The sequence below is a fragment of the Physcomitrium patens genome, chromosome 17 (assembly GCF_059467195.1).
Source record: "Physcomitrium patens ecotype Gransden chromosome 17, ASM5946719v1, whole genome shotgun sequence".
Lineage (NCBI taxonomy): Eukaryota > Viridiplantae > Streptophyta > Bryopsida > Funariales > Funariaceae > Physcomitrium > Physcomitrium patens.
This window is the reverse complement of record NC_143426.1, coordinates 5,882,047-5,952,993: the sequence shown is the minus strand read 5'-3', so window position 1 is coordinate 5,952,993 and position 70,947 is coordinate 5,882,047. Positions and strand designations below refer to the sequence as shown.

At 36.9% G+C, this 70,947-nt stretch overlaps 6 protein-coding genes across 26 annotated transcripts in view; 2 read left to right on the top strand and 4 right to left on the bottom strand.

The window, feature by feature from the left end:
• Positions 1-1,719, top strand: part of LOC112294867 (uncharacterized) — a 5,608-nt gene extending 3,889 nt beyond the window's left edge. Inside the window, exons 12-14 of the mRNA XM_024545808.3 lie at positions 12-104; positions 458-724; positions 909-1,719. Of these exons, the coding sequence (XP_024401576.1) occupies positions 12-104; positions 458-724; positions 909-1,193 (645 nt within the window). The 3' untranslated portion in view covers positions 1,194-1,719. The remainder of the gene's footprint in view (positions 1-11; positions 105-457; positions 725-908) is intronic.
• A 12,095-nt stretch (positions 1,720-13,814) lies between these two features.
• Positions 13,815-20,357, top strand: LOC112294159 (uncharacterized). 2 transcript variants are annotated; one of them, XM_090243613.1, is made up of 5 exons: positions 13,815-14,023; positions 14,163-16,311; positions 16,461-16,955; positions 18,087-18,216; positions 18,503-20,357. In XM_090243613.1, the coding sequence occupies exons 3-5, from the start codon at positions 16,823-16,825 to the stop codon at positions 19,914-19,916; spliced, it is 1,677 nt and encodes a 558-aa protein (XP_090099739.1). In that variant the 5' UTR covers positions 13,815-14,023; positions 14,163-16,311; positions 16,461-16,822; the 3' UTR covers positions 19,917-20,357. The 2 variants fall into 2 exon arrangements, with proteins under 2 accessions (XP_090099739.1, XP_024400128.1); XM_024544360.3 differs by having other exon boundaries at positions 13,815-16,311.
• Positions 20,358-33,220: 12,863 nt separating this feature from the next.
• Positions 33,221-37,894, bottom strand: LOC112294183 (peroxisomal nicotinamide adenine dinucleotide carrier). 10 transcript variants are annotated; one of them, XM_090243607.1, is made up of 12 exons: positions 37,576-37,893; positions 36,823-37,056; positions 36,240-36,374; positions 36,065-36,139; positions 35,795-35,925; positions 35,482-35,536; positions 35,112-35,264; positions 34,866-34,934; positions 34,492-34,599; positions 34,256-34,324; positions 34,080-34,134; positions 33,221-33,895 (listed from the first exon to the last, which is right to left on the bottom strand). In XM_090243607.1, the coding sequence occupies exons 2-12, from the start codon at positions 36,901-36,903 to the stop codon at positions 33,651-33,653; spliced, it is 1,176 nt and encodes a 391-aa protein (XP_090099733.1). In that variant the 5' UTR covers positions 36,904-37,056; positions 37,576-37,893; the 3' UTR covers positions 33,221-33,650. The 10 variants fall into 10 exon arrangements, with proteins under 10 accessions (XP_090099733.1, XP_024400176.1, XP_024400177.1 ...); XM_024544408.3 differs by having other exon boundaries at positions 36,823-36,991; XM_024544409.3 differs by having other exon boundaries at positions 36,823-36,984.
• Positions 37,895-43,593: 5,699 nt separating this feature from the next.
• On the bottom strand, positions 43,594-46,879 carry LOC112294790 (coronatine-insensitive protein homolog 1b). The gene is made up of 3 exons (XM_024545626.3): positions 45,716-46,879; positions 45,128-45,614; positions 43,594-44,984 (listed from the first exon to the last, which is right to left on the bottom strand). The coding sequence occupies exons 1-3, from the start codon at positions 46,210-46,212 to the stop codon at positions 44,190-44,192; spliced, it is 1,779 nt and encodes a 592-aa protein (XP_024401394.1). The 5' UTR covers positions 46,213-46,879; the 3' UTR covers positions 43,594-44,189.
• A 4,130-nt stretch (positions 46,880-51,009) lies between these two features.
• LOC112294069 (15-cis-zeta-carotene isomerase, chloroplastic) lies at positions 51,010-54,426 on the bottom strand. Of its 2 annotated transcripts, XM_024544197.3 has the most exons (6): positions 53,819-54,276; positions 53,360-53,713; positions 53,091-53,193; positions 52,533-52,597; positions 52,181-52,390; positions 51,010-51,878 (listed from the first exon to the last, which is right to left on the bottom strand). In XM_024544197.3, the coding sequence occupies exons 1-6, from the start codon at positions 53,948-53,950 to the stop codon at positions 51,543-51,545; spliced, it is 1,200 nt and encodes a 399-aa protein (XP_024399965.1). In that variant the 5' UTR covers positions 53,951-54,276; the 3' UTR covers positions 51,010-51,542. The 2 variants fall into 2 exon arrangements, with proteins under 2 accessions (XP_024399965.1, XP_024399966.1); XM_024544198.3 differs by lacking the exon at positions 52,533-52,597 and having other exon boundaries at positions 53,091-53,237; positions 53,819-54,426.
• Positions 54,427-55,179: 753 nt separating this feature from the next.
• Positions 55,180-59,406, bottom strand: LOC112294099 (uncharacterized). 10 transcript variants are annotated; one of them, XR_002973226.3, is made up of 8 exons: positions 59,197-59,387; positions 58,323-58,553; positions 57,689-57,748; positions 57,402-57,560; positions 57,181-57,246; positions 56,640-56,991; positions 56,291-56,352; positions 55,180-56,025 (listed from the first exon to the last, which is right to left on the bottom strand). XR_002973226.3 is itself a non-coding variant. In XM_024544258.3 (7 exons), the coding sequence occupies exons 2-7, from the start codon at positions 58,458-58,460 to the stop codon at positions 55,979-55,981; spliced, it is 822 nt and encodes a 273-aa protein (XP_024400026.1). In that variant the 5' UTR covers positions 58,461-58,553; positions 59,197-59,387; the 3' UTR covers positions 55,180-55,978. The 10 variants fall into 10 exon arrangements, 8 of the variants coding, with proteins under 8 accessions (XP_024400026.1, XP_024400024.1, XP_024400022.1 ...); XR_012219313.2 differs by lacking the exon at positions 56,291-56,352 and having other exon boundaries at positions 55,180-55,695; positions 55,878-56,025; XM_024544258.3 differs by lacking the exon at positions 56,291-56,352.
• Positions 59,407-70,947: the final 11,541 nt, after the last annotated feature.

Genomic DNA, 70,947 nt, shown 5'->3' with positions numbered 1-70,947 from the left:
TGTGATTGCAGTCTGGTATTCTGAGAACTGCATTGCAAGTGTTCTTGAAAACGGGAACAGAACCACAAATGGAGGCTTTGCGTGAGTTTCTTTTGCTTGCAATGGTAAATGGCTGTCATATCCTATACTAGTCACCCTCTCCGGTCTTTATTTATTTCAACTTGGATTTGCTCTCATCTTAGAGTCTCAAGTTTACATGTCGCAGAATTTGAAGTTGAGAATGTTTCCCACGTGCCTCAATATTGAAAATAGGAATGTATTTCTTGTTTGTACGAATATCATTTCTGTTGCTGATGCTCCTACTTTTAGGCGTACAGTTGCACGTAGCAGTTCTGGCGAACACTTTTGGAAAGATTTTTTCAAGCAGAAGATCCCATCTGCATCCGTGAATTCATTTGGTTTATATGTATTGTCGTGACACAAATTTATGTTCTCATTGTCTTTATCAATGTGCCAGGCTCGTTCAAGGGAGGTAGCACAGTATCTAGTTGAAGTGCCCACCTTTTGGGCTGCCATATCTGACACTAGATTTTTGAGTGAGGATTCGCTGACTAGGTCACATGGATTGGTATGGCCTCTACTGCTGAGGGCAGGAAATCGACAGAGCAAGACACCCGCTCTAGAGCGCTACAATCAAGCAGAAAATGTTCTTAACCATGAAGTCTGCCTAACTGCTGAATTAGGCGATGTCCAGGAATTGGTAAACAATACGCTGGTACTCACGGTAAGTAGGTTTCAATTCTATGTTTGTATGCTGCTATTTTTAGTAACCGTTGATGAGCATTCTGGGAATTTGACTAATCTAAGAAGGATTAGTTGGATGTCGAATATGTGTGCGTACGAAGTTTTTTTGGCCTTCTATTACAGAAACTCCTTTCGTAACTGAAGTCTCGTTTTCTTGCTTGCAGAGATTACTACGAGTACTTCAGCAGCTTGAAGCAGCTTGCTCAGCATCCTCAGATAAGTTATGGCAAAGAGGCGGTTGCTTAGATAAAGGTCTCACACGTTGCTATACGGCGTTGTGCTCTTTATCTGCCACACTACGTAACCTGGAAGGTCCAAATAAAGGAGGCGATTCTGGTGATGAAGAAAGGAGGACTGAGAAGATTGCGGAATTGTTGTCTAGGATGGTGCCCATGGCAAAGAAGTTGACGGCAATTACCAAGGGTGATGGAAGTTCAAAAGCGGATTGATTGATGTCACTCGATTTAAGCGTGGATAGCTTATAAAGACCACACAAGCAAGATGAAGTATGCCACGTTGGATTGTCTACATACCATCAGGTTACGCTAGGTGATAGATTCTCTTGATCATTCAGTTCTCATGCATTGACCTGCGAGAACGAGTTAGACGTTAGTTGTGAGTCTTGTGATTGAGCACTACGTGACAGTCGTAGTATGTGAGAAGAGCTTGAGGTTGACATCGATGTATTAGATGAATTTCAAACGTTGCGACTACGTATTGTGGTTTGCCATGAAATTAGGTTTAGTTTGGGTAGTGTACGTTCCCACAACTCTCTCCCTCTCTCTCGAGCAGCATACCGTATGCTCTGAATCACCCTTCGTTCTCCCTTTTTCTCCTCTCCGATTTGGTTGTCCGGTTACACAAGAAGTTTTTTGCAAAATTGGATTTAGAGTGAAGGTATGACGAAAAGCACATCTTATCCAACCTGTGTTCAAGTCGAAACCCATGGATATCAATTTCATCTTTTCCGGAAAATCAAGCCCGAGTATCGCATCGTGTGTCTTCAAATTTGGTTTCTACGACATTTTTCTTGATTGACGTCCTTTTTTTCATCGACTGCCCAGCCAGCACTCAATTTGGGTCTAGTGAGTTCACTTGCTGGAATCATAAGCCAGTTAATGGCAATTTTCTCGTTGTCCAAGTTTCATTGGATGTACCACTTATGTAGTTCATGACCACGTTGGCCTGGATTTTCCAAGGAGAGGAGACATTCCTGGCTGGAACGATTGCTGGATTGGTATCTCTTTAACCCAGGACCCACGATTGGGCCTTTGCTTTGGCAATCATGCAAGGGGGGTCCTAGCAGGGGCTGGGCTAAACTTATTATCAGTGGGACCCCTTTGAGATGACAATTGTGCTGTACACTGAGATGGAGGGATAGCAACTTCTTCTTCTTTTTTCTTTTTTTTTCTTTTTTTTTTTTTTTTTTTTGCTTTGATTAAACCATTCCCTTGAAGCTTCACAAGGCTGCATATAATGCCCCCCTCCCTCAGTGGCAGGGTTGCCCTTTGAAGGCCAAAAACAAATACAAAAAAATACAAAAATGATGCTCACAATGACGGTTATATGGAGTGGATGGTCCCTAAACTTATGCATAGTGCTTGTCATTATTTGAGGACAGCTTGTGATGTTGAGGCAGGGCATTAAATGCTGCTCCTCATTGCAGCAGCAGCAGCAGCAGGCCCCCCTTCCCTTCTGCATTCCCATGTCATTGTACATCATGAAGGTCCAACTCTTCCAGCCCTAATTCCAACACATCATGTAAGTAACTCTGTAAACAACACTCTCTGACTCTCTGAAACATTGCTCTCTCTCTTCTCCGTGTCCTGAAGGGTGGGTAAATTTTATAACAGGAAAATCATGCAACTATCATCATCTGTTACTTTTAAGAAAGGGGGGGGGGAAGTAGGTGTTGTGAAGGGCAGTTGCAACTCTGGTCTCAAATCACAACATCAATCATGCAATCATCGTCTAAGTTTTTAATGTTGACCTCCTCACTCTCACCCCCTTTGCATACAATCTGAGAAGATTGATCAGTTTCTCCATCATTGCTCATGTGCTCAGACACACACACACACACACAGAGTGACACAGAGAGACAAAGAGAGAGAGACATTTTTTTAACTTTATGAAGGACCTCAGTGTGGACTTTCTTATTAAACTCCACTGGTTCCAGACACTGCTGACAAATTTGGGGACAACTTTGTTTCTGGGTGTTCAGGTTGACTTCTTTAGTTTTGCGCCAATTGGGTAATATCATTTGCCATTCCAAATTGTGTGAAGCCAAGCCAAAGAAGTCTCCTTCCAATGGACAAATGTTTAGCCAAATAGTTAGATTTCTTTTTATTTTTTGGGTCAGTGACAATTTGAAGATCTTCAGCCAAAATCCTAAGCAGTCCTTTAGATTGGTCTTCATTGTCCAGGCTACCTTGACCATAACAGGCTAAAAACATCTTTGCCATTTCCAAGTTATGGTTTTAGGGTTTAGAAACCTTCTTTGTTGACTGTGATGAATTCATTGTCTCCACCATGTTCTCACACACACACACATATATATATATATATATATATATACACATGTGTTCATATGTATAGGTAACTTGGGGGGTGAATGAGTCTCTTTCTGGATGCAGATGCTGGTGGGATTTTCTTTGCCAGTATTGTCCAAGTACAGACACAAAAAATGGCAAGAATTTGTGTATGTATTTGGGGGGTTTTTGCATGTCTCTATCCCACATGCGGACACAAGAGTGGGATTTTGTTTTGCAAAAGGTCTGTTTCAATGTAAGCAGCCAAATTTGATTGATTGTGGACAAATCCAGACAACCTCTCTCTCTTTCACACATCCCCCCAAACAAAGAAGGAAAAAAAAAATTATAAAATAATAAAGAAAGAAAGGAAGAAAGAAAGAAAGAGGAGATAGTGGGGGTTTTACCATACAAACCAAGACACCATGTTTTAAGCCATCATTACATCAAAATCTATCCCCTCATATTAATTGCATGAATCATATAATGTACACCTTGAATGCATCAAAAACATGTGGTCAAAGGTGAATTGCCAACTCCCCTCCCCTCTTAATTCATTGTTGTTGTTGTCGTTATTATTTTAATTATCATTTTTTGAAAAAGTTTGTACAACTCACAGTCAATTTCCTTCCCAAAGTTGAAACAAAATACAAATAGTTTCAAGTATTCTTTTCAATCATTTATCAACCACTATTTAGCAATATTAGTGACAAGCAATTCACCTTTCCAAAAGATTCTTTATAAAACATTTAACCAAAAAAGTGGCAGGAATTCTTTCTATTGAATGGTTTATATTATTCGTCTTCTTTTTCCATGTTTTCTTTAAGTTCCTTCATTGGTGAGTGTGTGAGTGTATGGGAATGGGACCACCAAGTCCCTTAGAAGGACAAATCATGCAAAATATGTCCACTAGGGTGCCTCTCAACTCCCCTCCTTTCACAAGGGATGGATGAATGAATGAATGGACGAATGAATGGATGGACGAATGAATGGATGAATGAAAATCCCAATGACCTCCCCTTCCCTTCCTCCCCTTCACTTTATTAGTACATGCACATTAATGGCCGGAACTGACCTCGACTCCTGCTTTTGCCCCTTCCCCCATTTGGGTCATCATGCCCGTTCTGACAGTGGAATGCATCATCTTATTTAACAATGTGGCATCATTGCCATGGCTGTCCGAGGACCCCCCCCCCCTCCCCCACTCGGCCTTTTTTTTAATATCATTATTCACTTGGAAATTGATGTTTTTTTTTTGTGAATTGACTTTTTGTGCCTAAGAGAGTGTGGTTCACGAATTTTTTTTATTTTTTATTTATTATTTATTATTTACATTGCAAATGAGTCCATGTCCTGCAAAAAGTCATTGTTTGTAGCTCATAATAGTTAAGGACATTGTTTTTTGTTTTTTTTTAAAAGGATGCAAGAGTGAGACTAAAAATGTATGTATATATGTATGTATGTATGTGATTAATTGGATAAAAGAGTTATTATAGAACTGACACAGTTTATGAAATTTCTCTACTCTCATACTTTGTGAATTGTAGAATGAGATTTGAAAAAAGAAAAGAAAAGAAAAGAAAATAAATACACACTACTGATTTTACATTCTTATTATTGATATTAAGAAGTTATATATAGAAAAGATTAATGGATTCTAACATATAAAGGCTACTAAGCAAAGAACTTATCACAAAGTACAATCTTTGTGTACTAACAAATAGGTGATTGTCTTTACATACATACATAGTTTAAAAATGATTTTAAAAATGATTTTTAAAATGATAATTAAGTATTATAAAAGATTGTTGCAATTATACGTAATTCTTTAAAAATAAATTTAAAAATAGGTGTATATTGTTCTGTAATAGTGAATTTGTAATAAATTAACCTAAAGTCAAAATATAATTGGTAAAAATAGATCCACACTATAAACACTAATGTTTTTACAGAATTTTAAAGCTCTTACGGTAGCTAAAGGCAAATATTGTGGATTCTTTTTGTCTTCTATTTAGGTCATTCCAAAGAGAATTACTTGTTTTTATTTCTAATCATGTAATTGGTACAAAGTACGTTTTTTATGAGTGAAAGTGTTAAAAACTATTGGATACGTAAGTACAAATGGATGTGAAATATTAATTATTTACTACATGCCAAAGTGTGGTCATGGAGTGTCATTGTTATTTGTATCTTGTTTTTCTTTGTAAAACGTTATTAGCTGTAAATAATGTTTTTGAAACTTGAGAAAAATAATGGTGGCAATAAAGAAAACACGTTTAGAATAGGACAAAACTAAGAAAAAAGAAAACAAAGAATTTTCTTGAAAAAATAGAGCTCTAAAATTTCTATAACGTTATATACAAGGAAGTTCCTTAAAATCCTTAAAATAAAAATAAAATAAATGTCTTTATATATATATATATATATATATATTTCATTTTACTAGTATTATTTTTTGTTAAGATAAAATTCGAAATATGTTTTAAAATGTTTTTTAAAATATTACGTTCAGGGTCCTATTTAAGAGGGTATCAAAAGTTTTGTTCGGAACTTTTGTATTTGCGTGTCTTTTATTAGAAAGTATACAATTTTAAACTTATTCATATGTATTCAGTTAAAATTTATTCTAAATTTTTAAGTATATGTTACTTATAATTCTTTTTAGAAAAGGCTTGTAATAATAAAAAACCAAAAGTATTTTTGATAATATTCTTTTAAAATACAAAAGTTGACTGCTTGAAGAAAAAAAAGTTTCATTACATTGATTAAGAGGTTGCAAAGTTATTTCATAAAACACCTCATCATATATATATATATATATATATATATAATATTAGTAGGTGGATAAATTACATCAATGCTTTCTTGCATACAAAAAGTTGTTATTTTTTATTATTGTTGTTTAAATTTTTTATTATAGGTTATTGCACAGTGTTATAGGATGTTCTTTTGTGGCAAAAAAATGATTGGTGATTATAACAATGACACCTTGCTATTTAGATAGGAGTGAGTTTTCCGTCTCACTTTAATTAAATAAAGAGAAGTTGGATAATCCTAGAAAAAACCATAGAAGTATGAGATTCTAAAATTTCAAAAACAATATTTGGAGTTGCAAATTAGTGCATATGAATGATACATCTTATATTAGCAAAAAGCTTCATAATAAATTTTAGCAATCCGTATTATCTTTGTTTTATATAATAACTTCATCAAAAACTATTAATGTATATGTTGTTCTTTGATATCTATTTAGTAGATAGATAGACTAATTTAACTATTGATTACAATTGCAATAGTTTGATCAGTGTTGAAAAATAGTTTTGATTTTAGTTATAAAATACTTTGATATAGTTCCAGTAAAAGATATAATTATTTTAAATATATTAATGATTATTAAATATACATAAATTATATTTTTTTGTTTTTAGTTTACAATATATATATAAGAGAAAATTTAAAATAAACCACCAATTTACTAAATTGACCCAACATATCATGGGAAATAAGAAGGAATGAGGGGAGTCATGATGAAGGCCATGATTGTAATGACAGTTTTTGGAGATGATTCATTTATAAGAATTTTAGAATTTCATCAAAATTTTGTTGACATTATAGATAATTTATTATGTTTGATTTTTTAATTTGACTTCTGAAGGTTAGGTTTCTTTAAAAAAAAATTATAATGATAGAATTTTTATATTAATAAATTCAATATACATCACAAATAATTTATTTATAGATGTGTGTGTATATATATATATATATATATATATAATTTGTATATACATATAATTCAATAAATAATATCAATGTTTTAATATCTAGAAATTTTAATATTTTTTCTTTTTGTGTTGTATTTTAACTCATGCAAAATTTTATTTTTTTAATTTTCTTAAGTATATAATAATAGGACATAAATAGATGTAATTTTGATAGCAAATTAAATCTATCTGAACACAAATTATTATTGTATTTTTTATTTTTTCCAATAAGATATCATCCTAAGTTCTGATTTTGTCTTGAGTCTTCAAATGTTTTAAGAAAACATTTACAAAAAAATCATATTCAATAAAATCTTTAAATATATTAAAACTTAGAAAATAAAAAATATATATTTTAGATTGTCCTTAAATTTATACTATTAATTGATTATTTATGGTTTTATTTTTATTTTTTATTCTAATTAATTTAGAAGATAGTAATCTATGTTTTTGAAAAGAATATCAATGTATTATTTTGCAAACAAAATCTTATTAAAATAAGCTCTTAAAATGATTCATTTATTATCTTCAAGAAAAAACCAATAGTTCTTTTCTTTTTTAAAAAAAAAATATATTAATGTAAATTTAAATATTACTTTCATATTTGATAAATTTAACTTTTAAGATAATATTTAAAATGTTTTTAAGAAACTCTGGTAATACTGTAAATGTAAAATAATCTACTTATTTCCAAATAATAAAAAAAATCAAATCAGATATATAAAATTATATTTATGAAATATTTACATGGTTCTGTAAAATATAATTAGTGCTATAACATTCATAATGTATTTTACATAGCAGCAGTAAAACTACAGATTTTCAAAAATCATATGAATTATATACATACACACACACACACTTATCAACATGTATATATATATATATATATATATACTAAAATTAATGTCCTTTTTTGAGATCTAAAGCTTTCATAGCACTTGGCAACATTAAGCATTCTGTTTTCTACAAAAACCAAAAACCAGACACTAGAAATTGCTGTTTATATTTATTCGATTATAAAAGTATGTTTTGCTTTCTCTCCATCTATATATATATATATATATATATATATATATGTAAATATATATTATTTATTTCAATTTCATTTATTTTTTTAATTTTTTATGTCTCTATCCAAGCAAAAATGCCCAAATAAGAAAGAAGTGGTCCTTTGGCAGATTCCCTAAAATGAACCACACTCTCCTTTCACTTCAATGCACAAATGCCACTCTACCAAGACCCCCTTCTCCCTTACTCTATTTACACATAGATAGATGAATAGAATAGAATAGAAAAGGTGGGGGTAGTAGTAGGAATAGTAGTAGTAGTAGTAGTACGGAGGGTGGGAGAGTTAGAAAGGGAGAGTTCGTTACCATGTCATTGTTGTTACATTTTTGTGGTGTTGGGGGTGGGTTTTGCAATACGACATAAATCCAATCCATCCTTTACCCGTCTCACTCACACCGTCGTCGTTGGTTGGGAATTAGGCCCCTCAAACCCCATGACAGTGACTATACATCATTCAAATCCCCCCTCCCCCCACATTCCTTTTCCACAATATTGACCATCTTGGCTCCCTCACAAAATATATATCTATACATATAATATGTATACTTATCTTTATACATGTTTACTTTATCTTTAAAATAAACTAAAATGTGTTTACATGCATACACATCAGTTGACATGGTCATTAAAGAGGACCCCCATGCCACATGGTCACAAGGGGGAAGGGGGGGGGTTGTAAGGGAGAGAAGGGGAGGGAGGATGTGCAACAAACAAACCACATGGTGCCTTGTGGCTTGAGGGAAGGGGGATGAGCCATATTAATGAGAGGCCACAAAAACAGGGAGGGGGGGGGGGAGGGGGTTGGTGGAAGGTAGCTGGGCAGTGAATTGCAAGGCAGAGGGAAGGGAGATATGTACACACAATGGGAGGGAGGGAACAAGGGAAAAAGAGCACAGGATGAAAGGGGGTTATGTGGTATCCCTACTCACACTAATACTACCAGCAATACTAATAATAATACTCTTACTACTACTACTACTACTACTACCACCACCATCATCCCTTTCAGTTTGTTTGCAGTAGGCCTAAATGAGGGGTACCTATGGAGGGGTGGTAAGGGGAAGGGGAGGGGGTGAAAGGGAAGGCTAGTAAAAGTTGGGCAGTTTGAGGGACGAGGAGAGGCCACTGCATGGGACATCCCCCATAATTTGCCCATATCTGATATGACCCCCCCCCATCCATCCCCCATGGGTGCATCCCCCCTCCCTCTCCATTCATTCATTCACCATTCATCCATCCATTTGTTTCATGTCGAAAAACATACTGGTGTTCCCAACACAGTCAATAGTAAGAATGTATTGTGTTCTTTAGAAGAACAAAACAAACTAACAAGCAAATGGGTGGATTTGGTACTTTTTTGAACTTTTTCCTTTTGGAAAGTTGTGAAATTTTACACACGTTTCACATTTTTGTTATACAAATTTATTGTGCAGCTTCGAAGCAAGAGCAGTGGAACAGAACACAAAAATGTCCCTGAAAATTGTTGAAATAAATAGGATATTATTATTATTACTATTACATGTTTTTGCTTACAGAATTCTGATAACTTAATATTTCAAATATGCTTTTGAATAGTGACAATACTTGACTTAAATTTGTATGCTTAGAAAACAAAACAGAAGTTTTGATAGTTATGGAGAATGCTGAATAACAAATATTTTAATAATTCAAATATTTAAATTACTTACTTGTGATTCATGTCCAATTCAATTTTCTTCCATATATATATATATATATTCGGTTTACAAAACACATGACATTTGCATACCAATACTATTTATCAAAAAACGACATTTTACAAAACTTAGAATTTCATATTTTACTCATTCAAGCTTCAAACAGTGAAATCCTTGTACGAATTAAAATCAACATTAATTTCCGCAAGAGATTTTAAAAAAAACTAAAACTAAAACTAAGAATCACCCAGATATTCTTCTTCTTCTTCTTCTTCTTCTTCTTATTATTATTATTATTAAAGCTGCAAGCAGTGAATTAATTTTGGCAGAAGATAAACAGAGTGCTGCGAATATATTGTACGTGTGGTGAAGGAAATTTATTTTTATTATTATCATTGTTATTTTTTCTCATTTATTCATGTTAGGCATGATGCTGTGTCTCATAGGCTGTCCTGGTAGAGTTCTGATAAGCTCCATATCAGAACATATTCACGGTCATAAGATCCAGTTTCGTGGGATTGATATGGTGCTGTACCCGTCCCCCTAGTGCCACATCAACATTTATGCCAACCAACCAGTGCTATCCACGTCATCTTAAAGAGAATCCCTAGACCGTGCCATATGCCTCAATTGGAATGTTCCTGTAATAATAATATTAATAATAACCATAATAATCATAATCATTCAACAAGATCAAATTAGAGATACATGATTCTACACCAAGATAGAAAAGTATGTATTTTATACAATATAAGTGGAGTTTTTGGAATATATAATTAAAAATCAAAATTATTAAATATATTTGAAGAAGATATAAACTATTATATGTTAGATAATTTTAAAATCATATATTTTTTCAAGTATTTTTTTAGAATTTAAAAATATTATTAAATACTTATTCAAAATAATTCTTGAGTTATTATTCTACTTATAAAATTATTTTTTAAATAAAATTAGACTAGATTGTAGATGTATAACTATTATTTTAAGGATTTAAAAAAACTTTTATTGCAACTCTAATTATATACAAGCTTAATTTGTCTAATTTATTTTAAATTAAAATAAATTCATCAATATTTAAATTATTTTAAAAACAAATTTTCTCAAATAGAATCATATATATATATATATATATATATATATATATGGTATTTATATATTCCAAAAACTCAAGCATAATTATATTTACTTCAAGCATGACATAACTTTTAGGTAGTATCTTCTTTTAATCTTGAGATACTTGTTATATAGTAAAGACTTTATATTGTTTGTTGTATAAACTTCTCTAATCACTTCATTTTTATGATGGTAGATTGTCTCAAGAAAAAAATGGCAAAGTGTATATATATATATATATATATATATATATATACATAAATATAAAGTGAATTAATCATTTTTTTAGATATTTATTAATATTAGATATTTTTCAAAGTTTTAGAAAACACCTTTTAATATATTAATTTTTTTTTTTAAGTAATCTTTAATTTTTTATCTTTAACTTAATGGATAAATAGAACATAAGAATAAGTTATTAGAAGAGTATTTACATTGTGCCATCATCTATTACCAAGACAAACAAACAACTTTCTTGACATGGAAAAAATATATATAATAATAAAATATATTCTTTTATTCAAAAAGCTCTGTTTTTTTACTTAATATGCTTATCATTTACAAATTTGATGCTTTATTTTTTTTAATTTACAAAGCTAAAAACAAAATATTTGACAAAAATAAAAGAAAAGCTTCATATAACAATAAAAATTCAATTAAAGAAGCTTGAAGAAGAATAAAAAAACTAATACAAATGTTTATAGAGAAGAATAGCTTCCATTCAAAGTTAGTAATAAGGCATAACAATTTTTTTTTTGTAACCAATATTAATTTTAATTTTTCATAAGTTTGATTATTAAATATTTAAATTATTTTTATATATAAATAGATCATTCTAATTACAATATTTAATGAAGATTCATTATATATTTCATAAATCTCTTTTTGAGCTTTATACTATAATTAATAAATTAATAAGAAAATAATTATCATAGCTTCCTATTAAAATAAACAATAATTAAAAATTTAAAGTAAAAGAAGTTTTGGATTCAAGGTGGTGCCATTATAAATTTAAAAATCTTTTATATTAATGGAGGCTTATAAGAGCCTTGTAATTGAGTTCAAACTTGTTGTTTTTTAATAACAAGATCCATTAAAACTAATGACCGACTATTGATAATAACACAATTAAAAACCAAGTACAAAATCACTTTAAGATTCAATTTGTAGAACTTTTTGAAACATAAAAAACCAATAACTAACATTATTATCTTAAAATTTGTTGTTTGTAAAAATATTGAATAAATCTTTTAGATTTTTTAACCTTTGCAATATTAGAATCAAAATAAATAACTTCTAGAGAGATTTTTTATTTTTATTTTTTATCGATAGAGAGATACAATTTTCACAATGTTTTATTAAAAGGTAGCTATGAAGGTCTCAATAATCACAAAATAACTTGGAGGTCTTTTTTTCATTACATAGAGTAATATAGATAATTAAAGAGACTTATCAACTATATTCATATACAACATTTTGAAGGGTGTATGAATGCATGTCTGTGTGTACAGACGTACATATATATATATAACACAAAAGTTGTTCGAACATAATGCTTTGGATTTTATAATTTTGTTTCCAAGATTTTTTTGTAAATTTTTTTAATACCATGACCACTGATTTGCATTAACATAAGTTTGAATACAGTTATTATTATATATATATATATATATATATATATATATTCTTCCCAAATAAATTTCATTATTTTTTTCTTTCAATTGCATCTCCATTCTATCAACATGTAAGATTTATGAGACCATAAGGCATTCAAAATTTGATGTAAAATTAACAATAATACCATTTTTCAAAGGTTTATTATGAGTAAAATAATAATAACAAGAAACCTTGTATGTTTTAATGAAAACATATCCTCAGTTTTTTTTTTTTTTTTTTTTTTTTTTTCAAGAAAGTACTTATCATTAAAATTAAATATCAATGGCAATGGAATCATCCAGCTTTTGGTTTTGCAACCTTGTTACGAAACCATTGCCAAAAATTAGATTAAATACCCAATTAATTATATAAATTATCTCTTACAATAAAAAAGTACAAATATAGAATACTTAATCACATACCTAGTACACATATAAAAAAACCATATAATAATTGAATGTGGAATGAGGCTACCATAATTTTTCATGTGATATTCAATGCAGGCCTTGGTTACACTGTAGTGAATTGATTTTTAAGCCATTCCTAAGCCTTGTACCCAGTACTGAAGAAATATTTATAAAAAGGAAATAAAACAACATAAAGTAAAATGAAAATAAAAACATGACCTGCCATTGTACAATTTCAAACATAGTATCAAAACTCACAATAAGGCGAGTCAAAATTTAATGCACGCATAAAAATAATCTACCATTTATTTTTATTTTATCAAAAAAAAAAGAAAAAGGCAAACCAAAACAAAAGGAATGATAGCCAAATGGATGGAAATGGGCTCACATGATGGACTGTGCAAATCTTATGACAATGGAGCCTCGTTGGCAGAGGGTTTTAGAAAGACATAGAGAGTCTCTCTTTTCCCCAATAAATAACCTTGCCATGGGAGCCTTTACCTTTACAAAAACATGTACTTTTTCATAACCTCCTTTACTTTAAAGCTAATAACCCCCATAAAACAAAATAACACCTTCTCCGCACCCCTGGAGCTTAAGCAATCACATATCCTTTTATTCTTTCCTGATAAAGCACCCATTACTTTTCTCCCTCAAATAGACGGAGAAATCTATGAGATCCAAGATCTATCTATTCGAAGAGATCATCTACGGACATGGAAGAATAAGCAGAAAGGAGTGGACAGGGGAGGAAAGTTTTCATTTATTTATTTTGTTTTGGGGGGTTTACGAGGAATGTAGAGAGTCAAAGGAGTGGGGAGGGGCAGTGAAGAAGAAGAGTGAGTGTTGCAGATATTCCTGAGCCTCCTTTTGCAGAGAAAATGGGTTTTCCTTTCCTTTCCTTGGAGTTGCTTGCTTGCGGCTATGGCAGCAGCAGCCATGATCGAGCAGCACAACGCTGGACTGGTCTGGACTGGGAAGCACGGTCTCTTCTGACCGCATCATGAACGCTGCAAAGCATCAAAACTTCCACATTCGACATGAGAGTATATATATACCTATATGTGTGTGTGTGTGTTTTTGTTTGAGGGGTATAATATACTATGAAATGGCTATGAATGAATGAAAGAAAGAAAGAAGGAAGGAATGAATGCATGAATGATGGAGTGGTGCAGTGATGGTGTTGAAGGTGGGAGTGTGCAGAAGAGGCGCCGAGGAGCATGAACAAGACGACGCTGTCATGTCGCTAGACTGGCAGAGGGTGCAATGGAGCGCGATCCACACATAGCTGAGCTGGAGCTACTAAGGGGTGGCTAATTGGGTAGAAGCTAGATGTTGTTCCCTGTGAGTAGTTTCATGATGCGCCAGGAAGGATAATCGCAACGTGTGTTTATACATTAAACACTATGTTGCTGGTCTCACTCACACAGGGCAGATCCCGGGGTTGGGAATTGGTTGTCAGGATCAGGGAGAGGGGACTCAAAGCACTGGAGCAGAATAAGATGGGTGTAGATGTTAGGAGAAGGGGAGTACAAATGTGCTCTCAAATATATATGCTACAGTTATTGAAACCCGCTGGTGTAATGATGAAAACGGTGATCAAACCTTAAATTAACACAGCTGCTGCTGCTGGATGGGTAATACTGTCTGTACCTCGCTTGGCAGCGGATGTGGGCGTGGCCTGCAGCTGATCGGTCGGCTTAGAAGTTTGTATAAGGTTTTGCAAGGCCTTGGCGGGTATTTTGGCAATCATGCTGAGTGGGGTCCAGGGGGTTGCCGAGAGTGGGGGAGAGAGATGAGGAGAGTGGTGAAGACCTGGTGAGCATTGTCAACAAAAAGTGGAGGCTGGATGTGAATGAGTTTGCTTGGCTCATGAGCGCCTCGAGATGACTGTCCAATGCAGAAGCTAGGAAGGATGCTTCTGCGGCCCAAAGTCATGTAAAGAGCAGGGTGTTGCCCAACGCTTCTGATTCCGGCACTTGTGTGTAGAGGATTCGGCGTCGTAGAAGTGACCGGCATGATTAGCTCCCTGCAGAGAGTAGAATTGTCGGTCGGGGGGGTTGTCTGTGTGTGCTCTCCCACGTCCAAGAAAGGATGAATCTGTTTATCGAGGAGGTAGCTGCACCTTCGAGAGGGCGACGTAGAGTTGCTTTCACGAAGTCCGTCGGTTGATCGAAAATGTGCACGCGCAGAGGCAAGACCTGTCTGCTCATGTTTCGATCTTTGGTAGAGTGTCAGCTTCTTCCATCAGAGACCGTCACCTTGTCATCGAGCCGTGAAACCAACTGACAATCTTACGGTAAACAGATAGACCAACGGAGACTACTTGCGAAAAAAATAGTAAACACAATTTAGCGGGTTTTGATCCGCCGTGGGCATGTCCCTAGTCTGGGCTCACATCTGAGCACTCTGCAACTACATCGCTTGTTCCGTGAAGATTTATGCAGGATTTTCACATGGCATGTCGTTTTCGAAGCGCTATAAAGCTTGAGTAACTCCAAATAAGTGAGAGAAGGGGGCCGGGACGAAAGCTGTCACAGATAGAGATCGGCCACGATCACCACCCTGAGTGTGCTTGGATCACACATGCTACCCTTTGCCTTAGGGGCCCACGCTCGTTAAGTATCATCGAGTCCTCAAAATCTTATCCCACTTGGACAGCGAGCATCAGCCACAGAAAGCACTATTCCCTCGCTCGCATGCGCGTCTCGATTGTTCTTAGAATTTTCATGAAGTAGTCGGATCCTCTGGCGATTGAGCCGAGCATGATGCGTCTGACACGGGAGCCGAGAGTCACACGAATCCTTGTCTCGCATTGCTTGATTTCGTTTCCCTCGGAACCTTTTAGACGTGGGTCCAGCTGCTAGCCGGTCGGAAATTGGGACAAGTACTGGAAGGACTTGCCCCCTCGAGGTGATCATGAGTGGCGCCACCTTTTGTGTACTTCCAGCTTGCCGATGCGCATAGATAGGTTAAAAGAGGAGGAATTTGCTTGTGTTTTCGCTACTGCGATCTTCTCTTATCTCATCATCCCTCGGAAACGATAATGGTACCTGCAGAATCTTGGCCCATAAGCTCTCTGAGATCATCAAGAACCGGCCTGGTTGTTCTTTCAAGTTCTTGTAACTTCCAGTTTAGCTTAATTAGGCCTGTTTAGGTGGGGCTCGGAGAAGGTGGCGTGTGCATCTGGGTCGGGTGGTTCATGACATCGGTGCTACTGCTGAGTTCGGTGGAGAGCAGCTCTTGGTAGCCTTGGCGGTCTGATCGGTTCTGGGGGTACAGGGTAGAGAATCCGTCCCATTTTCTGCAGGCGATCTCAGATTGGGCACGCGCAGGCTAGCACGGATTTAAGGTGCGATGAAGTCAAGTCTTTCTGGTACATATTGTGTAGAGTGCACATTTGTGGAGATCGCCGCTCATCATTTCGAAGGTTGATTTACAGGTGTTCACTTCCTCGTTCAGAATCTCCTAACTGTCGACGCTGTGATCAATCGTGTACAGGTTCTGAGGTTGAAAGCTCTGGTGGCATTGAGGGATTCTGGCAGCGTCGCTTCATCCGAGTGCAGATCTTGAGTCCTGGAGGTCAAATTTACGCCATTCGTCAGCAGTATAATTAGAGGTGTTCACTTGTTAAAGGATCATGCGACTTGATCCTGCGGCTGGAAAACGTTCTAGAATAGTTGACTCACTGCTTAGCCACAATACTGATCCCGTCCCCGAACAGAAGGTTGAGAGACTGTAAAGGCGTTGCCTCCATTTGTGAAAGTTACGAGTATCTGAGAAGACGTGATGACACCCGAGGAATTAGAGATAGCGAAAGTTAGGCAAGCTGGAGCTCAACACAGGTTGGAGATATAAAGATCATGGGCCGCCACTCGTGTTGTCACAAACAAAAACTGAAGAAAGGGCTGTGGTCACCAGAAGAAGATGAGAAGCTGGTGCGTTTCATAACCAAGCACGGCCATGGCTGTTGGAGTGCCGTCCCCAAACAAGCTGGTGAGTGCTTTGCTAACCCAGGCTACCCATCCAATAGTTTCTCCTGCTACTGCGTCCGTGACAATTTTCACAGTTAGTTCTAGCTTGAATCTTGCTCGCCCGACCCACCACAAAGGGTGTTCATCCTCTGATGGGCTACTGAATGACACTTGTGGACGACTAGATTAGCATAGAAACGAAATGAGCTGCCTTGTCTCTAATTCAGCACGTACGTCTGCTCCCTAACTCAGTCTTAAGTCCGGAAGCATTCTAGATTATATCTGCAACCTGCAAACATCAAGGAATGGGGAGGAGGGGGGGGGGGGATTTTGCAGGGGCTGATGTTGAGGTCAATTTGGCCTGCAGTTAATTTTCCAAAGACTGTGTTATAGATTACGAAACTCACATTTATAGCATTGGTTTGCCCAGTGTCATACAGATACCTTCAATCTTGCCTTGTATTTGCAATACCAGGAATCATCCAGAGATACAGTCAATTGAAGCCACACTATTCTTGTGCTGAGAACTACGGCCCTCCACGTCGGTTACAGGGTCGTAGTTCTTGATAACTTGTGCATGTACGTAGCTCCTGGAGACCTGGCTGAAGGGTAGTTTACAGTCACATAGAATAATTTTTTGTGTTGTAGCGTGAACGAGAATTGTTGTTCTGGGTTTCCACTTCACTAGCGAGAATCCAGCAATTTACGCATTTAACGGGAAATAATTTTCTAATTCCACCATAAGTTGCCGGACGTGAGTTCTGCAATGATACGGGTTCGATTCTCCAGTTGAATTGAAGTGGAAAAGAAAACGTCAAAATGCACGTGTATAACCAGAAGGGAATTCTGCACCAGCACGATTTGCTTTCAGCTCCCTCAACGCGATTGCGAGCCATGACGCAGGCTGCTGGAGCTGCTGTAGTTGACTGGTTTTGTCTTACGTTACTGTTTTAAGACTTTTATGGTTAGTTCTGTCAACATTCGAAATAAATTTGAATAGGTCAAATGAGATGGTCCAAAGGAATAAATACCTGTAAACCAAGAGACTGTCATTAACATATTTAAAGTGAAAAAAGGTTCTTTTCATTGATGTAAGGAATCTAATCGTGTGGAGAAATTGATGAATGTTCCTGGACAATGAATGCTGCAACAGGTCTCCAAAGGTGCGGGAAGAGCTGCAGGTTGCGGTGGATCAACTACCTCCGGCCGGATTTGAAACGAGGCGTATTTTCGGCAGCAGAGGAGAACTTGATCATTGACTTGCATGCTGTTCTTGGTAACAGGTTCTCTCATTCTCAACACCTCATTTCACCTTAGACTCAGGTCTTTTGACAACTGTCTCTCCTCGAACTCACGATACCATACATGTCTTCTGGTCCATATAGAATCATTCTTAGCTGTCTGAAATATCTACGAAGAGTTTCAACGTGGACGCCTAGTCGATTGGGGGTGCGTGAATAACAGTAGCTTCATCGATGAGAGGCAGAAGGGCCGGATTGTAGTCTCTGCAGCTACATGTGCTCCTTGCAAATGTTGAGTTAAAGCAGAATTTGATCCTGTATAATGCAGGTGGTCACAGATTGCAACCCAGCTACCAGGCCGCACGGACAACGAAATAAAAAACTTCTGGAACTCTTGCATCAAGAAGAAGCTGCGTAACATCGGCATCGACCCCAACACTCACAAGCTCGTGGGCCCGGAGTCATCAAATCTACTCGGTGAAAGCTCTTCCAGTGAGATCAATCCCCCAAGCGAATCCAACAGATCACCCTCTTCCAACCAGCAACTCATCCCCAACAACTCCCTGGGATGCGTCAGATTTACAAACAACGAGTTCAAAGCGCAGTCGTTGTTCCATCCTCCAGCTTCCCACAACCCGTTTAACCCTATGGAAGATGTGCTATACAATCCAACCAGAGGTCTCAACCATATTCAGTCTCATGGAGACAGTCAATTTTTGGACTTTAACCGCGTGCAGAGTATGCAGGGCAATGGATTGTCAACCGACAACCTTCTGGAGCGACTGATGATGGGGGGGAAGCACAGCGGGGGGCTGCCTCCAAAGGTGCCATCCATGCAACATGCGACTGAAAGCCTCGACCATGATTCCAATGGACCGAACCCTGAGCACCAGCACTCCACCATGGTTCCACCAACTTTCAACCCTGTCTTCTGGCTGCTACACTCAAGCGGTTCTTCCTCCTCTGAACCGATTCAAAGCACAGGTAAACCATTCCCTGGCCATAATCAGCATTCAGCTCCAGAGATAGAGATGCGGTTAGGTCCCTTTGCGCCGAGCTCGTCGTCCGCTCCCCACGACTTCCACGGCGAGAGCTTCCAGAGGTTTGTACAGGACCGAGGGGACTTGAGCTCCATCACTGCGAATCTGCAGCTGCGATCGGGTTCAGGATCAGCTCATGACGACGCCATGAATGTGGACCATACTAATGTCCGAAGACCGTACCGGTGGCAGGGGCAAAATGGTAGCGAGCCGAGCAGTAGCAGCACCAGTAACGATACGGGGATCAGCCACCCCTGCAGCCATCTCGTGTTCCAGGAGCCTAGTGGCAACCATCTCTGGTCCAACGCTGATTCCACTTCGGGACCAACCATTCTCAAACCTGGTCACCTTCCAGGTCAAGACGCCATCAGCGATACAACATCCACTAGACCCCGGTTCTCATCAGACCAGGGACCGGACCACGACACCGTCATGAAATGGAACGACTTGCTGCCGACGCCCGAGAACAACCCTCGTCAGAATCACAACATCAACAATCTGAGCCGGTCCCAGGGGAGCCACCCCCACACGCAAAACAACGGACCATCATCTCATGCTCAGTTCAGCACCTCGCAGCAGCCACTGCACTGCATGACCTGGCAGATGCAAGCCAGTCACGGAGGCCATGATGCCATGTTCGATTCCATGGCACCCATGTCTCAGGAGCTCCAGCGCATGGCCGCTGTTCTCGACCAGATTTGAGCCCCATCATGTTACAAACCAACCAAGCATCAGTTGTAGCACGATCTAGACTAGGGATCTATTAGCTTGCTAGCATCAGATGCAGTACAGTGCAGATAAACTTGTGGGTGAATTCTTATACCCTTACTTCAGGCGGAAGCCGAGGCTTGGAAGCCCCTGAAACTCAAATAAGCTGCGGTGGGCAAGTAAGGGGTGGCAGAGAGAGAGAGAGAGAGAGAGTGAGAGAGCGAATTCAATTAAATTAAAAGTGGTCTGCTCCGTGCGGAGCAATGTGGCGTGGTAGACAGTAGGACCCTAGAGAGACCATCAACTCAGACTGACGTTGCATTCCATTGCACTGCATTATTGATTTCAGAGACAGAGAGAGCGAGAGAGAGAGTGCTGTGGTGGCCGTGTTTATAAATCCCATGGTATTGATCCATTCGTATCAATTGTATTGTATATTGTATTGTATTGGCATTGCATCGCACTAGTCCCCTCTTCTTCATCTCAGTGTTCCTTCCCACTTTGTGCCCACCCAGGCCGACTTGCCTCTTCGTCTCCCCCCCCGCCCCCTTTCCCTTGCACCGCTTCATCTTCTCACCGTGACTCTGAGTGAGCATCGGTTGTTGCTCCTTCAGTTTTTTTCTTTTTACTTTCTTCTTCAAGGCTTGCTTCTTCACACTCTCCCAGACCCCACTCTGGCCCCAGAATATGCTCCTTACACGCCCACCCACACACACACACACTGCCAGAGGGCATCTCACACTTTTACAATTAATGCTGTGCACAAAAAACTCCATGTTGCTCTTTGCTGGTGCACTGTGTAATAACTGATTTCGTTTCCTTTTTATTTTTTTATCTTTAGTGTAGTTGTATGTATGTGTGTGTTTAAATGTAAAAGGGAGAATGGATTTGCATTAGAGATAGCTGGTGAGGAAGAGTACAACTTTAAATATAAATTATTCTTTTGTTGGCCTTGAATTTTCTAATTGATCTTGCAAATGTTCGTGAAAACTCATGTTTTATCCAAGGAGATGTCTACAATAGAGGGGTTCAAATATGGCACTTTTGTAAAACCAAATAATTGGAATTTAGCACGTGATATCTCTAGGATTACTCAAAATATTAAATCCAAAATATCACCATTCAAACTTTATTATCATCTTCAAGTTTGTGAAGTATTGTATAGTCAGATAGTCAAATAATGAGTCGGAAAGGGAAGAGAGTTGAGGTAAGCAATGCAGTTTTTGATATTTCACCCACTTCTCTTTTGATATTTTGAAATATCATGGAATACTTTGAGATCTCATAGCGGGTGAAATATCACCCAAAAAGGCCATGTTTGAACCCTCAAATGCAGAAAAAGAATATTAGATGTAGTTCATATGCAATCCATAAGAAATGCCTCTAAAATGAAAAGTTTCTTAAATAAAAGAATATACTAAAATATTCAGCATTTTTATTTAGATACATAAACTATTTTATTTACTTTTATATATAACATTTATAGAATGTAGTACAATAAATTAGAGCACATGTTTAAATAATTAATAACTAAACAACTAATAATAATAACAACATCAATCTTTTGAATAAATATTTAAATTCCAATTGAATTAGAAAACATATATACATATATCTATATATACAACTAATAGATCAAACTACTCTATCCATTAGCATGTTAGGCCTTTATGATACTCTAATTGAAATATACTATATGTTCAAATAGACACAACTATATATTTAAACTTCAAACTCAATTATTTATATTTGCTTAAAAATTCAGCTTAAAGCTCATTTAAATATTTCAAAAATTCTTTTTTTTCTGAAAAGAAAAAAGAGAAAAGAAACTATTTTAGAGAATGAATATATATATATATATATATAATGCCATTAAAAATCTCTTAAGTATGTGATGATTTTTTTTTTTATTTATTTATACAAGGTATCTTGAAATAGTTTTGATAAAATTTGAATTTATTCTAAGAATTATTTAATGATATAAAATAAATATAAAAGTACAAAAATAATTCAAAATAAAGAAATTTTTCTTAATCAAAGACCTTCTTTCATTAATCTTATAGATGTCTTTAATCATTACTTATTCCAAAGCAACCTTAACGACATGTTTTTATAAACTTAAATTAGAAAGCTTTTAATACCAATTAATTAGTTATATATATTTTCAAATAATATAATTATTAAAATAATAAGGTTTATTTTTAAATTTTACCAACAAAATTACAAGAATATATATATATATATATATATATATATATAGCTAATTATATATACTATTATTATAGAATTCTATTAAAAATTATATTTGATTAAAATTATTGATTTCTATTAAGTTTTTAAATAATCCTTTAAAACCTCAAAAATAGAGATTAAGTATTCTTTAACCTTTTACTTTCAAATCAATTAAAGGATTTAGATTATAAATCAAATATTATAATAGCATTTATAATATACCATCAATTTTAAAGTTTTAATAAAAATCTTCTTATTTTAAAAGTTTTTGTATATATATTTTTTATTTCTTACTTTGTAAATATTATTATATATCAATTAAAGAAATTTAAAAGATAATATTATACTTTTGACTTATAAAAAAAGTTGGTAATATTATAGCAAAAGAACTAGTAAGTTTATTCTTAAAGCTTTATACAATAATCAAAATTTTATTGAAATAATTTTAATACAGTGAAAGATCAATAAAATATTTTTTAAAAGTAACAAAATTTGTTAAAATTAATAAAATTTTAGGGATTTATTTCTCAATATTGATAAAAATTGAATTTATAACATGTTAGAAATTTTAAAAATAATTAATTATTATTTAAAAATCACACAAAATTCAATATCAATTTAACACACTACATTAAATCACTGTCAAGGACAAGAACTCGATGAAAAAACAGTTCAGACAAGTAAGCCATCACTCAAAGAAAAGCAACAAAATATGAATAATAAGTATGTATATTGAAAAGAGAAACTAGAATGGCTATTGCCAAAAGATAAGAAAACTAGAGATCCTTGAAACTAGACTAGAAGCAAGAAAGGAGTTGACAAGAGTGAAGAAGCCTTCACTCTTGTCTCTATATATACTATCTAACTAGGGGCTACATGGCGACATTCTATAGGACCTTCAATATGTGTTGACTTTGTAGGACACATGCCTTGACTTATAAGGCAAGTTTTTCTACGTGTGGGCCACATAGTTAGCTTGATCTTCAAGCTAACAACATGTGTGGCACATGGCCAACTTGTTGACCATGTTTCTAATCCAAAAAGTCAATTAAAGACACCTATGAAGTCAAAGCAGTGTCTAGGAAGTTTTTAAGAAGCTTCTATATTAAATATTATAGAATTAACTTACTTTTATCTACTTTTACTTACTTCTACCTATTTCTATATGTAATTATTAGCTTACATGATTATGGCCGTGACATTACCCCTCCTTCTAGAGACGAGTTCCACGAGGAGCGATCATCATATGTTGAGGAAATCTATGATGCGACGAATTGTATTCGCCACATACTCTGATCTCTGTTCTCTTCGAAGATGATTGATAGGGCCTCTCAACCATCGGTAGTGTCCCATACCAGGGCGGAAAGACCACCCAGTTATTTGATCATTGTTGAGGCCTTCGTAACTTCCTTCGAATAGAATATTCGGAACACCATCAGGAGTTGTTTCTACCTCTAGCAAAATCACCAAACATCGAGAGTACCTTCCCTAATCGTGATACCAAACGCGTTGTATCTCACCATCTATTCGAGGAAGAACATGTCGTTCTTGAAGATCTTCATCTCGATTGCGTCGTCTTGAAGGTTGTGGCAATCGTAATGTCTCGTCCGGTAGGTCAGCAAACGAAGGTTCTTAAGTTGAATCCACTGGTTGTTGGCTCTCCATCTAATTAGCGTCACAAATGCGAAGAAGTTACAAATAAGGATAGGAAATTGAATGTTATCTTGCCTCAATCTTGTCTCTTTTATAAGAGAGATTTTTATCTTGGTTTTGATGGATGTCGTTGATGAAAAACTTTGACTTTAGTTGATGCATTTCCTAGATTCCTGGATGGCTCCCATGTGCGTTCACTAATATCATATCCGCGCCAATGAACAAGATATTCCAGCTTATTTCGGCGCCGCCTTGAGTCTAATATCTCTTCTACCTCAAATTCTTCATTATTATCTACTTCTATAGGAGGCGGTGGCATTTGTCTTCTTCCTTGTATATCCACTGTCTTATATGGTTCAAGAAGAGACACGTGGAATACAGGATGGAACTTCATTGACTCCGGTAGATGTAACCAATATGCAACTGGGTTGATCTGTTCAGAAACAGAAAAGGGGCTAAGCCTACGATAGTCCAACTTGTCACAAGGTCGAGTAGTCTTGATATTGCGACGAAGTAGCCATACCTTATCACCCATGTTGAATTGTGGTTGCTCCTTACGATATAGATCTGCGTATATCTTTTGTCGTTCTTGAGCTTCCTTCAATTGCGTCTTCATTATTGCATGTAACTCTGACAACCGATTTGCCATATCTTCTGCTACAAGATTATCAACTTTTGAAAAATCAAAAGTATCAAGTCGTGGATGATAGCCATAATTGGCAAAGAAAGGTGTTTGTTACGTGGAAGAATGTACCGTATTATTATAAGCAAACTCTGCCAATGGCAGAAGGGTTGTCCAATCATCTTGTTGGTAGTTGATAGTACACCTTAAATATTGCTCCAAGACTTGGTTTACGCGCTCTGTTTGTCCATCAGTTTGAGGATGGAAAGCCGAAGATAGCTTTATGTCCACTTTTAAAATCTTGAAAAGGGTCCTTCAAAATCTTGACACAAATTGAGTTTCCCTATCTGATATGATATCTTTAGGTAATCCATGATAGGGATAGATATTATCAATGAAAAGCTTAGCTGTTTCTTCACCTGTGATAGATTTTGTACATGGCACAAAATGTGCCATCTTGGTGAAACGATCTACTATCACAAATATAGAATCATAAGATCTTGAGCTTGGAAGATCTGTGATGAAATCCATAGAAACAGAAGACCATGGTTGTTCTGGTATAGGTAATGGCTGAAGAAGTCCGTAAGGTCGATGACGAGGAATTTTTGATCTTGAACAAATATCACATGATTGTACAAAGTCTTTGACTGACTTCCACATTTGTGGCCACCAAAAATCTCTTGATATGAGTTCCAAAGTCTTATTATATCCAAAGTGCCTTACTGCTGGAAAGTCATGACATGCTTGAAGAACACGTAAACGTGCTTCTCCTTCTAGAACATATAGGCGTCCTTCAAAATATAATAGATTATTCTTGAACTCGAACTTAGAAGGATCATGAGACTTGGAAGAATTATTCTCGATATCATAAACAAGAGGGTCTGAGGACATACTGGACTGGATTTGCTTGAGAAAAGTTGAATCAACAGTCAATGTTGATTTCATTGCTCGGAGATGAAATTGCTCCGGTTTCAAGAGGACCATTCTTTTTTGCTCAAAAGCTGCATCTCCTTCTTTTGGTGCAAAATAAGAACGTCTAGATAGGGCATCAGATAAACCTTGTTGTTTTCCTGGCCGATAAGTGATAATGAACTCGAATCTTGACAAAGACATACTCCAACGAGCTTGACGACGATTCAACACGCGTGCTGACATGAAATACTCGAGGTTCTTGTGATCTGTATACACAGTGACTGGACTAGAAGCGCCTTCTAGATAACGACGCCATTCTTGAAAGGAATCCATGATCGCAAGAAGTTCTTTATCAAGGATCTCATAATTGATCTCAATTACTGAGAATTTTCTTGAATAAAAAGCTATCTGATGAAGTTTGTCATCTGTTCCCATTTGTGATAAAATTGCACCCAAGGCAAAATCTGATGCATCTGCTTCCATAAAAAATGCCTTGGAAAAGTCAACACGATATAAGACTGGCGCAGAGACAAATGATGTCTTCAAGGCTTCAAATGTTGCTTCCGCTTCTTGATTCCATTGGAATTTATCTTTACTAGTCAAGCGTGTAAGTGGAGCTGTAACTCGTGAGAAATCTTTGATGAAGATCCGATAGTAATTGGCAAATCCCAAGAAACATTGGACATCTCTTACTGTCCTTGGAATCTTCCAATCCATGATTGTTTGGACTTTCTTAGGATCCATCATGAGACCATCATTTGAAATGATGTATCCTAAAAAGTCAACTTGAGTAGTGTGAAATACACACTTTTCCATCTTGGCGTACAATCCTGCATCTCTAAGTTTTTGTAATACTTGACGAACATGTATTTCATGTTCTTCGACGTTCTTAGAATAGATCAGGATATCGTCTAGATAGCAGACGACAAAATTGTCTAAGAATTCACGAAATACATCATTCATGAGATGTTGAAAAGCAACTGGTGCATTCGTGAGTCCAAAGGGCATGACATTATATTCGAAATGTCTATACCTGGTTCGAAACGCAGTCTTCCATTCATCTCCTTCTTTGATCCGTACTAGATTATATGCTCCTCTTAGATCTATTTTTGTATAGATCTTAGATTGATTCAACTGGTCAAGGAGTCCTGATATCAAAGGTAATGGATACCTATTCTTGATTGTGATCTTGTTGAGTCCTCAATAATCAACACACATTCGTAAAGATCCATCTTTTTTCTTTACGAATAGAATTGGAGCTCCTGCTGGAGATTTTGAATGGCATATGAAATTCTTCGCTAAATTCTCGTCAATATATGTCTTGAGTTCAGCCATCTCATCTTGCGATAAACTGTAAATTGGTCCAAATGGTGGCTGAGTTCCTTCCTTGAGGTCGATTGAACAATCATATGGGCGATGCTCAGGAAGAATATCTGCATTCTTTTTCTCAAAAACGTCTTGATACTCCTGATATTGACTTGGAATGCCACTTGAAGTCTTTACGTTTTCAGAAATAGGTGCAGCATAAATAGCAAAAGTTGATCCTTCTTTTGCTGCATGTATAAATGCTTTTGCACCTATCAGTACGGGTTTTACTATACTAGACTTATAATTTTTTACTTGGTTGGTAGAGCTATTAATAATGCTCTGGGAAAATTCAAGTTTACGCGAATTCCAATCTATTCGAGGGTTATATTTTTCTAGCCAGGATAAACCTAAAATAACTGGATTGGACGGGGATTTAATTATGTTAAAAGCTATGTAGCTATCATGATCGTCTATTGTTACTTTTATAGGATGAGTTTCATGAGTGACATCTCCAGAAGACAAGGGACGACCATCTATGACTTCTACATGTACTGGTTTAGGTTTCTGTACAAAGGGTATTTTACGACTTTTAACAAATTGTTCATCTAAAAAACATGCTGAGGCTCCCGAATCTAATAAAGCAGAGGCTTTGTAATTCTTAGGTCCTAAATATAAGTCTATTATAAAACAAGGAGAGGGTTCTAAGGAGAGGATAGGACCTTCATTAGGAATTGTACAAGGTTCCAGCTGCACGGTCCCTATTGTAGCTGGACGAATCCGTTTTTCGACATGTTGTCTTCTTTGACCGTCGTACCTCTCATTTTATAGTTGCGTTGTTTCTTTGGACAATGTTGAGCAGTGTGCTTAGGTTCTCCGCAATATAAACATAATCCTTCTTGATGACGACGAATCTTTTCTTGCTCAGTTAGGGGTTTAAAACGTATCGCGTCAATTTGCATGTCTTCTACTTCTGAATGTACGTTTGGCAAAGATGTTGATGTTGCCATTGAGTAATAACGTTGAGGTTCCCGTGAATGATTCTCAGATCGAAATTCGAAAATTCGATTATCATATTTTACCGCAAAATCGATTGCTTGACTCAAAGTTTGAGGATCAGGTAAGTTGAGCATCAATTTCTTTACTTCGTATTGCAATCCGTAAAGAAATTGACTGTTGAGTGCAGCATCATTCTACTTGATGTCAATTGCAAGTTGTCGAAATTGTGAAGCATACACTGTTACTGAGCGATTTTCTTGTCACAGAATTCGGATCTTATTTGTTGCAACACGAATTGCATCGTGTTCACCATACATAGATCGAAACTCCGCCAAAAAAGCTTCCAAATTGTCCAATTTTGGATTTCGTTGTTCAAGAAAAGAGAAAAACCACGATAATGCAGAACCAGAAAGTAGAGTGCCAATAAACCTGACTTGTGATCCTGGAATTGGATAGCTTTGCGGTTGAAGTTCAATTGCCAATTGTACTTGATTGATGAATCCTCGAAACTTTGATCTTGTACCATCAAATTTCTAAGGTAAGGCAATTCTTGGTTCTCTAGTGCTTATAGGGTGTTGTACAATTGGAGAAAGAACGTGATTTGTTGTAGATGTTGAAGCAGCTCCGATCATCTCTATATCCCCTCTTTCTGCTATTCTTGTTCTTTCCTGTGTTGGTGAATTGAGTTGATGCATCGCAAGCATTAACTCCCTCATTTGCTCTTGCATTTGTGCCATTGCACTCTTCATTTCAACAAGCTCTGCCATAATGACACTAAGAAGAAAAATTTGTTTGATATTGCTCAAGACAAAAAAAAAGAAAGACTTGATAACAAAGAAGATACTAAGAACAATATCAGTTTAGAAGTGGGTAATCCGCAAACTTCTAATACGCTTATGTCTTGTCAAGACAAAGGGGTAATCCACTCTTACTCAAGAAAAAACAAAGCTCTGATATTGTAAGTGTACTCTTGTCAATCTGTCAAAGACAAAGACTCGATGAGGGAAAATATACACAAAAAGGCTATCTCGATATAATAAGTCAAAATATAAACAAGTATGTATATTAAAAGGAAACTGGAATGGCTATTGCCACAAGACAAGAAACTAAAGACTCTTGAACCTGGATTAGAAGCAAGAAAGGAGTTGACAAGAGTAAAGAAGCCTTCACTCTTGTCTCTATATATACTATCTAACTAGGGGCTACGTGGCGACGTTCTATAGGACCTCCAATATGTGTTGACTTTGTAGGACACATGCCTTGACTTACAAGGCAAGTTTTTCTATGTGTAGGCCACATAGTTAGCTTGATCTTCAAGCTAACAACATGTGTGGCACATGGCCAACTTGTTGACCATGTTTCTAATCCAAAAAGTCAATTAAAGACACCTATGAAGTCAAAGCAGCGTCTAGGAAGTTTCTACGAAGCTTCTATATTAAATATTATAGAATTAACTTACTTTTATCTACTTTTACTTACTTCTACCTATTTCTATATGTAATTATTAGCTTACATGATTATGGCCGTGACAATCACACACACACAAACTATAGATGCTAAGTTAATTTGTTAAAACACTAGCACTTGAATTGATAGAATTGTGATTGAGGCTCCACAAGCTTGTTATTAGCTCGGTCACCGTCACTCTCCGTCAGGATGTAGTCAATGATGATCGTGATTTGTGTGGTAAATACATCTCCAGGATTTCTGAAAAAATGTTATGCCTTCTATCACAACATTACTCTTTATTGAAGATTCCAAGTGCTCTCAAATCTAGTACTCAATTGATGGATGCCTTAGAAGTGATCCCAGTCTAAGTGCATGTTATTGCGACTTCTTGAGCTTCATTGTACTTCGCAGCCATTGCAACGCTCTGACGCTTGGAAACACAATGTGCTGATTGAGGACTCAAAATCAATCGACCGCTGTAATATTCCAGCCATTACCGAGAATATCAAACCCTATCATGGACGAAAGATCTAATCAGCTTGCAACCGTGTTCATGGCAAACCTACTCTAATGACAATACTCTTGCGGACTCTTTCAAAGCGGCAATATAACCGTACTCGTTTACTCAAATATCCCGTAAGCCTCCAGCTCCCCGAGTTAGCAATCTAGTTCATGCAAAGACCTCGCACTCAGCTAACCAGATCCACCGTACAACTCCCACATTATCCAGGAACCTACCGAGTGCGCCATCCTAATGGATACTTACGCAATGCAAAAATGAAGTTCTCACTAATACTCTCTATGACTTTCCCTACTTCACTTGCTCTTCTTTATTCTTCCCGCTTTATACGCGTTGTCTGTGATGGCGTGCGAAGGAGGGAGGGGTGGGGCCACACAAGACTGCCGACCGTCAGTGAAGAGATGAATGAAGGGACGCGGTCTGTCTGTCTGTTTCAGTTATTCCCTCTCCTACAATTAACCGTTTCTCTGTCCCGTTGCGTGGACTATCCAAGCTGTGCCTCGCCATTGTGCATGGAGAGAGACACCGAGACACAAAGAGAAAGTTATATCGAAATTTATATCGAGAGGGAGAGAGAGAGACAGACAGACAGACAGACAGCGAGCGGCACAAACAAACAGACACTACAGAGCGTGCGAGAGGGGGCTCCGACTGAAAGACCGAAGGATACTGAGACTACTGCAAAGGAGCTCTCACTCGCTTTTCCTGTCGCGACCTGCGCACAAAGCATCACCCTTACAGCGCCATCGACGCGAGTGACCCCCCCTTTGTCCTCGCCTCCCTTCTGGCACATTGACTCCTCCAGACCAGCGCGATGCACACAACTAAATGGATGATAATCATCCACATGGCTAATATACGGTTTGGGATTGGATGGTCGCCATCATGGACAAGCGTGACGTGGACGCATGAATGGATGAATGATGGATGAAACATGCGCCGTGAGGTTGGACTTTACACTTTTCCTTGATATGTCTTTCTTTCTTCTTCTTCTTCTTCTTCTTATTTTTAAACCTTTTATCTGTTTTGGTTTGGGAGGCATTCTGAAGATCACATGAATGTCAAGGGGGCCATCGTCATGAAAGTTGGGTTTTGATGAATTTAGAAGAACGAGGGTGTGTGTGTGTGGCATGCACAATCAAATCAGATCCCCTTTGATACACTCATCAAAGGGATGCACATAGATAGCTCTCCATTGTTCATGCTAACAATGGCACCACTGCCACCCTCATGGGTTCATACCCAACTCAAGCAAGCCCCCAAGCCTACTTAGCATTTTGAGTATAGGGAGGGTTCTAGATGAGGAAAAAAAGATAAAATAAATGAATAAATAAATAAATAGAACTTGTTATAATTTTTGTGTGATGTGGTTCTAACCTTTTTGAGAGGATGGTTTTTGTTCCAACAAATGTTTGGGTATTCTTTTCCACAAAGGAGAAGCTTACCATGTTCTTAATTATGGACATTAAACAAGAATAATGACATCTAGAAATTCTCATAAGTTGATTAATGTGGGTATATAAGAAAACAATGATTGAATGAGCAATTGATGTCTATGGTAGATGCCAAAGTATGGAAAAAAATAAAGGCGGTCTTGTGAGGCTTTATGTACCTTCTTCTAACATGATTTATAAACTATGTTTTGCTTTTTGTTTTTCCTTCCTAGTAAGTTGTATTCTCTAGTAGATTTCATATTGGTACTATGTCATTGGTCTCCTATTTCTCAGAGAATTTTCCACCCATCTATTCTTCTTATTTGACTCTCTTTGTTGTTGAAAGCTCATGCCAAAGTACATACACTACTTAGAAGCTACCCTTTTACCAAAAAATAGTTTTAAAATCTCATATTTACACAAAAACAATATCAACTTTCTAGAGTTTTTGTTGGAAAAGTGGATATGGTTCTTTAAGCTTGACTAACAATTATCTTTTGTTGTTTAAGTCAATGCATGGACATGCAATCCAATAACTTTAATTGTATTTTAAAGACTTTTAAAAAAATCACTTTTATAAAGAAGTAAGAGAAAAAATTACAAATAAATAAATTTAATATATATATATATATATATATTTATCTTAAAATATTTTTTATTTGATAGATATTCTATTCTAAAAATTTGATTAGAAGTAAATATTTTTGGTCAAATAAAACATATTTTTTGCAATAATAACAATAATAATAAAGTATGAATAATTTAAATATTATATTTCTTTTTTAAATATGTTATAGTAAAAAATAAGTTTTTTAATATATTTATTTAACACCAAAAAATTATTAAAATGTTTTTAAACTTATGATTTTTCTTCAATATAGTAATTATTTAAAAAATAAATCTGAAATTTTTTAGTGGAAGCAACATTAAAAAAATAAAAACGAAAATGATAATTTTAAGCTTTAATAAAATTTATATTAAAGATACAAATGAGACCTAATTGTGTAATAATTATTTTTCAAATTTCTTGATTAAGTATAACTTCTTGTTCTTAAAAATTGACAACTCACAAATATTCAAAATTACCAAGATACAAAAAAAAAAAAAAAAAAAAAAAAAAAAAACAAAAAGAAGTAAGAAACTAAAAAATTCCACTCATACGGTCATTTCTACAAAAATAAAATAAAATAAAATAAAATAAAAATGTTGTGAATATAAATAAGTTATTCATGTGCTCCTATCTATTGCAACAATTGAATCACGACTGAGTGTCAAAATAAAAATAAAAGAATGGGATTAAAAAATAGACTATGGAATATCTTACAATAAACAAGCATTCTTTATGTCACAATTCTCTAAAAAATACATCATTCATGAGGAAAATACATATATATATATATATATATATATATATAGTAATGTTTTCCTTTCTAAAGCAAAAAGTGCAAGAATTGAGTAATGGAATATCCATGCTCCATGGCACAAACATCGACCACTGTAAAGATTTCCATTGCAGAAAAACGTTGCAGTGTCCAAATAAATATCAATGGACACTTAATCTTCTCAGAAAAAAAGACTATGCTTAAATATATTTTCCAACAAAGGTTTTTCCTAAGCTCATTCTCCTACTCTGATGCCAACACTGTAGAAACCAATAAAGAATAATCACAGTGAGTTGTTGCATACACCAAGCAAAGCAAAGCAAGGGAAGGAGGGAGGGAGGGAGTACCCACAAGCCAAATGGTACATGAAAGTGCCAGTTAGTCAGTCACAAACCTCCCACAATCAACATGAGGAAGGACTGAGTCAAGACCTTTTCCACCCGGTGTCCCCTCCTTGTTGTTGTTGTTGTTGTTCCTGTCAGAGCAATTGTGGTAGCCACCATTGAATGTGCCTCATCAATGTGCTCCCTGATCCCGCCAACACCTTTGCTCCCTACTCTTGTCGTCTCAGCTGGCTCCACTACTCCAGGTGGGTCCGCCATTGCAATGCATTGCGTGAGCGTCCTCCTGCACATGGGAACACCTCAAAACCACCCTGTGTTGTTGCTTTTGGCTACATTGGTGGCCTTTGACCCCAGACTGGGTCCTCAGTACTCGAGGGGAGTGCGAGAGAGACACACACAAGTTCCAGATGCTGAGATTTCAGAGGTTGTGCCAAAAGGAATCGAAAATCGATGCAACAGGACGAAAGTTTTTGCCATTGAAAGCTAGGACACGGTAACGCACGTCCACGTTGCAATGACATGATATGTAGAGAGAGAAATCTTGGGATATAACCCAATGAATGAGGTGTTTGTGGGGACATTGCTGTCACTATGCCAGAATGTATTAAGTTAGTGATATCATGAGTAATGTGCTCACTTGCACTGCTGATCTGCATGGATACTTGATCAGATTCTGTACAGCTGACTCTTCAAATGGGTTTTGATGACCTTGCAAGAAGAGATGTGATTGTGTCCCAATTTGGCCTAATCTGAACTATCGATCAAGTTCACCCTACAGTAAATGGTGTCTGAGGAAGTTTGGGTTGGTTGTTTGATCCGCATGTGATCAAACGTGCTAATCACGAAAAGCACGAAGATTGGTAGAACTGGGATGTAGTTATGAGGCATCTTTCAACCTAGCAACTTTTGGTATTTTCACCTCCTTCGTCACCAATGCACGAGACGCTCCGACAAGCTCCTCCTTAATCATGAAGAGAATCGCTGCTGCGGCCACACTTTGCACAATTTTGGTGCTCATTCCCTTGTAGAAGCCTGAGATTCCCTCGTGCCGTATCATCTTCAGAATAGCATCCCATGTGCCTGAGTCCATGGCACACATCGGAAAGCAACCCTCAGGAAATCCTGACAAACATTTCGTTTGAATAAAGCCAAAGAAGACTGAGCTAATGTGCATGCTTGGACCCTTTTACTGTGGAATGAAAGTATAATTTTCACCAATAAGAAATAAGATTTGACATGATTTAAACAAACAGGCTCAGCACAAACTGTAATTTGTAAAGGAGTAAAATTCATGATAATCTTGTACCAGTATACTGCAAAGATTTGTCTCCTGCTATCTCCTGCCTTGCTTGAAGCCGAGACTGCCAACCACGTTCAGCATTCATCATCAGGTTTCACCTTTGCAACCTCGGTAAATGCCTAAATCAAATCGGAGATTCATTAACATTGCCTCCATTTCCATGTAAAGAAAACGGCACTCACCTTCACAACCAGCAAAGGATACGTCACCACTGTAGCCCCAAGTTTTGCTACTGCTCCAAGCAAAAAGTACTGCAACATAGAAAGCAGAAACGAATTCGTTCAATCGTGTTATTTACCATCTAGATGATTCAAGCATAGCAGAATTAACGATAGGAGAGAATAATCAGCCAACCTAAGACTAAAACTTTACAGAAGAAATTGTGACATTAAAGAACATGGGACATGGACAGCAGTACCTCGGTGGCTGACACGTGCTTTGTACCCCTAGAAGTTACCCTCCTGTTTCTGGTCAGTCTGCTTAGCATACTTTCGTAAAGCATAAGTTGAATCGCTGGATTGCAAACCTGTTACATCACGTATTTGAGATACCCACTGATAAAGTAAGTATAATATACCAGCTAACGACAACTCCATCTTCATGCCATCCTTGTACAGCTGTTCTACTCATGCGACACCAAATTTCCAAAAAAATACATCTTGAAATATTTTTGTAACACACAGTCTTCAATGCAGAACTTTCAAATCTAAGAAGCTTGGAATCGAAAACGAATCAAACGGATGCACATTCCTCGTCCTAAAACATCCGAATGGTGTACATGTACACACTGACCATAATTAGGGAAGGCAAAACGCCTTTCCAGAATCCACGCACTCCGGCTTCCTTATATAAATCCTTGACCTACGATCGTGACGAGCAATACAATTAAACCCCATATTCTTAAAATAAAAAATTAATACTTAAAGGGAACAAGGTTGTAGCGGATTGCAAGACAAACCTCAATATATTGACACATTCTGATGACCAGAACGAGAATACTAAAACCTGAACAAAACGAGGATAGCAGAGAGGCATTACTGTATCAACAGTTCCTTGCCCTTTGGTGGATGGAGATGAAGTGGCAGTCGAAGTGGTCTCCGAATCAATGCTGGGCACCACAATATAATTCGAAGACGTGGTATTCACGTGATTTGCAACAATCTCAGACCCCTTATGAGCCTGTGCTTGAGTCTGGTAAATACTTGTCAGAGAATAACAAAGATGCAGAAAGTGATATGTTAACTCAAGACCACTGAAAAGAATTGCATTTCATATCAGATGAGATCCATGCTCTCTCAGAAACACAATTTAAATGCTGCGTATTCAAGCAGGAAAGCAATAGTAGCAATCACCATGAGATCCCAATGGGGATATAGATGGAGAATGGAATAGGAATGAGAGATTTTACCTGCATACGCGTGACTATCACCCAAATAGGATTCGTCAACAAGACATTTGCACATCTGCATACATGAGATTATAAAAACTGATAACCTAAATTTTAAGTCCTTAGCTACCTCAGCAGAAGCAAATCTACATAAACCGATGCACTCCCATAATAAAATGAACATTAGAAAAACATTGAAGCTTACGCACTGTAGTAATGCAGCTTACATTTTGAAATACAACCAGCAATGGAACTCGTAATGATGTAGCCTCTAGCAGGGGGAAAATCATTTCAATGAAAATCTTGCAGGGAAGGCAGTGGCATGACTTCGTACCCAGCAATCGCTGCTATAATCAGGGAGGATAACATCCCTACTGAGGTATCTGCATTACCCATCTTCCATGATCTCCGAGATCGGGCCTCCGCTTCATTTTTCAGAAGTTGATAAAAATAGTAGTAGACGCCCTGCAGTGTCGAAAACATACTGCGATTGGAAACCTCCCCCGGCAGGTGCCCAAACAATAACGAGTACATCGGAAGCTCTTAATCAGAGCTCTAATACAAAGAACTTCCTCCAAGGTAACTAGGATAAATTAAATCAAACCTGTGACAAAGCAGTGCCTACTAGTGATGGCATGAGGCCCCTATATAGACCTCCCCACCCCTCCGCTTGAATGACCTGTCACACAATACTCAACGCATTTAGAAGAAATTGAACACGACGATGAAGAACCACATGAATAGTGTCAAATAAACCCCAGTGAGCATCAGAGACACACCTGGAACATTTCTCGAATGGTTCCCCTTTGCTCCTTTTGAGCTGGATATCCATTAGAAGTTGGAAGAGCAGCTTCCACATCTTGCAATGAAACGTTGATCTTTACCTTCCGCTCTGCCTGCTGTCTGGTATTAACCTGAAGACAGATTCTCCATAGGTAAAGGTTCTAATTTCAAACATAGATTTTTAAAAAGCCCATACAACATCCTTAACAAATCAGAATTATGAAATGAGCCAAGAACTGAGGTTGTAGAATCAGAGAATGAACATTGATCTATATATATATATATATACATTCTGAATCTTTTGTTGTTCTCTCTCTCTCTCTCTCTCTCTCTCTCTCTCTCTCTCTCTCAATACATATGCAAATCTTATGAGGCTTTTATAGCTTCACACGCTTTTCCTTCTCCTTTTATCTTGCATACTGTTTCTTTTGTTTCTTTTTCTTCTTTTTTAGTTTTTGTGTGTGTGAGTGTGTGTTGGGGAGACAAACGACTGAACGTGATTGCATTACAACATACGACTTCAAAATTCATGTACGGTTCTTCCCTTGGCAATGATAAAACGAATTCGTGCCAACTCACCGCTTGAAGGGGGTAAGTTAACACTTGCGCAACAAAGCCACCCCCAGCTCCTGCCAAACCGTTTACCACGGCGTCCGACATTCTTTATATCACACCCTCCCAGCTCTTCCAAGAGCCTAAAATATCAGGGATTGATTACCCTCGACGAAGGTGATAAAAGCACTTGTACCTTTCCAAAAATCAATTAGATCTTCGCCACACCAGCCATTTCAACTACCCAAAAATTGCTACCAGCTAATCACATAAACAATCGGCTCAATGAAAAACATCAAGGTCAACCATGACATGCTCACACTCAAGAGGTGGACTTGACTACCTTGGTTCAGCGTTAACGTTATGGCTAAACATGACCGTAAACGTCACGAAAATCTAAACCTTACAATAAGAGTATACGACGATTTCAGCTTGACGGAGATTTCTGAGAAACCTATTATCATTCAACTCTACCAAAACAAACGGCAGCCTTTCAATATGCCGCACCTAACTCATACATCAACTTCAAAATATAGAAACAGTGGAAGAATCTGCCATACCCTAGTACGCACAAGACACCCACACAATGCAACGATCCACTCCAAACATCAGTCACTCAAATTTAAGACCCCCTCATGAGCTGAATCAATCCCCTGACTAATCACTCTCATGAATCCCAACGACGAGGGAATTCAACCTTCAGAAAAAACGACCGACTCCATGACCAAAACCATGAACAACTTCAAAAGACATCCAAGTGAAATTTGGACGTGAACCCACCTGATGAATTGAGATCGGTAACCGATGCGCAGCCAACTCAAGCAGGATTAATCACGGAAATATGCTTCCGGATCGTCAGCAAAGAAGGTGGGGGAGGGGGGAGGATCGATTGACAGTGAAGTGGGGCTGTTGTGTAGTGCAAGGGACCCAGATGGCCAAAATGCACCGATTGTTTGTGCGATTGTGGCGTGCAGTGCCAGGGCTGCGTCGCGTGCATGCGATGGGCTCGTGGTCGGATTAGGGGCATCGCCATGCCGACGTCGGTGACGGTGGATCCGTCCAAAATAGAGCGCCGGGGCTGCAAACGCGGTGCCAGCGGGTATAGGATCGAGCGGTTGCAGGGTTAATAGAGTGTGTAGAATTCCGCGGGTAAAGGATCCAGCAGTTTTTGGGCGAGGAGGGGTATAGGTCCCAACGGCTGTAGGGTGAGGAGCGGGTAAAGGGCTCAGCGGGTATAAGGTCGTGGCGATAGGAGCACAACACGGTCGGTTCTAGCGGCCAAAGGGTGACTCTGCCACAAGTCAAGGGAATGGAGTGCTCGAAATGTTATATATATTTAATATTTCTAAATTAGTAAATAATTTTGGCAACATTGCACGAGCAAGATTTCTACTCATTAAGCAAGATATCTACAGCAAAATTTACTACAAGTTTATTGATTGTAAAATACAATTACATGGAAATCTATGCATTGTCAAGCAAACTTATCATGTGAGAGATTGATTTTTAATATTATCATTTTACTATAACGTTGCAACATTTTGCATGTTATTTTGTAGAGTATTGTGATACCTTCAGAAGGCAAGGTGCTCCATACAAATTTAATCAACATCACACAAAAGCAATCTGTAGCATTTATGATATCTTTTAATGATCATCCTACTAGAATTGGAGTACTATTAAGATCCACATCATTATTTTACTTTCAAAATCAACGCATGAACTAACTCTATTATATATAAATATATATATATATATATATATATGTATATGTACGTACATATATAAAAAAAATTAAATTCACTAGTAATATGAAAAACATATTACTATTAAAACTATAAGAAAAATACTTACTTATTTAATATTAAAACATGTTTTGATTCTTCATTAACCTTTGGAAAGAAAAATTTATCACAATTTTAATTCAATAAAAAAATTATACTACATCAATATAAATATATATATATATATATATAGTTAGTTAGTTAGTTAGTTAGTTAGTGTATGTGTGTGATTTAATTCAAAAAACAAAGATTTAAATTTTGAACTATTTCAAAATTCATTTTGCTACTTAAAAAATAAAAAAATAAAAAATCTTTTTATGAATAATAAATATTATATTTTCAAAGATAATTTTTTTACTATGATTTTTTGTGATAATTTCTAATTATTAATGTTAAAAATAAAATTACATAAAATAAATTTTATTTTTTTTGTATCAAATTATAATATCCTATAAATTTTTTGATAAATATTTTTACAAATATATATATATATATAATAATTAAATATAATAATAAAATATTTTAAAAAATCATATAAGATAATCCATCATTTTTTTGTTTATATATTAAAACTATAATGTTAAATATTACAATTCAAATTAAGATTAGAAAAAAATTGGTAATTGATAACTTGTAATTTTTTATATAACTTCATCTTATTAAAATATTCAAAGAAAAAAATATTGTAATTTATTTCTTTGAATTTTAATGTTATTAAAATGTTCTTAAAACAAATTAATATTAAAAATAAATTCTAAGTTTATGATATTTTTATAATTTTTCTGAATAATAAATCTTTTATTAATTAAGATATGTCTCTTGCAAAGTCAACACATTTTGGAGGTCCTATAAGACATCGCCATGTAGCTCCTAGTTAAGAGTATATATGGAGGCAAGAATGAAGCCTTCTTCATTCTTGTCAATATCTTTTTAGTCTTTAGTCTTGTTTCAAGACTTTTTAATTGTCTTATCTTTGGCAATAGCCATTCTAGTTTAATACCATATCATCTTTGAATGACTTTCTAGTTCTTTTGAGTGACATAAGAGTGTATTAAAGATTTCTTTCTTCAAGATTCATGTCCTTGATATTTGTTCTACTATAATGAGTTCTTTTCTAAATGAACTTCATCATCCTTACATACATTATAATAATCTCATAAAGTTAAATAAGTACATTGTTCTTTAGATTTTAATATTCTTCAAAGTATATTTATCAATCTATTTTATCATTTGTAACATTCTTGAGAATATATAACTTCTTTTTATATGTGTGATATTTTAGTGTTGTCAAAGACATGAATCTCAAGAAAAGAAATCTCCAATACACTCTTGTATTACTTAAAAAGATTAGAAAATCACCCAAAGATAGTTATACATTGAACTAGAATGGCTACTGCCAAAGACAAAAAGACTAGAAAGTCTTGAAATATGACTAAGGACTAAAAAGACGTTGATAAGAGTGAAGAAAGCTTTACTCTTGCCTCCATGTAAATTATCTAACTAGGAGCTATATGGCAATGTTCTACAAGACCTCTGACAAGTGTTGAATTTGCTAGACACATGACTTAACTTATAAAGTAAGTTTTCTATATGTGCGCCACATAGTTAACTTGTTCCACAAGCTACAAATACATGTATCATGTGGCTAACTTATTGACCAAGTTTCTAGCCTATTAATTAACTACAAACACATATAAAATCAAAACTATGTCTATGAAGCTTTTAGAAAGATTTTCTAGAAGATATTATGAAATTAATCTATATTTATTTATTTTTACTTAATCATATAGGTAATTATTAGAATAAATACATATATCCATGATAAGTGTCTATTCTTCTATTGCCTCTTTTACAATTCACATTTATAATCTTTGAACTTGCATTGTATTATACTATGCAACAAGATATGTCAATGATTTAGAAGTCTTTGACTACCAAAACATCAACTATTGATAAACTAGATGTTTTTGTTCACTAAAGCCTAACTAAGAGCCTCCTTCCATGCTTGATCAATAGACAAAATGGAAGTTAAAATATAAAACCTTCTCTCAATTTTTTGACACATTATTAGTTTTAGTAGTAGAGCCAATAGCTTGTCCTTAATTGAAAAGGTGGATGGAGCACTCTATTGATATATTGATAGACATTTGACTTGCAATAAGAAGTTATTAGTGTTGAGAATGTTTTAGAGAAAGAGAGACAATAGTAGCTAGAAGTAATATGCACACATATGTAAACACACACACATAGAAGTGAGTTTATTGATAGGATTATATCCCTTGTACAAAGAGAAGGGGAGAAGATAATAGTGTCTCCCCACTACATTCTGAACACTAAAGTAAATACTACAGTGTTCACTATAGTATTTACTATAGTAAATACTGTAGACTACAGTAAATAGCATGGAGAGCATCGGCTACATTTAATGCTGTCAACAATTAGAAAGTTAATAGAAAGTTATTTGATCTCCTATGAAAAGTCACTTGCCTTTATACTAAAAAGGTCTATTTTTGATCTCATAAGGTGCTTTATGTCCTTACATACATATGATAGAAATTTTTTAAAAAATGGATGGACTTTGCCTTCTTGGGATCACTGAGCGAGTGCAGGCAGAGTCCAAGAATAACATTGCCCATTCGTGGCAGGAGGCCCTAGAGACTGCCGGTAAGACCACAAGATTTGACACTCACCGAAACACAAGATTTGACTCTGAGTGAGACTGCAAGATTGGACTGTCGGTGAGTGGCAGTTTCATAAGGCCTCTAGTTGATGAAGGCAACAGAGGTCAGCATGTGATCAGAGTGCCACCCTATTTCTAACGCGAACTTGGAATAAGCTTTGGAAACTACTGTGTAGAGTTTCAGTAGTGTAAGTTTCCTGGATTGGAGTCCAACTACTTGGTTGATTGCTGCGCGGCGCTGCATTTCTTGTGTAGGATCATCAAACCGATCAGTACATTCCAGTGTTTGTGATTTGGTGCATCAAGAGAGATCTTGCCGGTACTTCCAGCAGCTGGCCACTGTCGTCGCATGAGTGACCTCTCACTGATAGACCTGGGGGCATAAAATCATTCCAGGGTGAAGCTTTCATCACTGAGTTGTTAGACGACACAGCCAGTTCCAAATACTGCAGAACTCTTTCTGTTTGCAGTATGAAGAGATTGTGAGGAGGGTTTGGTTTGGTAGCAGTAACACGAGGAAAATTTTGCCCGTTGCATGCAACTCGTGGCACACCGAACTACGTTGCACCAGAGACATGTTCTGATGGCAACCTCTTCGTGATAGCATGTAATGTAGGCAAGTTGTTCACTAGCATCGAATGTTTGTTGTTTAGTTTTATTTTATTTTTTGAAGAGTGTATTCTTAGTTTTTTTGTTGTGATTCTTTCCTAATTATTGGCAGTTTCAACAATCTTTTTACTTCTGCCCAGCTACGATCTCAATTGGAACCCCATCATCGATATTGACAAATTTTGGACCCTAATCCTCGAACATTCTTTTCACCCGCTTTTAACCTCTGGTTCGGAACATTTATAAACTTGAAGATGAGCAGAATTTTTAACTTTTGTGACTTTTTTTAGTTAGCTACGTTGCTATTGAGCACATGTTTTTTAATGCAGGAAAAGCTTGTTCTAGACTAAAAGCGATAGATTCTGAACCCCATGATGACTGCATTTGAACTCAACGCCATCACAGTAGTGCCATCTCACTGTTGGTGGAAATGCAACAGGCGTGACTGTCACAAAGTTTATGATTCCCCACTGTGAATCTGCATCTGTTCTTCGATGGTTTTTATTGGATAGATTATCGAAACGTGTGCTCCTCGAATGCTGCTCCTTCCAGAACGTAGCTTAGAATATTCTGGACAGCGACACACTTGGACTTACCGAGGAGAGCAAGTGCATTGAATGGCTTGTATGGGAGGATGGTGGTGGCGACGCAAGAAGTATGCATCAGCAGATAGGCACAGCCTGTGAGGTTAACAGCTGCACCCTGACCGAGCTCATTCCACCGATTCATTTGACTTTATATCGTTCTTGAAACAATGCTGACTAGGTCCTCGGCTTAATCCACCGGACGAACTTCACAACGAGATAGATCGCAAGTCGATCTCAGATGCAGCACTTTAAACCCTAAACCTCGTCGATGGTTCCCTCCTTCCCTTCGAGAATGAGCTCCACATTGCCAGCGCTCTAGGTTGTGCACTCTATTTAATTTGTGTTGAAAATTTTATTAAGAAAAAGAAAGAAAGAAAAAATTAATATTAGTGTGCGAAAAGTTACAATCCACGTCTTCATTTGATCCTATTTTTTTTATATATCTTTCATGCAGCTTAAATAAAAAAATTAATATTAGTGTGCGAAAAGTTACAATCCACGTCTTCATTTGATCCTATTTTTTTTATATATCTTTCATGCAGCTTAAATAATAATCCTCTCTTAAAGTCTCGAGTTGCTCCAACAACCATGCTTACCCAAAATGTACCTCTACCACTTTCTGCTCATTGAGGGCCTAGTGGGAGAACCAAACCTTCTCTGCTTCACATACTTTCTGAGCCTTAAATAGAGAACAAGCTCTGAGCTTTTCACAATTCCAGCGTTCCACCACAAGTGGCATGTCCAATGAGGAGCCTCGTTCCTTGATGGAGTGCCATACTGGGAATGGACCCTTGGGACGGGAGAGGATGAATGAGAGGAGGGTGAGTAATAGATGAGACAGAGGACCGAAAAGAGTGAAGAGGGACGAAGAAAAACACGGGGACAATCCTTGCTTTTTGACTTTTTGAAAAGGCACTTTTCTTTTGTGCGTTACCATCACAGAGAACCTCAGTCAATGCATATTTTTTACTGATTCGAGTTCCTTGTTCATACAAAGAAAAAAACACTGCTGAGGTGAGTCCCACCGTTCTGTGGCTCCTTGCTGCTCAAATCAGATTAGAAAGGGTCACACTGGCGATGGATGGCACAGGATCACAGCGCAGGCAAGATGGGAGGAACGTGAAATTGCACTGTGAACTGATGCAAAGTAGTCGCCGAGCTTGACACTATTAGGTCCTTGTTGATTAAGAAAAACACCAATTTACAACTCAAGCTGTTATCATGTTTGTTTGCTTTCCTAAAATCGCAGGAAATGAAATCTCTATTACTGAAACCGAAGACTACTTGAAGAATCCGCGTCACCTTCACGTATGCTGGACAAAGAGTCCTCCCTAAACCCTCGTGTGAAGCCAAAGCAGAGTGCAACACGAGGTCTCCATCTTGTGTAAAGATTTCTCAGCCATTTCTCAATCAAAAACTTCCCAGGTGTAGAAGCCGTGAACTCAACTTCCACACAGACACCGTCCAAACAATTTGCACTAAGAGATGACCTGTAATCAAGCCCGAGTTCATAAGAAACTGACTGTTGTCCACGAGGTAAAGGAACTCTCATTGGCGTGGGTGCATGCTTGAGCGGAGTATGCACCGGCATGCGCCACCCGCGGATCAAGACTGTCGCAGCGGTTGCAATGCTGGCAACCACAAGTGTGGCATCCCTAGGGAGTTGTACTTTATCTCAAGTGCAAACAACTGCAACTGGATCTTAGTCCACATAAATGCAACTGAGTTCCAGGTTCAAGGATCAACAGTCCTCCGGTTCGTACAAGGCGGCAGCATGCCCTCTAACTCCTCCGTCTCCTCCACCAGCACCTTCACATCAGGAGGATAATCATTCCTCGCCGCCACGATCGCATAGTGCGCGATCAACTGCCCCGGCATAGTCCCAGACGGTAAACTAATCTCAATATTTAACCAAGGCCGCGCCAATCCTAGTAACTGATACCCCGCTTCAGGAGCTCTGTACCCTTGCACCCACAAGAATTTCAACGAGCTCATTGCCACGACTGCAGCAACAAGCCCCGCCTCACCAAACGGACAATCCCTGATCTCCAAACGCTCTAACTTCTGAGCTTTGTAGGCAAAATTCGCTAACCCGATGTCAGATTCACCGGTGCAACCAAGCAGGACCCATTTGAGGTTTTTGCCGAAGTCACCCATGTAGCTCATGCCTTTATCTGTCAAGCCACCATGACGAAGATAAACAGCGAGCTTGGAGATGTTTGGACAACCTTTGAGGAGTAGCTTGAAGCCGTCGTCGAGGGGAAGATCGACGACGTGCTGGGTTCCAGTGAGTACAAGCCTGAAGTCTGTCAGGTGAGGGCATCCTTGTCCCACCATGGCGAGGGCTGCGTTGGAGATGTCTGAGACGTAGAGGACGAGCTGCTGCAAGTTGTTACAGCCTTGAGCTACTGCAACAACCCCCCGTTGTGTAATAGCGCCTGCTTCGTCGTGCTCGATGCGGAGCCGGCGGAGGGACTTGCAGGACTTGCCGAGGACTTCCAAGCCTTCGTCGCCCACTCCATTCCGTATCTGATCCAGAATAAATTTCAATCTAGCTTAAATCATTCAGAGTATTGACGAGTTGCATCTTTATAAAACAGTTCACGGCACCCACAATAGTCAACTCAATTACAAAGAATCAGTGGAGGAAAAAATAAGAGGAGATCGTATACCTGAAGCTCTTCGAGCGAATGGCACTGACTGAAAAGCTGGCAGTATGCTTTGCGGCTCAAGAACGTGAACTTCAGGTCGAGCTTCTTCAAGTTTGGCGCGATGGGGAGAATCATGCACAATCCGAAGTCGCCCATTGACCACAGGCCCGACAGGGACGTCAATTGCAAAGGTAACGAAATAGAAGCATATACCCTGCTGTCCTCGTCGTTGAGATAATTGCAAGAGCCGGCACCGAGTTCTAGGAGAGAAGAAGATTTTCCAAGAGCACCAACCATGTCGACAAGCTCAATCTCCCCGACTTTGAGCGACACCAGAGATTTGCACTTCTCCAGAAGCAGGGCTAAGTCTGCTACATCGACGTCTTCCAGACCGAGTACTGCAAAGTTGAGGACCTCCAGGACTGTGTTGTGGCGGGCGAGTACATGCAGCCACTCCCCACCTTCATCGTTTACGTTGCTATCCTCGATGCTCAGCGTCCTTAAAGATCTGAATAAAATAATTTAAATCCATGAAGCAATTAGATATGACATGCAACCCTAATGTTCTAAGTGTTAAAAGCTTCCTAGGGAAGTCCAAATTGAACCCACCTGCAGGCTTTCGCAACGGGAAGAAGTCCGGAAGTCGAGAACCCCGCGCATTTGTGCAGATGCAATACTTGCAGGACAGAATGGAAGGGCGAGGAAGCAATCAATTCCAAATCTGAGTCAGAAACCTGACATCTCCGCAGCAGGAGGGTCTGCAAACCTCTGTAAACTCTTCCCAGCTCTCGAATCCATGGTTCCGCATAGCCACCCCAGTTGGGTACGAGGAGACCATACTCTTCCGCCCTTGGCTTCCCCTTGATCTTCACTCCTTCCAAGCGCTTGAACCGCCGAGTAAGTAGCTCAGGATTAGTGGAGTACATGTAGGAAATCGTGACAAACTTGCGAGTAGCGCCATCCACTCGCCGCCATTGCTGGCATACGAGGGAGACCGCGGCCCTGTCCTGCCAATTCTCGACATACTTCAACACGCATGCTAAGGTTTCGTCTGACAAAGGAATACCAGATCCAGCTCCTGGAGCGCGTCGCCTCTCAAACTCCATCCCTGCAAGCCTCTAAATCCACCGCTGCAACTTCAAACCTCCCTCATTCTCCTCAAATTCTGCTCGACCCTCTCTCAAAGCTACCCAAAAGCAGCAGCTACAATCGTACCCATGGTCTAGAACCTCTCCCCACCCTTCACCTCTGCGTCCCACATCTCGACAGGCTTCACTTCATGCGCTCCGGCCTCACACCACAACCCCAAAAAACCTCCACATTCTCAAATTCCGAAACAGAATTCATCATCCGGGCAGGAGTATGTGAGAGCTACCGCAGCAAGTACACCAACGCGCCGCCCTCCCCGTCACCAACCTCTCCCGCCCCCTCGAAACCACCACAGCTGCGGAATCCCGTCGCATACTACTACGACCTCACTTCAGGCCATATCAAAAACAGCCATCGCGCCGAAAGGAAGCGGACATCGCTGAACCTCGTGCTCGTGCTGTACAGCGAGAGATGGTATTCACCTCTTCTCCGTGGCCATGCTTCCCGGGATCGTCCAGCAGGTCTCTCCACAAACGGAACATTGGCCCTGCCCGTGATCTGGGAGAGGATTTTGAGGGCACGAGAGGAAGGAGAAGAAGACGACAAAGAAGAGCAGGAAAGGAGCGCTGACCCGAGCGAATGGGTTGGATTCCTCGACCTCCGACAAAACGGGCGGATTGGGTGGGACGCCAGGGCCAGCCCCGTCTTGGAAAGTGGGGAGAGAGAGTGTGAGAGGTGAGGAGAGGGGTTTCTGTACAATCCAACAGGCCTTTGGATAGTCTTGGAACTCACACCCCTGTTGTTTTTCATATTTGACTGCGTTGGATGTGGGGGGTGTGGGGTGGATTGACAGAGGGGACGAAGAAGGGCGCAGGTAGTTTTGCAGGTGGGTACTTTATTTTTTTATTGTTATGAACTTTTTTATTTCTACTGGAGCTGGGCATGGGATGGGGCTCAGAGGGAACCTTCACTGGCCCTTTGTTCTCATCCCCCCCCCCCCCAAAAAAAAAAAGTGGGATAACATTCCTGATTGTCATGTGGTTTGCATTAGTGAGCAGAGCGGCTGGGTTTTGGTTTGAGGACGGAATGTTTGATTCTTTTGATAAGACTTCCTGAGTTTTTTTAAACTAATCAATGTTGTGATTAAATCTTAGTGATGGTTGTCATGGGCATGAATTGGAGGATTTTTGTTGATTGCCAGTCTATTTGCAGAGTGTGTGACTTTTTTGACTACATGTAATGAAGTATTGTAATATATGACACTTAGAAGCAAAACTTAGAAACTTCTCAACTTCAGCCAATCAAAGAATTTAAAAAGCTGCACCCTTTCACTGTGTCCCCTAAGTGCCAAAAGGTAGCTGAAAAACCAATCCTAGTCCATCGATGAAATATAAAAATAGATAGAAATCAATATTTGTATTTGTTCTTCAGCATCCAGTCTCTCACTCACACACACACACATGCATGTGTATGCATATGATCCTCAGATTCATCCAGTCACATTGCACTTCAATGCAATCTCTGTTTTGTTTGAACCTACCAAAATAATTTGGCATTTTTGTATTGAGGAAATCTTGTGCAGTACTAACTGAACCAGGCATCTTTTCTGAAGGTTTTTGTCTCCACATGAATCACCATCTTCTGATGGCTTAGGTGAACAGAAGACTGCAAAGCTGGGACATTTGACATGACTTTCTTTGCCACTGAGCCTATTCTCTATGACAAAAAAACATACACTCTTAGATACATAATTTTTGTTTTTGTTTTTGTTTTAGAAAAGGTTGAGGGAAGTCAATATAATATATAATAATTATAATAATGAAGGATCATGTGAAGGGCTTTATCACTATGGCAAAGTGTAGCCAACAACATCCATGAATGTGACAAAATGGGTGGAGAGGTACTTCCTTTGGGTGTTGAGGATGTGAAAGCCAAAATTACCTTTTAGATACTTTTTTGTGTTGGTGGATTTGGGACAAAGGAGGTGTGCCCCATGGAATTCTACCAATGAATAGTCTTAATTTTATCTTTACCATTTTTCTACTTTTTGCAAGTTTGATTAGTAAGGTATGTGTGTATGTATGTATGTATGAATATATATATACATATATATATACATACATATGTGTATATTTGTATTTTCAATACATTCAATTTTTCAAGTATCAAGTTTCAAATTAGAATTGGAAATGAATTGTGTTGGTTTCACAGAATTCTAACCCATTTGTAAAATAATAACAATTTCATGTTTAGGTCTCATAATCTTATTTGTATTTATTTTTTCTTACATGTGCGCTTTTTGAAAGACAAAGCATGTAAAACTAAGACTGCTGAACAGACAAAAATTGTAACTATTGTCTAGTACAATATATGATAAAATTTACTTGTACTCTTGTTGATGTTGTTTACTTTTTATACTATAAAATTACTTGTTTTTAATGAATTGCAAAAAAAAAAAAAAAAAAAAAAAAAATCCTTAAAAATATTAAAAACAAAAACAAAAAAACAAAAACAAAAAAAAACAAAAACAAACTATTCAACAAGTATCATACCCAATACCTTGGCAAACATACACAAAATGAGTAAGAAATAAGTTAGTTAAAGTTTTGATATGAAAGTACAGTTGATTTCTTTTCATGACACTAGGGTCAAAAGAATGACACTTAAGTAATTTGAATTACTTGAGTGTTGTGAATCCTTACAAAGGACATTGAACAAAGAAGAGCATTCTCTCCTTTCATTCAAAGCAAATTACTTTTCAAAACTGCTTTACATTCAAGGTTGCCACTCACAAAACTTCAATATTAAATTTCACCACAAGCCATGACAGAAATAGAAAACAAATCACTTCATTCAAAATTGCATGTGGAAGAAGGAGAAGGTGATCATCAAACCACACTTTGGTTTAAGACAAAGGAGAGTCAGAGAAACAACAACAACAAAAACAACAAAATAAATAAATAAATAAATAAATAAATATGTATATATATATATATATATATATTAAAAGAGAATAAAATTAGGGTTTGGGATCATGAAACACATTCCATCAAGGGACATATTTATGGGAATGATTGAAATAAGTTTGATGGGATCTCTAAGGAATATATGTACAAGCAAACTTGTTGGGGGCACATCATACAACATATTTTGTAAGTGTGTTTTGATGGAAGCCTTGGTTAAGGGTTGATGGGATGTGTATGGGTAAAAAAGCATAACAGAGACTTTATGGGGAATATGATTTATGGGCAACTTCAGTGGAGATTTGATGGGGTCTTGATGGGATGTACCCACAGCAAAGCTGAGTGGGAATAAATGGGAAGCTAGGCTTGCACCCACTGCTCACAATCATTCTTTGAAACCCTAATATCCTGACACCCTCAAACCCTAAAACTAACTGTTTAAGATCTTGGACACCCAAAATGTGGATAAACTGAAGCTAGTGGAGCATTCTGGAGGCTTTTTTCCTCGTCCTGCTGCTGCTTGCCCAAGGTGGTTGAAGCCCGAGAGGCGGCGTCTATGGGACTTTAGTAGAGCGCAAATGAAGCAGAGATGTGGGCAGTTGTGATTTTTCTGTTATCCCGGATTTCTTCAAAGATGCCAAGCGATGTATGCATGCAGAATGAAAGCGAGAGAAATCGGATGTTCAACGGTGAGAGAGATTCCGATCCTACAGTCTGAGCTTGAGTCAATAATGGGCGGCGCGAAATGCTGATAAGTACAAAGTACCCACAAACCGCAAAGTGGTTAACTTCTTGTGGGGTGTTATGGCACCGGCAAAGAAACATAGCCAAAGAGTGACGGTTGCGAGTGGCTAAAAGCACACACCGATCTCACACCATCGACACATCCAATGTTGGATGGTGCGAGATCCCCGCGACAGGACCCAAAAAAGCTGCACAGGATTAGCGTCTTGAAATGGGTCACGCCAAGCGGAGGGACATGAGGTGAAAGAAGTGATGCTTCACAGGCGCGCCGGGCTCTGGGCTCTGGGTTCGTGTCTGGAGTTGGGCCACGATACGCTTCCCCCCTTTCTTTCATTCACCTCTCTTGAACCTCCCTCATGCTCTGTGCGATGCGTTGACCTCGGAAAATGTGCACCATTTCTATTAGTCGAGGGGATTACGAACTGGGGTTGACTAACTCCATTTATAATGTTTTTAAAAATCCTTGTTTGAACGTTACATAACGTAATTCTTAGTAATATCATGAACATGAGAAGACTCTTGAATTTGTAAGAAATTCCACTGATATTCAACGAAAAAAATTTGAAGTTATAAGATTGAATGAAAATCACTTAAAAGCAAAGCTAGAAAGGACGTTCTTATTAACGCAAAACACCAAAACCTCAATTAGTGTTCCATGAAATCAGAGTTTGAATTAGTTCATGTTGTATTAAAACCACTTCATGCCACAAAGAGGTGCTGAACGAGATGGCAATGTGCGAAGCTTGGTGTTAGCCACTTCGTAACGCAAGGTTCAATACACCAATTCTCACATCCCACAATCGGACTTGAAACCAATGCTCACGCGCATGGGGTAACGCTTGGAATGTACGTCACGGGTACACATCTGTCATGCCTTTGGATGTACAGTAGAAGAAACACAGGAGGAAAGATCGAAGGCAACTACTTACCAGATTTCCATGCTTGGTGATGCAAAGAGAGCAATTTCAAGGAAGATGTAGCGGGTCACTTCTGAGCCCTGAAAACTCGGCTTTCAGACGTTGTGCAAAGCGGGCAAGCACACGAAGAATCACTGCAAGATGGGCAGATCTGCCCTCATCTGCGTTTCACATCACTCTGCCAACGAAATGAACATGAAGTTTTTTCAATTGAAGGTATTGTGTAAGCAGATCTTAACAGCAGATCTTAGACAAAAGATTGTATCCTGACAGCACACACTACTTTCTCCAGGAAATCTAGGAAGAAGTCTTCGCCGAAACCTCCACGCCATGTAGATGCTACCACCACGGTTTACCCAATCATGGTGGGGCTCCTGAGTGACTTAGTCACCTTCTTAACCATGTCGGAAGCTGAACGCGTCCCTTCAGGAAGAAGAATCGTTCTCTTCTCAAAAAATAGGAGTGGAGAGTATATAGGGTCAACCTCCCCAACAGGAGGCAACAAACCGATGACTAGTACCAGGCTCTTCAACTAAGATCCCTGAAATCTCATGGACACTTCGATCATGCCAATCGTGAATATTATTCAAGTTGGTTCTTGTTTACCAAATGAACAAAAATTGTCATCACAACTTGCATGCTTACGCGATTCACTTATTGAATAAAATGCATGCTGTAGAGTTCACGTTCCTACGAAGGGGCACTTCCATAGCAAAGCTCCATTCACCACCTCAGATGTTGGCTTGCTCTTTGTAAAAATGGCTGGGACCAATAAGCCCCAAGAGTCAACCCAGCAATTACAAAGTAGGGAACTCTGAGAAACTCCTTGTAATAATCAGGTGGCAGCTTCTGACGACCATCTAGTATAGCAGCAAAAGGGAAGACACTGGTCCGCTCTTTCAGAGTATTGTAAGCCTCTCCGTGTCGTTCTGATTGACGTTTATCCCCGTGCCAGACTCCAAAGAGGTGATGCGCAAGTAAGCCAACTGAAGTAGTCACTGTGAAGGAGTTTCCTATCCAAAGTGTGTGCGCAAAACACCACAGAAACTGTCCCACCATCTGTTCCAACGGTCCCACCCAATTGCATGTAAATAGCCAATCGTATGAAAGTGGATTGTAGAGAGGTTGAGAATCCTTTCCTGTCTTATAGGTGGAGGAATCTGACACGACCATTATTCTTTTATATTAAAGTGGGATGAGAATAGAATAATCTTGTGAAAATTTCAATATATTGAGACAAAACAAGCTCTAGATTCCTTCACAAAAATTGAATCCATTAAGTTCAAATAAACAAGCTAAAAAATCCTATTAACGTGACATAAATTCAGACAAGGAATTCAGGAAGAGGGCAAAAGAAAAACCTGTGGATGTCGGGTGATCCGCATTATACCAGTCTCCCACATGTGTACCTTGGGCTTATCAACAGCAGCAACCTCAAGCAAATTAAACGTGGAAGGGTATAAAAAGAAGAAAGAGATGAACGACATTGCCCAAACCATTTCACGCACACCAAAGACGCTGCGAAAATCCCAAAGCTGCACGCCGTCGTATCTGTGGTTTATAAAGTAAACCTGAACCACAATTTTCAAATTTAGAATTAAAATACAGACCACAACGATGTGAGTGTTAATTGTAACCAAGATGGAATATTTCGTGCTCCAATAGAGCCAACTCTCCTGCGTCCTAATGCTTTGAAATCCATTTTAGAATTACCAAGGTAATCTTCACTAGATACACTGTTGGAGTTGACTTGGTTCTGTCTAAACACCCACCCTCCACTGCAAAATTCAATCATAACTCTTTGCTTAACATCTTTGAGCAATATTGGTAACACATTATAAAGCATTTAAACACGTGCTAAATGCGCTAAACCTGATAGAAACACTCTACGTTGCTCATTTGGTGCCCTCGCAAAGTCATGCAAGAAACAAAACCCGAAACAAACCGAGCACCTCACCACGCATATCAATTCATTTGACAACTTAAGAATTTCCTAACACCCCGAGAAAGTCACAACAGTGCCAAAATGTAGGCTTATAATTGCTGAATTAAAAAACAAATCAAAGTTCCGCTCTCAGCCAGCTCGAATGACTCGTTGTACATTGTCAATCGCTTATTATGCACCATGAGAACACTATACAAAAATGTAGCTAAGTGCCGCGAGAGTTAAAAACAAAAACCTTGAGGAATACATTAACGTTCTAAGAATTGAATTTGGATTGTGAGAATGATTGCTCGTCTTAATAAACTGGCTGTAGCGTGGACGCTTACCATAGCAGATACCGCAAGAGGGAGAGACGATGCGGCATACAGTACACGATAAGCCCTTTCGCCGATCAATTTTTCTCCTGCTCCACGCAGGCTTGCCAGTCCGCTATGAACCAAAGCAAATGTAAACAGTATAATCATCATTACCACCTGCAAACAACTACGGTATCCTCAATCCGAATAAAAAACACAAGAAACTGGTCGGCACAAATTGCAATTACTAGATACTAAGAGGATCGGCCAATTGTTAATCAAAATGAGAATTATCTTACCTCATGACTGTCGCTGAGTGCAGAAATTGAATCAATATATGCACCCCCGTAGCCTGTTTCAGGGTCAATCCAAGCCACGTAAAGAATCGCAAGGACTACTCCCAGAATTGCTGTAAAGAGCAACCAGGAGGAGGTCTTTTGGCTGGAGACGTCAAATGCAGCAGCATCCTCCCCAACTAGGCCTTCAGACGTTGTAAGATCAGGAGGAGGGAAAGACGGTGTCTGTGACGATCGAACGGGAGAGGTAGAGACGTTGTCTTTGCTATCGTGTGCCTTGGTGCTCCATACCCATCCTTGATATGCTGGTCTCAGGAGGTTCTCACCACTCGAAATTCGCAGTTTCTTGCTCAAAACCTGTCAACAAAACTTTCTTAACCCCTAGCAACGACTTGCATACATTAAAAATTCCTGCGGCACTGATAAAAGTGGAATACGAGGGGCAAATTAAAGAAAACTCACATCCAAGCGAGGCGCGTGCTTTCCAAACGCACCCGAAGAAGGCAAAGATCGAGAAAGACAAAGCCATTGAGCTTGAGTGACACCCACTCTCCCACAAAACAAAGCAGACGAAACCGCAGCAGATTGCGCCATAGCTGCGAGTAACAGACGATCACCCACGAAGCCAACACTCGAGACACAACACTCAAATTGACCTCTCCCAACACCTCCCGTAACACGGTGATCACTCAAAAACCCTGAAACGGCCGCACTCTAAAGGCAGTCATCAATTTTCCGCAGTAACTCATCTTCATCCCACGATTCTCTCAACACCCAACAACAACAACAGCTTTGTAGCATGCTCCCCACAACGCGCAATCTGCTGCAAAACTCATGGCTCAAAGTCTCGTAACAACAAATCTCACCCAAAACACAACTGGCATTGGCAGGAAGAGACGGATCAAGGAGGAACCCAAGTGAGCGAAGGAAGCAAGGAAGGAATTGAATTGAACGGAGGATCCCCACGAGATCGTTGCAAGGATCTGCTAACCCCTCATTCGAGGCCGTTTCACGGGTCTCGATTCCTCCAGGCGGCGACGTAGCACTCTCGGCCACGCTGCTGCTGCAACGACGCCATTGATAGACGACTCGTGTGGGTTCTTGTGTACTTTGTGGGTGTTTGGATGGTTCTTTTTCTTCACTTGTTATTTTAATTTTATGATTAAGTATGTTTTTGTTAATTTAATTGGGTTTTGACTTAATGTATTAAAATACATGGAGTTGGGTGGATAATGTCATTTGGAAAAATATGATGTTATTTTTTTGTTAAAAGAATTTACAAGAACTCTTTGGCATAGAAATGCATTAGAACATATTTCTTTGGAGAATACATGTGATTTAATTCTCTTCTAATAGATTGGATCTCTATTGATGCCCAATTTTTAATCTATAATTTTTTTGATAAAATAAAAATTAAATAACTATTATTGTGTTTGTTCTATAATATAGTTTAATAACTTCAAATATATATATATATATATATATATATATATTCAAAAGCCAAAACTTCAAAAGGAGACAGTTTTTTTCATGAACTAAGGAACCTTGATAAGGCTTTTGATACATGGCCTATAAAAGTAGACTTTTAAATACCAACTTTGCGAAACAATCACCTAACTTATAGTTTGTTCTGTTTACTTCATCTGTCTATCATCTATGCATGTTTATGAATATAGATGTTGAATAGTTGCATTAAACTTTGTGAGTAGTTTATTTACGGGCAATCAATTGTTGAAAGTTTCTAATTTTTTGGTAGAAGGGATTAAAGGTTAAGGATGTGGATTTTACAAGAAAAACACAAAATCATTTATAAGCAATTTGACAAAGTTGAAGGATTGAAGTTTATAAAAATATTCTTATACAAGTAGCCATTTTGCTTTTTAGTTCATCTTAGGTTCTAATTGGATATCTATTCCACTATGGCTCTAAATACTAAGTCCTCCTCATAAAGAAGTTACATTTTCTTGAAACTTTACTCATGTTAACACTTATAAGGCTTAGTTTGATTGTATTATCGTTTTATGATATTGCTAATGTAATAATAGTTTTTGCTATTACCAACAACATGTCTATCATTGTCCAAACAACTTTTTGAACTATTTTTCTTTCTCATTGAGCTTGACATTGCTAACACTGGCACTTTGATTACCTAAGTACAAAAGATGGTCTTGCAAGTTTTATGAAATTATGATAAAACGTTTTGATGACTACTACATTCGGTTGAGTAGTATACTAAGGGTGTACTGGAGGGCAAGTTGTGATGGCAGTAGCAATACTTTTTCTCAGGTAATTCTTCAATCCATTCTCCTCTTTTGACCTCCTAATATTTACAGCATTCACTGCACGTACATTCTGTTGAGCTTGAGCAGATGAGAATGTGCAGCTTTGGGAATTCAATGGTACATTCACTTGTCATATTCAGTTTGAAGTTCTAAGAGGGAAGTATTCTGTTACATAAAGGATCGTGATATTCTTATGGTATCATATAGCATAAAAGAATGAGAAATTTTTTAGAGTTAACTCAGACTCCTGATCAGCAATTCGAGTAAAACAAACGTGTTGTAACACCAGCATTCCCCAGAATGTCTTTAGCAGACCAGCATGTCCTAGTCTTAGCTTCCGTCACACCCAGCAGAGCTTTGGATGTTCGAAGCATGGCATATCAAATTCTGAAGATAACATTATGGCAGTTAGAGCTATCGCAGGGTTTTCAGCACATTTACAGAATTCATACAGCTCAAACAAACCTATCTTCTGGCAAGTATTTTGAATACAACACTACGTAAAGCCAGCAAACTCTGCTACACGCACATCCTGTACCACACAGTACCATGCAGTACAATCAACAGAAAAAAAAGACCTTCATCAAGGACCCCACACAGCTTATTCGTGCATAAGATATTTGTTCGAACATGAGTTATGATTTCAGCTTACAAAGATATCCAAGGCAGAGAAAGTAAGCGTTGCAGAGTTGACTAGTCATCAACAACGTTACACTGCTAGGAATTAAAATAGACATTAAACTTGGTCATTGCAAAACCCAACTTCACAAAATCAACGCCACATCGCATGTGAGAATTCATGCCCACTTTGGACTTCGATAAAATAAAAAAATCGTTATTAGTGTCACTAAATTACATGATAGTTGGACCTGAATACGTTTCAATAAATTCCACTACAACTAACCATAATTCTGAAGCCTATTTAAGCTTTAGTTGACTCTTAAGCAAATGATACGACTCCAACAGCTGCCTGAACTTAACTTCAGCCGTTTGGACATTACCTGGGTTTTGATCCGGATGATACTCAAAGGCTTTCGACCGAAAGGCTGCCTTGATATCAGCATCAGAGTATGGTTGAGGTCGAGTAGCATCAAGCCCCAGCACGGTGAAGTGATACGCGAGCCTTGCACGCTTAAGAAGCTCGTAGCTATTCATGTTCTTTTTCTCTTGATTTCGTTGCCAATCCTGTTCTTGTTGTGCTTTTTCCCTCTGCTCGTCACCTTTCCATTCCCATCGATTACCCTCAAATTTCCAGTCCCATTTGTCACCACGACGCTCACTCCAAGGATTGTAGGAATTCGCTTGGGAGACTTTCTCTCGAGCGAAAGCTTCTTTCATTCGGCGAATGCGTTCCTGTACGACAGGAAGGGAATCCATCACTTCTACTAGACTGGACGACATAGAACGAATGTTCCCAAATGTGCCTCAAGTAAGCACAATATATACTCAAAAAAATATTGCAACGAAAAAAACGTGGATTTGACAGGATAAAATTTGTGTTCTCAACACATTTAGCAACAATTTGAGCAAGTTGAGCCTCACTTCCAATTTGGAAACCAAACGATCGCTGCAACAAAGTGTTCTTCCAGGTGCTACATTTACTCTTTTCTTTCAATGCACAACACCTTATCTCAGTATCCCGACATCTCCAAAATTGTTGGAAATGCAATAAAAGAATAAAAAAAACGTAAAGATCGGTATAGCCTCCACCATCTAAAACAAATTGAAAATCTGAAATTAAATTTGGTATGAAGTAGCTATACCACACGCTGTTGCTCATCTAAATGAGCTCGCCATCGCCTTTGAGCTTCTTGAGCAGTCCTGTCCTCGTAGTTCGTTTGACTCCCGCTGGCGCTCTGGTACGCTCTATTGTATCGGCCAGAAGTGTTATGTTCTCCATGAGATTGTGAACTGTGACAATTCTAGAATCCAACAAAGAGCTTACCATGTTAGTTCAGTCATAGCCCCTTCACACGATACTAAATAATCATTCATTCAGGTAACGGATTACGGAACTGGTTGCGAGGGGCAAATAAAGATAGGAAAATACCCGAGCAGAGTGCCGTTCAATGTTCAATAGGCGCCTTTTAAGAGCAAACATATTCCCAACCTGTACACAGACAACCAATTTTTGCTTTTATTTTCTACCATTCAACAGAGATTAAAATGCATGACAACCCGTATTCCTGAAAACCTCATCTTTTAAATGGATAACTTCAACATTAGAGATCATAACAGCAGCTAACAATCTGCGTCCCAAAGGCTAGTTTTCTATTTTTTCTTAAGATGAGCAGAAATAATGATGATATGTGCTACATATTTCGTAATGAGTACCAGGCTCGAGAATTAACTGTGACTAGATAAGAAGCAAGATGCATAGATGTGCTCCTATATAAGTTCATAATAAAAATTCAGCACGGCTCAAAATAGTGTTAGCTGATCTGAACAAAAAGATGACTACGAAAATCTAGTATGTAACGGTTACGAAACAGAAAAAATCCAACCAAGTCCCGAACACGCAGGTTTCTATACAGAGCTTGATGCAGAAGCTTTTGAAACTGTGACAGAGACTCAAGGTAATTTGAGGCGCCTCAGATGTCGACGCTTCAGGATCGCCTACATGGTTTAGGGCTCCAATTAAGTGAAGCTATAAGCGACGCAAAGTTGGAGATAGCAACACTTACTGCAGCGGCGCCCAAAAAGAATACCATCCAAAGCCCTGCTTGTCTCTTAACATTGTCATCATTAGGATTCTCTCTCCCCTCCACTCGTGTCCGCTTCCGCCTGTCAGTCTCGCTCTCTCTGCGTTTGTTGCTCCACATGATTTGTGACCTCTATGACTCACTCTGATAGTGCTCTTGCGTCTGCTGCCAATGAATCTGGAACACGAACCGCATTGAATGCCATTTCAATCACTGAACGTCCCACAGAGCCAAATTTAGCCGAACGGGCTTCAACGCAATTTCAACTCACAAAAACTTAAATCCTTCCCGGTCCCTTCCAGAAATTACTTGTAATCAAAATCACAAAACATCAACTTCAATAAGGGTTTCCCACTGACTCAGAGCAAAGTTCCAATTTCTGCTGACCGGAATTCGAAAACCGACGGAGGATTGAATATCTTACTAATCCTACAAATAAATGCTCTGTAAAAGTATTCACACTCGAGCAGAAAACATGAGAGTGCCAGGATAATCTCCAAACACCAGCATTCATTACAAACCTCAAACTAGCCGAGAGTTAAATCCTTGTAACATTCCGAAAGCTGAAGCTGCTTTCAAACCCTAAATAAAAACCCATTCTCAACAACCCTAATTCAAACACAAACTCCCTCAAACCCATTAATCCACTAAATCACTCTCCTCTCGCTCCCAACATTGTCGAATTCCAACCAAAGATCACCATATCCACCAACTCCAACGCCTATCAATGAAGCACAGAATCAAACTTCTTCATACAATCCCACATCAATACGTCATCAAAAGACACTATTTCAAGTGAGATTTCGCTGCCTTTACATCAGAAGTGCACAATCCATCGACAATTATCGCAACCCACCTGGAAAAAAGGAATTCCCCATGAGGTCATGAAGCTTGAAAATGGCGAGATATGCCAGTCAGTTGCAGAAGTCGGGGCATTGTGAGAGGGGACAAGTGGTGAGAATGGGGGGAGGCCCCGATTCGACATTTGTCACAAGCAAACCAAATTTCGAAGCCAATTTTGCTACATGACAAGAGTGGAGCAGGGCTGAAGGACCCCATCCCCAAGGTCGCCGACCACTAGTTGTTTGGTACCACAGAAAGTTTCCTCTTTTCACGTCTGGGATATTAATATTTTTTTCTTTTTTCTTTTTCCTTTTTTCCCTTTTTCTTTCTCCTTCACATAGTAGTGGTATATTTTTTGTGTGTAGATTCATTTGCAAGTCACCTTAAGTTTAAAAAATGCCAAAAAAGTCCAATTAATATCAAAATCAAAGACCAATTTTTTTATTTAGAATTAAGAGTAGGTTAATAAAATATGGTTCTATTTGCTATCTTTATCTTTTTTTATAGGAAGATTTTGGTTTATACACTTTATTGAAGAAAGAGAACTTTAAAGTCATAGTATATAGCATCAACAAGATTACATACAAAGATAATATAAAATAAGATAACTCTTACTTCCAATTCCTATTACTTATAGGTAGTAACTGCTGCTTTAATGGACAATTCCATTCTTTGATGAATACATCCATTCAAGGTTCTATTGAGACTATCTATTGATATTTTATCTATTATAAGAATATATTTTTAATATATCTTTTATACTCCTAAGATTCTTTAATCATTCATCTACCTTATTTTTTGGCCTTTCTACTATTAGAAATAAGAACTTGATGAAAATAATTAAACAAGTATAACAAAATAGAAATAAAGAAAAATGTATATTAAAAAGAAATTGTAATGGTTATTGCAAAAAGACAAGAAAACTAGAAACTCTTAAATCTAGACTAGAAGTAAGAAAGAAATTGACAAGAGTGAAGAGAGCTTCACTCTTTCTTCTATATGTACTATCTAACTAGGAGCTAGGTAGCGATGTTCTATAGGACATAATATGTATTGACTTTACAAGACACATGCCTTAGCTTACAAGATAAGTTTTCTATGTGCATGCCACATAATTAGCTTGTTCTTCAAGCCACCAACATATGTGGCACATGATTAATTTATTAACCATGTTTCTAACCTAAAAGATCAATTATAAATACATATAAAGTCAAAGCAACATCTATGAAGCTTTTAAGAAGCTTCTATAGAAGATATTATAGAATTAATTTATTTTTACTTATTTTTATCTAATCATCTAGGTAATTATTGATTTACATGTGTATATCTATGACATCTACATACTAAGAGCCAATCTTTTGACTATTACTAATTTATCTAAGATAATATCATCTATAAGATAACTTATTCTATATTCATTTTTATTTTTACTTACTTCAACACTTCTACTTTGTTATTAGTCAAAGGATTTCAATCTTAATTTCTTTGTCAACAAATCAACAAGCATGTCTTCCATTGCACAATACTTCATATCAATCACTCCTATTTTAATTTTCTTTCATATGAAGTGATTGTGAATGCCAATAAGTTTAGTTCTTGAATGATGTTTTGGATTCTTTGTAAAAGTAAGATATTTTTTTTATTATTACACTTTATTAAAGTTGCTTCCAATTGTACTACTCCAATGTCCAATAAAAGTTATGTTAGTCATATTACTGCTATAGCACTATGGCTTATTGCCATATAGTACACCTTTATTATGGACCTTAAAATTGTTCATTGTTTCTTGTAATTCCATAAAAGAGCTCCTATTCTAATAAAAAATACACATTCTATTCTTAATATTTTATTATTTGTATCTCTAATTCAATTTACATCACAATAACCATACAAAGAAATATTATTTCCTCCAAGGCACAATTTGAAGTATAAAAGTTTTTTTAAGTACCTCATGATCTTTTTGATGGTTGTTCAATAGATTCATCTAGCCTTTGACATGTGTTGGCTCACAACATTCATCTCATATGCAAGATCTATCCTTGTGCTAACTATTAAATATATATAAGTGAGTCCATTGCTATTTTGTATGGAATACCTTATATTTCACCTTCAATTTCAGCAAATTCATCATCCATGAACTTCATCAACTTCAAATTGGCTTCTAAAGGTATTCTAATATGCTTACATTCTTATATGTTGAATTGTTTCAAGACATCTTCAATATACTTACTTTGGTTCATTATAATGGTCTTATCAATATAATCTCTTATAAATTCTACCCCCAAAAAATAGTGAAGCTCTTCCAAATCACTCATCTCATACTCCTTTTATAACTTTGTATTAAAACAATCTATTATCTTTAAGGTAATGGTTAAAATGATCAAATCATTAATATAGAAGATGAGAATCAATAAGAACTCATTTAATTACATCACATATAAAGAATCATCAATCTTGCTTCTAATAAATCCTTCATTCACAAAGCATGTATGAATATCATAGTATCATGTCTTTGGTGATTGTTTGATCCTCAAAAAGAATTCTTTTAACTTACAAACAAGATGTTGTTTGTCTTCTTCAAAAAATCCTTAAGATTGATCTATGTAGATGTCATTTTTCAAATTTCTATTCAAAAAAGCTATCTTCAAATCCATTTGATACATCTTCAAGTCTATTATTGCCTCAATTGTCATAATAGTTTTAATAGTGGTGAATTTGGCCATGGAAGCAAATGTCTCATTGAAATCAACACTTGTGTTCTTTAACAAGCAATCTAGCTTTGTATCTCATAATATTTTCTATTATATTATTTTAGTTCTAAACTTCCACTTACAACCAATTAAAGTTAAATTTGATGGAATTTGAGTCAATTTCCATATTCCATTGTCTATAAATAATTTGTATTCTTCTTCCATGGCCCTTTTTTACTTCATAGCATCCGTGGACTTCATTGTATTTTTACAAATTCAATGAATCAATAAAGAATGGAATATTAGTATTGTCTTCACTTATTTCAAGAATGATGTGGTTCTTCCACTATTCTCAAAGTTTTTTTTTTCTCTCATAGAATATTTCCTTTCACTTGTTGAAGATAGATTCATATATTCTATGGTCTCTTATAACCTTCTTTCTTAAAATTTGGTTTTTCATATTCAAAGGCTAGTACTCATCATCATCATGTTCAATATCTTGATTGTTTTCATTTCTCATTTTAAAAATTGTAGATATACTTCGATCTATCTTCATTGACTCTTCATTTTGATTTATATATCTACTATTTTCATTGTCATTATTATTATTTTTTTCTTTGTTGAAATTAAAAATGTATCTATAAACATATCATTACTCCTACTTGAAAATATCTTCAAGTGCTCATAAGTATTCTTATGCTTCAAAACACTCTACATAATGATTCTTAATGATCTTCTTGGTTTTTAGACATATTAGCCTAAATGTATTACTATCTTTACTGAAACAAGATTGAATTCTATTAAAAATCTAAAATCCTTCTAATCTATAGTAATATAAATTCCATTACAAAGTAGGACAAAATGGACGAGAATAAAACTAAACAAAACTAAATATAATAGAATATGAAAGATAAATCAAAGCAAAAAGAAATAAAATAGAACAGAACAAAAAATACATACCAAACTTTATTAAGAGAAAGAAACCAAAGCCATACTTGACCAAATATTCTAAATGGTATACTTAGTCTTATTTATACTTTGTTTAACTATTTTGGAACTCTTTAGAATATCCATAATAGTGAGCCTTGTCAATATAACCACTCTTTTAGTATATTTTAGAGGTGGATCCACTTTGATAAATACCCTCTTAAAAGGTTCTAGACATAGGTTCTACTTAAATAACCCCCCTTAATTCTTCTGGGATGTTTCATAGTGGATCCTACATAAATCACCAACTTATTTTCAATTCTAAAAACTTCTAAAAACTTCTTAAAAAATGGCCTCAATTATCTATCTCTACTTGTTAGTAATATAATTATCTTATCAATGTTGTGTTACAATTAATCTCCCTCTACTAATATGGAACGTCCTCGTTTCACTCTCGATGGTATTTTTAGATTATTTTTTGACAATAGATGAGGTTTTGTACAAGTTTTCATGTTGCATTATAAATAGGATAGCCTTTTCAAAGGACTTTGTATTGAAGTTATGAATGTCTATTGCCATGACAAAGGTAGCGATGCTCCAAAATATTTTCTATTTCATATTCTTTTTGGTCATCAATGACAACCAATGGTGATGGTGGTTGGTGTCGATTGAAGAAGCGCCTTAGTCTAGTATGAAATTCCTTGAGCTACAATATGTTGAAGATTGGATAGATCCAAATATGTGGCGAAAGCTTGAGGCAATATACAACATTAGAAATTATCGTAGAAATACAAAAAGATCCAAGCTAATGAGGTGCCATCTTATGGACTTGGATTGATGTAGTAAGTGGAAAGTTGCCATTGAGAAGTAATGCTTGGTCATCCTTTCAAAAGGTCTTATACTGTCGGTGGTTATCTGCATATTACTTCTGTCAATTTTATGCAATAAAGAGGTAATTCCATACTTTCTAAAATATAATTATAAGCCATTTTATAAACTCTTTTGAGTTGTCAAGTTATTAATATTGATAGAATGATAGAGAGTTGTTGGTGTAATTGGATGCTGACTGGTATTAAAGAAGAATGATGAATAATTGGTACTTGGTTAAATAGTATCATTATAAGGAAATTCCAAAGGTGTCAAATATTCATTCCAATCATTATAATAAATTGCCACAAATTCTCATAACATATCTTCTGAGGTCCGATTTGTATGCTCTGTTTGTCCATCTATTTAAAGATGAAAGATCATAGATATGGCAAGTCATGTGACTAATAGCTTAAACAAGGCCTATCAAAAATTCTCTGTAAAGCACGTATCTCAATTTGAAATGATGACACAAAATAATCCATGTTGATAAATGATAGTGTCAAAGAAAACTCATGCAAGTGCTAGGATATCAATATCACATTGTACTACAATCAAGTGAAGTTACTTCGAGAGTTGGTCCATAAAGACAACAATTGTGGTATAATTATGAGGCCTTTGCAATAAACATGTAATGAAGTCTATGTTTACTTGCTTCCAATATGCCATTGGTAATAGAATTGGGTGCAATAGTCCAAGAGATTTCACATTGTGTATTTTGTTATATTGACATGACTTACAAGAGTCCACAAAAACTCAAACATCATAGTCCAAATCTATCCAAAATTACGTTTTTAAGATTTGTTCTAAAGTCTTTTCATGCCTTAGATGCTTAGATATTAGAATATCATGTCTCTCTTGAGGTATGTGTATCAAAAATATAATATTTTTAGATATATAAATCTCCTTCTTAAAATAGAGCAAGCCATCACTAAGACTATAATCTTGATATTGTCAATTATCTACCTTCAGCCAATTGCTAACCATCTTGAAATAAGTATTCTAATGTATAGCTTCCTTCTATTTTACTTCTTTAATTAGATTTGAAATGATACTATTAATGGTAGTAACTTTTGCCTTATCTATTGATTTGGCCTTTGAGTTTGGTTTCTATGATACGATGTCCAACATAGTATATTGTCACCTTTACTTGTATTCAAGGTGAATATAAAAAAATTACAATTATTCTTCCTAAAAATAATATCATGATTTCATATTTTTTAAATACAAATCATATAATAAAGATGGATGGTCAGTCTAAATAATCACTCGCTTTCCTAATAGATAGTATCACCATACCTTTGTGGCATATACAATCGCTAATTGCTCTCTATTATGTGTAGACTAATTGCGCTTTGGCCTTTTGAGCTTGTGTGATTCATATGCCATGGATTGAAGGCTCCTACCAAAGTCTTCTTGAAGGACTGCTCCAATAGCAAAGTCAAAAGCATAAATATAAAGTATATAAGAAAGGTTATGATCATATGGTGTCATATTATGATTCAGCTACTATGTGAAAATATTGTACTTATATGTTTGATATATAATTTATTAAATAACATGGACATATATTAAGTAAATTTTATTAAAAAAAATAATTAGAAAGGGATCTTGATAGCAAAAAAGAAGTTAGAGCATCCATATGGATGTATAACAATGAATGATGAAAATCTCCATTCTTATTGGCCAAAAATCATGTCCAATGGGCTTCAAGGAGGCTGCCCGAGGCCTTATTAGGAATTAGGATTATTTTTTTGATTCTATTTGAGCTTTGGAGGCTAGGATCAGTAAGTTTAGGTTTTTGGCCATGATTCTGATACAAATTTTGTATGTTTTAGAGTTTATATGAAAGAGATATGGCCACTCAAAGTTAAGGTATTGATTTTGTACCTACTCTCACTCTTTTGGACATAGCACAGGCTTACAAAAAGCAATAAAGGATCGGCAACTGGGTTTGGAGAGAACACTTTCTTGGCTATACTTTTGATATACTATTTGATGGATTCTAAGTAGGATAAAGAAGATATTGGAGGTTGAAATGAGCACTTGCAAATTTAAGGGTAGTAAGTGACCCGATTCACTAGTGGTTGTATTTTCAGCTATATCTTAAGTAATTTGATGAAACTTTGGCTCAAAATTTCTAAAAATATATATATAGTCTTGTTAATAAACTTTAAACATAAATTTTATGGTATTTTAATTTTGGATTTTTGATATATGAAGAAAATAGTGCTTAGATGCTAATAAGTTAGGATTTAGAATACTTGCTAGAATTTCTAAGATGCCACAAGATTGATGACGATTTTATAGTTTATTTTATTTATAAAAAATCTTAAAGATAATATCTACATTATGTAAAAATTTGAGAAAAATTGAATAGTTGGATCAAGGGATACGAATTTCTAAAGTTTGGAAAGAAAAAAATTTTTGTGAGAAAAATATGTTTTGAAAGATTTTGCTACAATTTGGGTATTTTATATAAAATAAAGAAGTTTTGGAAGCCAAGACTTTGTATATAAGTTAAAAATAAAATAAATTATTTACTAGAGCTTAGCCAATAAGTTAAAGCTAAACTCTTTATAGTTAGACATCCAATATATTCCCACATTGCAAATCACACCACACAACAATAGTTACAATATTGGAGCAGTAATGAATGCTTCCTTCAATCTATGAAAGATACTTTATTTTTCTACTTTCCATTCAAATGGGGCACCCTTCTCTAATAAGCTTGTTAATGAAGAAGTAATGTATGTAAATTACTAAATAAAATTGCAATAATATCTAGTAAGTGTTAGAGACATAGTCCTTAGAATCTTCTAGAGACAAGTTTCTAGAACCTTCTAGAAATAAGTCTCTGAAACCTTCTAGAAGCTTCCTAGTTAGTAGAAGTTGCTTGAAAAGCTTCCTAAATAGAAGTATATATTGGAATCGAGGCTAAAGAGTTTTTCAGTCTCGACAATACATCTCTTGGAGCTCTAGCTCACCTCTCTGGTGTTATTCTTGTATTCATCTGATTAATCTAGTTCTTACTAGTTCTTCTTGAACTTTTTGTTAGATCTCGAGTCTATATTTCTACGTCCATGACAGTTTGTCGAGACTTCACTCACCTCAGATATCAAAGTTAGTTTCTTCTTCGTTAGAGTGTGGATTATCCCTCTGCTTGGAAGTGTATTAGTATTTTAGAGGTTGCGGATTACTCTCCTCTAAATTGATACTTCTTTTGTTATAATATTGGAGTCTTATTCTTCTTGGAGAGAGTGGATTATTCCTTTTCTTGAAGCTCTTAAGGCATTTTAGAGGATGCGGAGTTCCTTCCTCTAAACCAATATTGTCTTCTTGTATAGTCATTTCTGTCTCTTTCTTAGAATGGCCGGAGGTCAAGACATTAGTATGACAGAAAGTTTGGAGTCCAAGTTGGATGCTATCATGAATGCCCTCGCTACGTTATCGCAAAGAACTGTAGAGATTGAAGGAGTCATGGCAAGGCTTCATAACAATGGAGCATCTAGGATGGTTTAATCTAGATTGCACCAGCCTCAAACTTCTGCACTTAGAGAAGCAACTTTGCCTCAGGTTTGACAAGCACTACTGGTTCTACAATATAAGGAGCCTCGAGTTAGCCTTTCGGACAAGTTCGATGGTACGTATTCCAAGTTTCGAGGATTCGTCAACCAAATCAGGTTGATAACAGTTTTACAGCCCGAACACTATCCAACGGAGGAGTCACATGTTGCGCTTGTTGGAACCTTACTTACACGGCAAGTTCTATCATAGTTTGCTCCTTTGTTTGAGAAATGATCGTCCATACTAAACAACTTTGAAACCTTTTTGGAGGCGTTTGCAAAAGTATTTGGTAAACATGATAAGATTCGATGGGCTACAACAAAGATTCGGTCACTACGACAAGAGATGCGCTCTACATCAGTTTATGCATCGAACTTCAGGTAATTAGCATGAGACATCAATTGGGACGAAGAAGCGTTGATGAGTCAATTTTATTGGGGTTTAAGGGATGATGTGAAGGATTTGTTGTTAACTCTTCCTAATCTACAAATGTTGTCGTGTTGTGGTTCGGCTACTATATGAAAATAATGTAATTATGTACTTAATATATAATTTATTAAGTAACATGATGAGAGCCATGTTAGTAGATTTTAATTGGTTGTAGAATATAATTTGATTATTATTTTGAGAAGAGGTTGTTTAAAAAGATTACTATAGAATTTGTATAACTTTAATTTCTTTTTAATAGTAGCTTTTAAGATTGGTTTTGGTTGATAGTAACTTCTAAATATTTAGAATCACCTTTATTAGACATTGGTGATATTTGAAAACTTATTTTGGTTCTTTTATTTGGTGTTTAGAGCATACATTATGTAAATCTTATAAAAAAAAGGATTGAAGAAGGATTTTGGTAGCAAAGGGAGTAATTAGAGCACCAATATAGATGAATGGAGATGAAAAATAAAAATCTCCATTCCTATTGGTCAAAAATCATGACCAATGGGCTTTGAGGAGGTTGCCCGAGGCCATATTAGGGATTAGGGTTAGTTTCTAGAACCCATTCGAACTTTGAAGGCTAGGGTCAGAAGGTTTAGGTCTTTGGTTAAGGTTTTGGTACAAGTTTTGTGTCATTTGGGGTTTTTATGAAGAAGTTATAGGCGCTCAAAGTTAAGGTGTTAGTTTTGGACCTATTGTCACTCTTTTGGGCATAACGCACGCGTTCGGATGGCAATTGAGGATCGGCGACTACGGCTGGAGAGAGAACTTTTGCGGCTATACTTTTCACATACTGCTTACTAGATTCTAAGTTTCAGTGAAGGAGTTATTGGATTTTGAAGTCAGCACATGCAATCTAATGGTAGTAAGTAAATCGATTTACTAGTGTTTGTCTCTTGAGCTATATCTTGAGCAATTTGATAAGGTTTTGGCTCAAAATTTCAAGGGATGTGTAATTTCATGTTAATAAACTTTGTGCATAAGTTTTATGACATTTGGAGTTCGGGTTTTTGAGATATAAGGAAAATAGTTTTTCGGGTGCTTGTAAATTAGGGTTTGGAGTGTCTAGTAGAATTTCTTTGATGCCAGAAGATCGGGAGTGAATTTGTAGTTGGTTTTTTTTGCAGTACAAGTTAAGGGGAAATTCTACCTATCTTATAAATTTGAAACAAACTAAACAGTTAGAACAATAGTTATGATTTTCTAAAGTTTAGGGTGAGAAAACCCTTCGCGAGAAAAATGAGTTTTGAAGGGGTTTTGTTATATTTGGAGTTTTATACAAAAATAAAGGAGTTTTGGAAGCCAAGAAAAGAATCATATAAAGGTTTAAGGTACATTCTCTACAGCTAGATATCTAGTATATTCCCAGATAGCAAATCACACCATACGACAGACCTGGTGAACCCAACGTGAAAAATTCTGGGGTAGAGAGTTTTGAAGAAATATTTTGGCTTTTATTATGGAAGGGGTCAAGGAAGTGGTAATAGGAATTGCATTGGAAAAATCCCATTGCAACTTGATGCTGCTACAACTCAAATATTTCAAGCATTTGTACTTTTTATGTAACAACAGCAAGTTGTGGAATGCAACGAGGCAATGGCTACTAAAGCCTTGCAATCTGTTGTTGGTTTATTGGATCAATTTGATGGAAGAAATATTTCCAAGTATCTTAAGTATTATTCTCGGTTAGATGGAGCTTAATAAAGTGCCAGAGAAAGATATAATCCTAACATTTGAGCTTGCAATTATACTAAAGCTTCGTGAGCATATAAAGAGGATTATTAAAACTCATGGAGAAAAATGGGAGGATTTTATCCTTTAACTAAAAGAAGAGTATTCTTTGGAAGATGCAAAAAGAGTCACAAGAAAATCATTTATGGAATGGATCAATAATTCCAATAAGGAGTTGGTTGCAACAGAGTTATTTCGAGAATTTGAAAGACAGTTTCTTCAATTGTCTCGAGTGGAAAAGCTTATACTTGAAAATGATAAGGTAGAATTATTTCTTCAATCAGCTGATAATGATTTACAAAGAGAGTTGGAATTATTATTGGAGGATAATACAGAGGACAATGGACTTACTACTGATTGGAAGAAAGTCTCTAAAGCTGTAGGCATACTTGCTAAAAGAGAGTATCGGAGAGGTAAGGTGGTAGTAAGGCAAGAGACTAGACCTCCACCAACTACAACATCTCATAGGCAATAGCCAGAACCTCCTATACCAGTAAGTACTATTCCAATTCCTATGTCTATAGTTGTACCACAAAAAGATGCAATTGATGAGTTGGTAAAAGGAATGAAAGACTTACAAATCAAAGTAGCAAAGCTAGAGGAGAAAAAAAGATTACCTGAGAGAAAATCTGTATCAAAGCCAGGATATATACAACGATGTATTTGGTGCGATAGTATGGAGCATCCTCGAAGGGAGTGTGGAGATTTTATTGATATTTTACGATAGGGAGTAATTTTATGGAAAGATGGAAAAATTGCGTTGCAAGATATAGGTGAGTTTCCCAAAACCAATTTTGGAAAAGGAGGGATGAAAAAGGTTTTGGAAGAGCATTTATCTCAACAGGCTATGGCATCAAGAGAAGCTATTATTTATGGGATTGAGGCTGTAAGGGAGAAAGAGGATGTTTTTGATAAGCATATAAACACATGGGATCTATGGAATCATGCTATTATCAATATGAATAAAAGAAAAATAATAAGACAAGAATTACTTAATATAGCCACAATAATTAGAAATGCTACAAGATAGGATGATCCTATAGATACTATGTTTTTACATGCTTATTTGGCAAAGTCTCAACATGAAGCCTTAATGGAGGTGAAAAGGAAAAAAAATGAAATAGAAAAAAATCCTGAAGAGCCAAAAAACAAGAGGAGACCTCAAAGGCATGCAGAAACAACACAAAATAAAGAAATACCATCCAAGGCTAGGCTATCGATATTGCATCCTGGAAATGCTTCACTCCCAAAAGAAAAATGGGAAGAAAGGATAGAGGTTGATAAAGACAAAGGGAAGAATAAGCATGTTATTTATAAGCTTCAATCTGATATTGAGGCAGCCACAAATTTGAAAGGAGTCTTGGAAGAAAGAGTATTGAATGCCAAAATTGAATTTACTCTATGAGAAATTTTAGGCATTACAAAGAGAGAGTTTCATGAAGTCATTATAGATACTATTAAGTGAAAGAGGTAGTTGACAGGAGAATCTGCCGTATCTAATGCTTTGGATATAATCTTGACTGAAGAAGAGGAACATGAATTGGCAG

Excerpts from the sequence above, each read along its gene's own strand:
- LOC112294159 (XM_090243613.1), top strand. The coding sequence starts at position 16,823 with ATGGGCCGCCACTCGTGTTGTCACAAACAAAAACTGAAGAAAGGGCTG. Across the intron at positions 16,956-18,086 it reads TGCCGTCCCCAAACAAGCTG|GTCTCCAAAGGTGCGGGAAG; the intron begins GTGAGTGCTTTG and ends ATGCTGCAACAG. Across the intron at positions 18,217-18,502 it reads CATGCTGTTCTTGGTAACAG|GTGGTCACAGATTGCAACCC; the intron begins GTTCTCTCATTC and ends TGTATAATGCAG.
- LOC112294183 (XM_090243607.1), bottom strand. The coding sequence starts at position 36,903 with ATGTCGGACGCCGTGGTAAACGGTTTGGCAGGAGCTGGGGGTGGCTTT. Across the intron at positions 35,926-36,064 it reads TAGGCACTGCTTTGTCACAG|GGCGTCTACTACTATTTTTA; the intron begins GTTTGATTTAAT and ends TCGACACTGCAG. Across the intron at positions 34,600-34,865 it reads TTTTGCCTTCCCTAATTATG|GTTTGCAATCCAGCGATTCA; the intron begins GTCAGTGTGTAC and ends GTGATGTAACAG.
- LOC112294790 (XM_024545626.3), bottom strand. The coding sequence starts at position 46,212 with ATGGAGTTTGAGAGGCGACGCGCTCCAGGAGCTGGATCTGGTATTCCT. Across the intron at positions 45,615-45,715 it reads CCCGTTGCGAAAGCCTGCAG|ATCTTTAAGGACGCTGAGCA; the intron begins GTGGGTTCAATT and ends TATTTTATTCAG. Across the intron at positions 44,985-45,127 it reads ATTCGCTCGAAGAGCTTCAG|ATACGGAATGGAGTGGGCGA; the intron begins GTATACGATCTC and ends ATTCTGGATCAG.
- LOC112294069 (XM_024544197.3), bottom strand. The coding sequence starts at position 53,950 with ATGGCGCAATCTGCTGCGGTTTCGTCTGCTTTGTTTTGTGGGAGAGTG. Across the intron at positions 53,194-53,359 it reads CACTCAGCGACAGTCATGAG|CGGACTGGCAAGCCTGCGTG; the intron begins GTAAGATAATTC and ends TTTGGTTCATAG. Across the intron at positions 52,598-53,090 it reads CTCTTGCGGTATCTGCTATG|TGGAGGGTGGGTGTTTAGAC; the intron begins GTAAGCGTCCAC and ends TGAATTTTGCAG.
- LOC112294099 (XM_024544256.3), bottom strand. The coding sequence starts at position 58,460 with ATGTGGAGCAACAAACGCAGAGAGAGCGAGACTGACAGGCGGAAGCGG. Across the intron at positions 57,561-57,688 it reads TTGAACGGCACTCTGCTCGG|AATTGTCACAGTTCACAATC; the intron begins GTATTTTCCTAT and ends GTTGGATTCTAG. Across the intron at positions 57,247-57,401 it reads TAGATGAGCAACAGCGTGTG|AAAAGAGTAAATGTAGCACC; the intron begins GTATAGCTACTT and ends GTGCATTGAAAG.